Source organism: Papaver somniferum, chromosome 5, assembly GCF_003573695.1.
Source record: "Papaver somniferum cultivar HN1 chromosome 5, ASM357369v1, whole genome shotgun sequence".
NCBI classification, from domain to species: Eukaryota; Viridiplantae; Streptophyta; class Magnoliopsida; order Ranunculales; family Papaveraceae; genus Papaver; species Papaver somniferum.
In genome coordinates, this window is record NC_039362.1 from 177723461 (window position 1) to 177795255 (window position 71795).

General features: G+C 39.4%; 6 protein-coding genes across 6 annotated transcripts; 3 read left to right on the top strand and 3 right to left on the bottom strand.

Moving 5' to 3' along the window:
- Positions 1–13333: 13333 nt before the first annotated feature.
- On the top strand, positions 13334–13888 carry LOC113280164 (uncharacterized mitochondrial protein AtMg00810-like). The gene has a single exon (XM_026528819.1). The coding sequence runs from the start codon at positions 13334–13336 to the stop codon at positions 13886–13888; it is 555 nt and encodes a 184-aa protein (XP_026384604.1).
- Positions 13889–14946: 1058 nt separating this feature from the next.
- Positions 14947–16242, top strand: LOC113278221 (protein LURP-one-related 15-like). Its single transcript, XM_026527121.1, has 3 exons — positions 14947–15259; positions 15349–15576; positions 15654–16242. Exons 1-3 carry the CDS (start codon positions 15017–15019, stop codon positions 15867–15869), a joined length of 687 nt encoding a protein of 228 aa, XP_026382906.1. The 5' UTR covers positions 14947–15016; the 3' UTR covers positions 15870–16242.
- Positions 16243–35529: 19287 nt separating this feature from the next.
- Positions 35530–38548, top strand: LOC113280166. The gene is made up of 4 exons (XM_026528820.1): positions 35530–36004; positions 37339–37607; positions 37697–37924; positions 38002–38548. Exons 1-4 carry the CDS (start codon positions 35530–35532, stop codon positions 38233–38235), a joined length of 1206 nt encoding a protein of 401 aa, XP_026384605.1. The 3' UTR covers positions 38236–38548.
- A 309-nt stretch (positions 38549–38857) lies between these two features.
- Positions 38858–40116, bottom strand: LOC113283787 (protein LURP-one-related 10-like). The gene is made up of 3 exons (XM_026533152.1): positions 39799–40116; positions 39463–39693; positions 38858–39380 (listed from the first exon to the last, which is right to left on the bottom strand). Exons 1-3 carry the CDS (start codon positions 40039–40041, stop codon positions 39165–39167), a joined length of 690 nt encoding a protein of 229 aa, XP_026388937.1. The 5' UTR covers positions 40042–40116; the 3' UTR covers positions 38858–39164.
- A 2179-nt stretch (positions 40117–42295) lies between these two features.
- Positions 42296–43366, bottom strand: LOC113280167 (uncharacterized mitochondrial protein AtMg00810-like). The gene is made up of 2 exons (XM_026528821.1): positions 42836–43366; positions 42296–42733 (listed from the first exon to the last, which is right to left on the bottom strand). The coding sequence occupies exons 1-2, from the start codon at positions 43364–43366 to the stop codon at positions 42296–42298; spliced, it is 969 nt and encodes a 322-aa protein (XP_026384606.1).
- Positions 43367–43429: 63 nt separating this feature from the next.
- Positions 43430–44239, bottom strand: LOC113280168 (protein LURP-one-related 15-like). The gene is made up of 3 exons (XM_026528822.1): positions 44056–44239; positions 43736–43962; positions 43430–43633 (listed from the first exon to the last, which is right to left on the bottom strand). The coding sequence occupies exons 1-3, from the start codon at positions 44237–44239 to the stop codon at positions 43430–43432; spliced, it is 615 nt and encodes a 204-aa protein (XP_026384607.1).
- Between the last annotated feature and the right edge of the window lie 27556 nt (positions 44240–71795).

The following is a 71795-nucleotide window of genomic DNA, read 5'->3' on the forward strand; positions in this document are numbered from 1 at the left end:
GGTTTTACAAAAAATCCTTACTAATCTCTGAAACGATTGATAGCTCTCACCATGCTCCTTGTCGTCTGCTGATACTACCCATGCCTTCGATTTATTCTCTAACCTCACCTATTCATCAACTCCTAACCTAAGGTTCCTGTGAGATGAAACGATTAGGAGGTGATGTTATAGTGGCTAGAAAAGTAGGTCTAAGTGATGATGGCTCGAGTGGTGATGGTTGAATGATTTGGGGGGGAGAAGATGGTGGAGTGATTTGGGGGAGAAGATGGTGTGTGATGGAGACAGCGTCGCTGTTTCAGAAGAGGGGAAGAAGAGATGGCTCGATGGGTTTTGGAGAAGGGTGCGTTTGGTGCGGGTATAGGGTTAGGTTGCTTAGGTGTTAAACGGGATCATCAAATTTGATGTTTTGTGAAGGGAATCCGTGGGATGATAACTTGCTGAAACGGATCTAACGGCGAGATGGAGACAGATATGAGCGACCGTTGGATGCAAAATACAACGAAACTAACGGCTCAAGATGGAGTTAGGTGCTGTAGTGTTGGTAGGGCATCGAAATCTGATGCATGATGACGCGCGACCGTTGGATGATGGAATGGATCCAATCTTACGTTAAGAAGGAAACGGGTTTGGGTATTGAATTTTTGGGTTTAGGATATGGATTTGGGCTTAGGAATTGGATTTGGGCTTAGGTAATCTTGAGCCACTTCTTTAAGAACAATTTCTTCCTTTTTAAGCCCATTTTTATCCTTGAGTCTTCCATAACACATTCTCACTTCTTTTCCGCTAGAGATTCCACCGGCTTTCTCCCGTTTGTCTTTGCTCTTTTGGCTCCGCAACTCATCTAGTCTTTATGGTACCTAAAAATACAAATTAATTAATAGAAATATTTATTCTTGAAAACAATGAAAATACGAATATGGGCTAAATGTAGAATTAATGCACAAAGATGAATTAAATGCCAAGAAAAATATATAGAAATATGCACTTTTTAGCACTCATCAGTAATAAACTAGGACACTTCTCCTTTGTATGCCCTGAAAGAATACAAAAGATGGAAGAAGCAAACAAGAATGAAACAAGGGAAGCAGATACAACTCTTTTCATGCACGAAGTTGTATTCTTAAACGAAGGGAAACAAGAATGCATTTAGCATATGCACTAAGCCTTTTAAACCACTAAGTGTCCCTAGTGGACGAGTGAAGTCTCGTGAAGGTTTGCTTAGAACGTACCTACAAAGTTCTAGGTCAAAATATAAGCTCAGATTCCATCAAATGTGACATGTGCAAGACAGTTTAAGCTCACAGCAAAATGGAGATGTCAATCTAGCTATCAAAGGCACAATCCTAGCACTGATAACAACTAAAGACACGTGATAAGAGTGTAAAGTGTATCTACACATGTTTCTAGAATGACCTGAAGTTATGACTACTAATCACCAAGAGATAGTTTTTAGGCTAAGAACCGAATTCTAAGCCAAGCTAGATGTCCGGCTTTACGAGAATTGTGAATGTTCACCCAATGAGTTGGTGATATTTCAGTTTACCCGCGTTATACATCGATGGTTGCACCCTCCTTGCTTATTACAAGACTATTTACAACAAAAAGATGACTCTTTACATGACTCTTATTTACATTGATTACTCTCTTTTATTTTTGGAACAAGAGAGATATTGTCTTTAACATGAAAAAAATGGAATAAATAAATACTTGAAATTTTTTTTTTTTTCTTTTTTTTTTTCTTTTTTTTTTTTTTGTAAGAAATAACTTTGATCTTTACAACATAGTGACACATTTGATACATGAACAAAAAGAAAAACATAATTACATGACTCTTAGCAAGAGGTGGCCCTTATCGAATGCATCCGGTCAAATTCTATGGTTGCTTTTCTTAACGTATCCTCCAACTTCTATCCCAGCCAACCAAAGAACAAGCTAGTCAAGTCTCATTCAGTATTCTAAAGTGATTGGAAATCTAACTTCCTATCAAACACCTTGAAGATCGAGGCTATACATGTATTGGTAGATCGTGCGCGTGCAAGTTTCTTATCACATGTGAATTGTGCTAGAATCAGGGTGCCTAAATATCTAGACTAAGACTCCTAAAAATTACATATTTGCACAAGAGTCAACATTTCAAGGTAAATGAGCTCCATTTTTATGTTTTTATCATTTTTCTAATTTTTTTGGAATTTTTCAATTTTTTCAAAAAGAGGGAGTTCTGTTTTCAATTATGGCATATTATCAAAGTATCTACTCTATACCCCCAAACCTAAACTAAACATTGTCCTCAATGTTTCAAAATATGAACAATATTATAATACAACACATGAAGAGGATCATGTTGAGTAGAGAAAAAGGAAAGAGAATACCCGATTTCGGCGAAAGTAATATTAGAACTCCGTTATTCAGGGCAAAAACCAACAGTAACTCAACTGAATTCACATTGGGTTAACACAATATATACAAGAAACATATGATTCCACTAAACATTACCTACCGGATTATATACAAACAATTCACTATATACATACAGTCTAAAGAGTTGAGGATCAACCCAAAAGACGAAATGTAGACATTTCAACAGCTTCACACAATAATAATATGATAGGCATGCAAGTGAAGCTGTGAAACAAAATGAGCTACCCCCAAACCTGGATTTTTCAACAGATAAAATTTTGGATACAAAATCTCGCAGTTTTTGGGGTTCATCATGCACAAGGTCTAATTCGAAATGAACTTTGCTAGGGACGGGTACACATGCTAATTCCAACTGTGGTTCCTCAAAGATATTATACTTAGATGCAAAATAGTCCAAAAGGACTTGGGAAGCACACAGTTCCAAACCTAGATTAGGGACTGTCAGAAAAATTGGTTTGACAATATGGGTACAAACCAACTCTAGGTTGGGTGGAAGGGTATCAGATTGTGACTTAGGCAAGAAAGTGACATCTAAGTGTCTCACATGCATGAGATCAAGAGAATCAGTATTATCAGTCACATCAGCATTATCTAAGTCACACTCAAGATGTGTAGCATGCTCATCATCACAAAAAATTTGCACAAGTCCTAATTCAGAATCGTGGTTATCCGATATATTCAAATTATCATCAACAGAAGCAATATATTGTGGCTTAAGTATGGAATCAGACACATCAACTATGTTTTCATGCATAGGATCATTAGTGTCAACAGAAGATTTACCTAAGTCATGCTCTTCACAGGATAATTGCACAATATCAAAATCAGTATCAACATCACATGCATATGGAATATTAGAAGAAATATCATTCATGAAGGTCGGGGCAGAAAAGCCTATTGTATTTGAAATCAAAGGTTCCACAACATTTTCAGCATAGACATGTTCTTCTAACATAACATTATCATTATCATCATCATAGTAATATGCATACTTGTCCCCATTAGCAGTTGTGGTGTTATTAGTCAACTCGTGTTCCTCTAGATTAGGTTCATATTCAATATCATACACATGAGAAGGACTAGACATGCTATTTCCAAAGTTCAATTCATTACCACCTATATCATGTGACAGTGTCTCAGTTTCCCTAATGGATTCCCAGTGACGGGTTTTCTCTGCAATCTCAGCTAAAAATTTCCATGCATCATCCACAGTTTTATCAAGAAATTCACCATTACACATACACTCAACCATGGCTCGAGATTTAAAGTCTAGTCCCTCATAGAGGATAGCGACAAGTCTCCACTTCTCAAATCCATGGTGTGGACATTCGCTCAACAAATCATTAAAACGTTCAAAATAGTCAAAAACATTTTCCTCATCCAATTGGACAAAACAATTGATACTTTGACGAATAACGATGGTCCTATGATGTGGAAAGAATTTTTTGAAAAATAGATCTGTGAGTTGGTCCCAAGTGTTGATTGATTGTGGTCTCAAACCGTAAAACCATGTTTTGGCCCTTTCCTTTAGAGAAAATGTAAACAAACGCAATTTCAAAGAGTCTTCGGACATATGATCAGGTTGCATAGTCCGACAAATTTGTTCAAACTCTCTTACATGAGTATAGGGGTTCTCAGAATCGAACCCTCGAAATAAAGGAAGTATTTGTATCATGCTTGCATTTATTTTAAAAGGGTTATTGGTTTGAGGTAAAACAATACATGATAATGGAATTTTTATTGTGGGATACATGTATTCATGGAGAGCACTAGGTTGGCCCATATTGAAAAGACACAAAGCCCACTATTTGGTTTTAAAGGGTTTTCAAAAATTTGTTTTTTTATGGGAGAATTTTGGTTTTTTATGGGTTTTGAAAACTTTGGTTTTTATGGGATTAAAAATTTGGTTTTCGAAATTAGGAGCAATTTTTTTTTTTTTTTTGTGTTGGGTTTTGAAGCCCAAATTTTAGTTTAAAAGAAATTACAAGCCCAACAAACAACTAAATTACAAGCCCAAATAAAGAAAGAAATAAAAATAAAACTAATTATTACAAACCCACAAAAAAAGAAAATATAAATAAAACTAAAATTATTACAATCCCAAATAAAGAAAGAAATAAAATTAAAATTAAAAAAATTATTACAAGCCCACAGGTTGGGTTCTCTTAATGGGTTTAGGCTTACCTTTGAAGCACAGTTCAGTTGGGCTTTAGGATCGTCCTAAGTAGCTCACGCCCAAGCCCAGCAACAGTTGGAGTTGGTTCAGCAACACGAGCCCAGGAGGATCAGCTGCGAAGCCCAGGAGCAGAAGATCACGAGCCCAGCAGTGAAACGCAGCTTCAGTTGGCAGCCCAGTTGCTTTGGCTTGGCAGCAGCAGGCTTGGTTCACCAGCTCCAGCAACAGCAACAGCAACAACAGCAGCCAAGGTTCCAGCAGCAGCAGCAGCTCAGGTGGCCAGCAACACAGCTCTGCAGCAACTCAGTGCAATGATTGCAGGTCAGGACAGCAAAGGAAATCAGCAGCAGCAAGCACCACTCCCCGGCAGCGGCGCCAAAAACTTGGTGTGGTTAGAAAAGACACACAAAAGACTTGCAAGTATACAAGGTCAAGTTTTAGTATAGAAAGTAAGAATGGGATCAGTCCACAGGGAGTGGGAGCATACAAGAAATTATCCTAAGCTATCAATGGGTGCAAAGCACTATGGCAGTGAGCAAGGCAAGGTAATATGGAAGATGCAAAGAACCAAAACAGTTAACAAACCAAAGCAGTTAACAGAAGATGGCAAAACAGCAAAGATTAAATGGCAGAGGATATAAAATAAAAATAGCAGGGAACCAAGGCTGTAAGCCAAGGGCAGGGGGAGTTTGTGCACTGATTTCAGTGCACAACAGCTACAAATTGCAAGAAATTAAACAAGCAAAACAGGTAAGGAGATAAACTGAACAGGAAGCAAAACAGAACTGAATTTAAGTGACTGTAAAAGGAATTGTGGCTAAGCTAAGGGCTTAGAATCCACCTTTGTGTCCTAGCCAAGCAATGTGATCCTAGGTTGAGTTGAAAATCCTATGCATACATCTAGAATGGTAGGAAAACTAATTTGCTCACTAGTTTGCCCCTAGCATTGACTGTCTTTTGACAGAACAATCAATCACAGGCACTATGAGCATCAATCTCTTCCCATTGCTCAATCAAAAACATACAACAGGATAACTATCCTAGCAATTCACCATTTGACAATGCACTAGGCTTCATCTGAGCCTCAGCCTAATGCAGTTTAGCTCATGCTAAACATGTAACTAGCAATAACATTCATTGAGTATGATAATTCAAGCAACATTCAACATTCGAGATAATTGAAAACAACATGCACACATTCACTGTTAACTGCATAAGAAGAACTGAAATTGGAATTGCATCAAAATAAATTTGTTTCAATTCTCTACTGGCTAGTCCAGAGATGCCCAATTTTACAACCCCTAACACCCTTTTATAGTTACAGCCAAAAAAAAACTAAAATCCCCAAATCAGTGAAATTAGGGTTTTACAAAAAATCCTTACCTAATCTATGAAAACGATTGATAGCTCTCACCCATGCTTCCTTGTCGTCTGCTGATACTACCCATGCCTTCGATTTATTCTCTAACCTCACCTATTTCATCAACTCCTAACCTAGGGTTCCTGTGAGATGAAACGATTAGGAGGTGATGTAATAAGTGGCTAGAAAAGTAGGTCTAAGTGATGATGGCTCGAGTGGTGATGGTTGAATGATTTGGGGGGAGAAGATGGTGGAGTGATTTGGGGGAGAAGATGGTGGTGATGGAGACAGCGTCGCTGTTTCAGAAGAGGGGAAGAAGGAGATGGCTCGATGGGTTTTGGCAGAAGGGTGCGTTTGGTGCGGATAATAGGGTTAGGTTTCTTAGGTGTTAAACGGGATCATCAAATTTGATGTTTTGTGAAGGGAATCCGTGGGATGATAACTTCTGAAACGGATCTAACGGCGAGATGGAGACAGATTATGAGCGACCGTTGGATGCAAAAATACAACGAAACTAACAGCTCAAGATGGAGTTAGGTGCTGTAGTGTTGGTAAGGTGCATCGAAATCTGATGCATGATGACGCAGCGACCGTTGGATGATGGAATGGATCCAATCTTACGGTTAAGAAGGAAAACGGGTTTGGGTATTGAATTTTGGGTTTAGGATATGGATTTAGGCTTAGGAATTGGATTTGGGCTTAGGTAATCTTGAGCCCACTTCTTCTTTAAGAACAATTTCTTCCTTTTTAAGCCCATTTTTATCCTTGAGTCTTCCATAACACATTCTTCACTTCTTTTCCGCTAGAGATTCCACCGGCTTTCTCCCGTGTCTTTGCTCTTTTGGCTCCGCAACTCATCTAGTCTTTATTTGGTACCTAAAAATACAAAATTAATTAATAAAAATATTTATTCTTGAAAACAATGAAAATACAGAATATGGGATAAAATGTAGAATTAATGCACAAAAGATGAGTTAAATGCCAAGAAAAATATATAGAAATATGCACTTTTTAGCACTCATCAGTAATAAACTAGGACACTTCTCCTTTGTATGCCCTGAAAGAATACAAAAGATGGAAGAAGCAAACAAGAATGAAACAAGGGAAGCAGATACAACTCTTTTCATGCACGAAGTTGTATTCTTAAACGAAGGGAAACTAATACCAAAGAACTACGAATCAAAGGATGGAGAAGAAGGAATCTGGTATTTAGATAATAGAGCCAGCAATCACATGACTGATAAGAGACACTACTTTTCTGAACTCAATGAGAAAATCAAAGGACAAGTGAAGTTTGGGGATGGATCTTCTGTATAAATTGAAGGGAAAGGATCAATTCTATTTCAGATCAAGACCGGAGAACAGAAGCTTGTCACAAACATCTACTTCATCCCAAACTTACAAAGCAACATTCTAAGTTTAGGACAAGCTACAGAAGTTGGATGTGATGTTAGAATGCGACAAGATTATCTAACAGTTCATGACCCAAGTGGAAGACTTTTAGTTAGAGTCTCACGCTCACAGAATAGACTCTACAAGATAAGTCTCATGATTGGAAGGCCATTGGGTCTGAATATGAGACTGGAAGATCATACATGGAAGTGGCACGCAAGGTTAGGACACATAAGCTTTAGAACTTTAAAGGCAATGTCTCAGAACAAGATGGTTCGAGGGATACCACAGATAAACGATGAATCAAGGATCTGCGAATCATGTTTAGTTGGGAAACAAACGCGTCAAGGTTTTCCAAAAGCAACAACATTCAGAGCCTCAAAGCCATTAGAGCTTCTTCATGCTGATTTATGTGGTACTATTACACCACAAACCCTTGCAAATAACAAATACATATTTGTTATTATAGATGACTTCTCAAGATATATGTGGTCTATTCTTATGAAAGAAAAGAGTGAAGCATTTGACAGATTCAAAGCTTTCATAAATCTGATAGAAAAAGAGCTAAAAGAGGAGGTCAAAATGCTTATAACTGTTAGAGGAGGAGAGTTCACTTCCTTAGAGTTCAACAAGTTCTGTGAGTCAAATGGAATCAAAAGGCAACTCACAACACCATATACACCACAACAAAACGGAGTGGTGGAGAGGAGAAACAGGACTCTAATGGAAATGACAAGAAGTTCTTTAAAGGCTATGCAGGTACCTAATTATCTATGGGGAGAAGCTGTACGACACTCCACATACCTAATAAACAGGATACCTACGAAAGCTCTGAAATACATGACTCCATATGAAATTTTGCGAAAGAGAAAACCAAACATAGATAATTTCAGAGTGTTTGGTTGCAAAGCATACGCAAAAGTTGATTCTGCAACTCTTAAGAAACTGGATGATCGATCTCAGACTCTTGTGAATCTAGGAATTGAGCCTGGATCCAAAGCTTACAGATTATTCAATTCAACAACGAAAAGAGTGATAGTGAGTCGAGATGTGGTATTCGATGAAAAAGCAAACTAGAACTGGAAATAAACTAATGATGGACCAAGTAGGGATCCAGGAATGTTTCACATGAGATGGGGTCAAGTAATTGATGAAGGCGAATGACCCATAATCATCAATACCAATGGAAACAATGATGTTAATCAAGAAGAAGAAGAGAATAATGAAAACACTGAGAATAACGAAGAAGTAAAAGAAGAAGAAGAAGAAGAGATCGATGAAATAACTCAACCCATTCCACTGCGAAAATCAACAAGACAGATACAAAAGCCACAGTACCTGGAGGATTATGTTCTTCAAGCTGTAGAAGAATGTGAGATTATGCTACTTTCTGTTAATGATGAACCAAGGAATTTTCAGGAAGCAAAGGTCTCGACTAAATGGACACAATCATGTAGAGAAGAAATTATTTCAATCAACAGAAACAAGACTTGGTTTCTAGTTGATAAGCCAGGTGGGGTAAAAGTGATTGGTCTTAAGTGGATCTTCAAAATAAAACGGAATGTTGATGGTACTGTCAATAAATACAAAACAAGGCTTGTAGATAAAGGATATGTACAAGAATCAGGCATAGATTTTGATGAAGTTTTTGCACCAGTTGCTAGAATTGAAACAATACGCTTATTAATTGCAGAGGCAGCATCAAACTCATGGGAAATTCACCACTTAGACGTTAAGACAACATTCTTACATGGTGAATTGCGAGAAGATGTGTATGTTGAACAACCAAAAGGTTTTGAAGTAAAAGGACAAGAGCATATGGTTTATAAGTTATAAAAAGCTCTATATGGTCTAAGACAATCTCCTCGAGCCTGGAATACAAAGTTAGATCAAATCTTAAGAGAAATCAGATTTGTTAAGTGCTCTAAAGAAACATCAGTATACATAAGAGAAGAAAAGGGAACGCTTCTTGTGATTGCAGTCTATGTAGATGATCTATTTTTGACTGACAACTCCCTTAAGGTGATCAACGAGTTCAAGAGAGAAATGTCATCAAAGTTTGAGATGTCAGACCTTGGAAAACTCACTTATTACCTTGGCATAGAAGTCCATAAAGGTGTAGATGGGATTCAGATTAAACAAGAAGCTTATGCAAGGAGAATTCTGAAAGAAGAAGGACTTGAAACTTGTAATCCAACTAAGATACCAATGGAGTTTGGACTTAAAATTTCAAAGGCACAAGAAGAAGCAGAGATTGATTCAACGAGTTATAGAAGAAATGTTGGATGCCTTAGATACTTGTTACACACAAGACCAGACTTGGATTTCTCTGTGGGAGTAGCAAGACGGAATATGAAGATTCCACGCAAGTCTCATGGTGATGTAATAAAGCAGATATTGAGATATCTAAGAGGAACAATCAACTACGGATTGAAGTATGGTCGAGGAGGATCAAAAGGAATTGTTGGGTATAGTGACAACAGTCATAATATTGACCAAGATGATGGAAAAGGTACAACTGGTCATATATTTTATCTAGGTGAAGCACCTATTACATGGTGTTCACAGAAGCAAGACACTGTAGCCCTCTCATCCTGTGAAGCTGAGTTCATGGCCAAACAGAAGCATCTAAACAATCAATATGGCTTCAAGAACTGTTGGGTGAAATCAAAGGAAGAGAACCTGAAAAAGTTCTCATCAAGATTGATAATAAGTCTGCAATTGCACTTAATGAAAATCCAGTGTTTCATGGGAAGACGAAACACATTCACAAAAGGTATCATTTCATACGAGAATGTATCGATAAGGAGATCATCAACGTTGAACACGTACCAGGAACTGAGCAGAAAGTAGATATATTGACAAAGGCATTAGCTCAGATCAAGTTTGAAGAAATGAGAAAATTGATTGGAGATATGTCACGGGTAAGGTTGAAGCTTAACGAGAAGAATGTTGTTTAAACTTCAACATAGAAGTCACTAACAAGCTGGTTAGGACAATATTAGGAAATTGATGTAATCCTAAGGGAATTAGAAGTCATATAGTTCTAAGAAAAGGAAAGACATGTAATAAGGTAATAGGACTAGGATAAGGAATTCATAGTTCTATATATATATGATCACCAAAGTTGTGGTTGATCATATGAGCAAGATTAGATCTTGTGTTTAGTTTTGAGAGATTTTCTAAACATCAATAAAGAGAGTTGTCTTTATACAAGCTAAGTTTCGTCTTGCAGTTGCCATTAGTGTCTGTATTTGGGTTTTGGGTGTCCCCTCGTTACGAGCCATTATATGCTCAAGTGGCGTCTCAGCATGGTCACATTGCCTCGGACGAGGTCTTTCCTGACGCCAACCTCCTCGTGTCACATACTCTGAATGTTCTAGATGTGGTGGGCGAGATAGAGGATGCTAGTGATCATCCTTATGCTGCGCAGTTACAGATCTAGCATCGGACGGTTACTAACGCCTCTAATATGTGGTTCAACATTGGGTGGCTGAATGAGCTTTGGCAGGAGGCCGAGACAAAGGCGAATACTCGTCGAACCCAATTTCCAGGTATTGTTGCTGGACTTAAGGAGAGGGTTACCTCTGTGAGGGGTAACTTAGAGACATTGGAGGAAACCCAGGAGCGCCTTATCAAGGAATCGAGCGAGATTGTTGATCGGATCGCCCAGGCCAAAAAGACGCTGGAAGAAGAGGAAAAATTGTTAGCAGAAGCTGAGGCGGAAATGGCCGAATAGGCTGAGTTGTGAGAGCCCTGGTGTTTGGCGGCTTTATTGTTGTTTTGCTTCTCTATTTTTACTACTTCCTCCCCCTTCTTTTATTTCGAGGAGATATTTCGAAATTTGTGCTTCCTATACTCTTCTTTTTTCTCTTTCTTCTTTAATTCTACTTGCATCCCAAAACATGACTTGTGGTTGTTGTTTGTTTAAGTACTCGTGGTTTCAGAATATTACTACTAATTTATGAATTTTTCTTTGTGAGTGACTTGGGAGTTAATGGCTAGTTATTATGGTTTAGTGGTGGAAATTTCTTTGTTAAGACGCCTTGTGGGCGTTCATTCTTTGATATGCCAGTATTTTGAACGAGAGCATGCAGATGCGCATGGAATGTTGATGGATGTAGAATTACAAGTATAGGGTTTCAGGCGTTCCGGTAATAGAATTCCTATGGATTTATTATCAAGGCGTTCTGAGTTAAAGAATCGCCGGGTAGCTTTTGGCATATTTTTCGGCCTCTCGACACGTCATTTCTTATGAAGGCATATTCATCCCTTTATTTCACACTTGGGTTATTTTATTTCTTATTTTTATTATTTATTTTCTCTGGATGTATCCTACCCGTCCTGTTGAGGAATGGATCCTGGCGCTTCCTGCTGCGCCCCAGTGTGTGGGCAAAATACCCGATGGCCACGTGTCGACATCCCAATATATGAATATATAATGAGATGATGAGGTTGGATCACCAAATCATTCAATGAGAGAAGGATTTGTCTAAGTCGAGGCAACTGCACAAACGCCACATGAATGACGCGTGTGTATAAAGGTCTAATCTTCTCAGACGGTCAAGTCTAAAAGGCAAGACCGCATTTAATGAAGGTTAAGAACAAGACTTGGGTAGTTGGGCATCGTGATGGAAGACACGGACGATATATACTACGACCCGTAGGCGATGGAACATGAGGTTCTCCACAAAAGGGAAGCACAACCCAAGGGAGAGCGAGACAACTCGGAGGGAGAACCAAGTATGCCATCGCGAGGGACGGTATAGAACGAGTCCGAGGGAGCCAGGACGATGGAAGACAGCTCACCAAGCTCGGACGATCAAGCGACCACGAGTTTATTCTGTCTATAAATATCAGTCCATGTACCAGGAGATCAGTGCTACTTCAGGTCCTGCGATTAAGGATCCTACTCTATACAGAATCATAGCTGGAGCTTTACAGTATCTCACATTCACCAGGACAGACATCTCATACTCAGTTCAACAGGTATGATTATTCATGCATGACCCTCGAGAGCCTCACATGCAGGCCCTTAAGCGGATTATTCGTTATCTTCAGGGAACAATTCATCAAGGTTTGTTTATCTCGGTCTCCACTACTTCTGGATTAACGGCATACTCTGATGTTGATTGGGCGGGATGTCCTGATTCTCGCCCATCTACTTCGGGTTACTTTATCTTTCTTGGTGACAACCTCGCTCCTGGTCATCCAAACGTCAGGCAACAGTTTCTTGATCCAGTGCTGAAGCTGAATACCAGGGGGTAGCAAATGTTGCCGCTGAAACTACATGGCTTAGTAACCTCCTTCTAGAGCTTCATCTTCCCCTACGACGTGCTACTATCGTATATTTTGATAATGTGAGTGCGATTTATATGTTTGGAGACTTTATTCAACATCAGCGCACCAAGCATGTGGAAATTGATATACACTTTGTACGTGAACGCGTTCGTATTGGTGACATTCATGTTCTTCACGTCCCCTCTGAAAATCAGTATGCTGACATCTTCACCAAGGGACTTCCTCGTCAGCTATTTGTTCTTTTTCGGTCTAGTCTTAGCATTTTCTCCTCTCCCGCTCACACTAAGGGGGTGTAATAGAATGAATATTATCTTCTTACCGTATTTAGAATAAGGGGAATAATCTCCGCCTTAACTCTTGTAATTCCCAAAGATATTATTTTTATATAAAGTGAAATCTTGTAGAACTATTCCCTTGAAGGACATTATCATCGAATCCAAGATGGTATCAGAGCCTTTGTCGATCCCCTTTTCGCTAAACCTTTGAAACAATGGCAGGTGAGAAAAAATCCATTCACCCAGCTTTGCCATCACCAACATCAAAACCCTAATCCCTGTTCTCTTAGATATCAAACAAGATGAATATTCCTCATGGGTTTTTCTTTTCGAACTTCATCTCCAAGCACACCGATTACTAACAATACCTTCCTACACCGCTTCATTAATTTGATGAAACGGGAATTTTCCATGTCTGACCTTGGACCGCTACATCATTTTCTGGGTATTACTGTGACTCGATCATCTTCAGGGTTATATTTGTCTCAGTCTTTATATGCTCAAGACATCATTGCTCGTGCCTCCATGACACAATGTAACCCAGTGGCTACTCCGTTCAACGCCAACTCCAAACTCAGTGCTACTTCAGGTCCTGCGATTAAGGATCCTACTCTATACAGAAGCTTAGATGGAGCTTTACAGTATTTCACATTCACCAGGCCAGACATCTCATACGCAGTTCCACGGGTATGCTTATTCATGCATGACCCTCGAGAGCCTCACATGCAGGCCCTTAAGCAGATTATTCGCTATCTTCAGGGCACTATTCCTCAAGGTTTGTTTATCTCGGTCTCCACTACTTCTGGATTAACGGCATACTCTGATGCTGATTGGGCGGGATATCCTGATTCTCGCCGATCGACTTCGGGTTACTGTGTCTTTCTTGGTGACAACCTCGTCTCCTGGTCATCCAAACGTCAGGCAACAGTTTCACGATCCAGTGCTGAAGCTGAATACCGGGAGTAGCAAATGTTGTCGCTGAAACTACATGGATTAGCAACCTCCTTCTAGAGCTTCATCTTCCCCTATGACGTGCTACTATCGTATATTGTGATAATGTGAGTGCGATTTATATGTCTGGAGACCCTATTCAACATCAGCGCACCAAGCATGTGGAAATTGATATACACTTTGTACGTGAACGCGTTCGTATTGGTGACATTCATGTTCTTTACGTCCCCTCTGAAAACCAGTATGCTGACATCTTCACCAAGGGACTTCCTCGTCAGCTATTTGTTCGTTTTCGGTCTAGTCTTAGCGTTTGCTCCTCTCCCGCTCAGACTAAGGGGGTATAATAGAATGAATATTATTTTCTTACCGTATTTAGAATAAGGGGAATAATCTCCGCCTTAACTCTTGTCATTCCCAAATATATTATTTTGATATAAAGTTAAATCCTGGAGAACTATTCTCTCCAAGGACATTATCATCGAATCCAAGAGGAACTAATGCAATTAATGGCCACGCATCAACCAACGTTGAAGGATTAATTAAAATTGAGAAGCGAAGTTGGAACATTAACAACTGCCTTGAAAGATACTGAACAACAATGTTCGTAATGGGATACGCGAAGTAAAGCTCCTCTATGGTCTGCTTCATTAAATGCAGAGACCAGCCTGCCTATGGTATCACTCCGGATAACAGTCTTACAAATATACCTTCATCACGTTGAACAGGCTTGGTCCATAAATATATAAACAAGCGTGGATCCGGATCAACATAATAAGTTGACAAGAAAAGTCAAGAGTAATTTCCTTCCAATTACCAAGTCGTTTTCTTCTAGCAATTAACTACCATGATACTGGTCTACAGTCAACAACATAGAGAGCATATTCTTCGCAGCATGCGTGCCATAAGCTGGCAAAGCCAAGTCATTTCGTATCATTCAAGGATTTCGCAAACTCTTTGTCAACAATTTCTTCGAAACTACAGCCAACCATTAGGATAGCGCCTAGTAATTAATTAGGAAGTCAAACCCAATACTATAATCTTTTAGACTGACATAATATTGTTTAATCCTTTCGCTCTCTCTATGATCTGTTTATATGGATCTTGGATGGGTCTAAGAGTCCTATCTCACCACCACCATCACCAATGGAAGGCAATCAAGCATTACAAAACAATTCTATCGTTGTGATCTCACCTCAATATTGCGCACCATATCAAGTAGATCTTTATATTGCCAAGAAAGTTAAAAAAGTAACGGAAGATAGGTATTTAGGAGCTTTTGATATCAATGGAAATAACATCTTCAAAGTTAAAACCAGCGGTTTTTTCAGCAGTAGACTTATCCTTATCGATGCTAACGGAGTTCCGGTCGTATCTATAAAACCAGTGGTCAGTCAATACAATAATGAGCATCTTATTACAAAAATGTTCACTTTTTTTTCTTTCAATATTCATATTGTTTTTGTGAGTTCTTTCAGACATTTTCTTTCCTTGAAAGGTGGAAAGTATATAGAGGAGATAGCAAAGACTCAAAAGACCTGTTGTTTAGCGTGAAGGAATCTAAGTTTTTTCAACTCAAGACCAGTTTGGATGTGTTCTTAGCATCAAACACAGCTGAGGATGTCTGTGATTTTAAGATTAAACAAAGAGATAGCAAGAAATCTTGCATCATATACCGTGGGAATTCAGATAACATCATTGCTGAGGTAATATATAATTCATGATCACTCATTCAACATTCTGCTCCTATTTTTATGAAATTTTGCTGGTTATGGTGTTTTAGATGCACAAAAACAAGGCTATTCGAGATAAAGTTCGCGGGAAGGACACATACTCACTCACTGTCTATCCGAATGTTGATTATGCTTTTGTTGTGGCGATGCGTGCGGTTCTAGATGAAATTAATACGCCTCGTAACAGAAGTGGTGGTGGTGGCGGTGGCGGCGGCGGGGTTAGTGGTGGAGGTGGATGTGGTGGTGGCGGCGGAGGTGGGGATTGATGCTAACTCAATTATGATGCTTATTTATTTTTGTTCGTCCTTAAAAAAGAAAATTGGTGTTGATAAGTTCCATATCATCTAAATAAATCAATAATGTGATGTACCTGTAAATTAATATTTTCTTTTTTTTCCGAAAAATATAAGATGGAATTAGAAAAAAAAATTCCAAGACAGCACCCTCGAAATATACATGAAAGTAAAGAGAATTTATAACTGACTATTCTCTAAACAAGATTTTCCAATCAAAAACGAAATCATCTAACTTCATGTTTTTAAATGAATCAACATTAAAGGTAATATACTAGTTAGCAATACCTTTTAAGGTTAGCAACTACTATCCATGGTTGGCATTGTACATATTTCTACAAAGTTGTGTAATGTAAGTATTAGTTAGTATATAAAGATTGTGTGAATATTTGAAGTATAAATATGATTTTCTTTTCCTTGCAATTAACCTTGTAAACACTCCGATGAGATCGGCACTTTTTTGGACAAAAATATAGAATCCTTCTAAAAATTAAAAGAGCAACAAAGAATTGGGCCAGGCATATACACTTAAATATATCATTTGTGTCTCTAAGACTTATATCCCACCACCACGGCCTAAAATTTATCTCCCACCAACACAAAATATAAATAACAGAAGGTAGGTTCCTACTTAATTAACCTGGCGTTTTTAGGGGCCACTCAAAAGGATTTAGGGGCCATCAATTTATACCCAGCCAAAGACTCTAGTTAAGGGGTACCCTATATGATATTGAAGTTACATAAATGCCCTTCTGGTAAAACTGTATAAAAACCAAATCAAAAACAATTCTACTCATTTCAACTCTTCTTCTTCCAGTTTCATATTATCTTCCGATTGTGGAAGAAAAAAAAATTTCCTCGTTCAACCGAAACATCGCCGCGAATCGTAAAATCAAAACATCGTCGATTCGATTATAAAACAATGGATAAGAGAAATGAAACCCACAGATCTAGAACCAAAAATGTTGCTCGGGGTATCGATCCAAACATTGGAATTTTAGCAAGATATAAAGAAATTCTTGCTGCAAATGAAGAAGAACGCGAAGAACAAGTACCCGGGAATGTAGTCGGTGGTGGCGATTCCGAGACTCAAACACTTCGTCAACTTCAAATGGCCCCAATTAGGTAAGAATCTATCATTTTTGGGGTTTATTTCGCTTTAATTCGTCGAATCGAGAAAAAAAATTTCTAGGGTTTTCGGTTATTTATCCAGATTCGGACGATATGCATGCTCATTTACTTCCGAATGTAGTCGTGTTCTTCATTTTTCAAGAACATCGACAGTATTCGGGAGAAAGATTTGATGATTATCTGCCGAATGATGGTGGCCATATCTTCCTGGATACAAACTGCTAATAATCGGTAGTTTAATGAATTTTTTGGCTACCGAATATATTTAAGTAGACACAAAGTATTCGGAAGAACACTCACTACCGAATGTATATATTGAAAAAATCTCAAAATTTATGATATAGGAAAAATCCCATTTTGGGGCCAGTATTTATTCGGAAGACAATATAATGTTTTATACCTCCGATTGTGTAGGATAAAATTTTAGAGTTTCTGAACTCCAGTTGATGAATATTCGGTTGTAAACGTGTTTAGTTATATTCCGATTTTTTTTCATTCGGAAAAAATATGTGTCTTATTACTTCCGAATTTGTACATTCGGGTTATAGAGGTGCACTTTTTCTTCCGATTGTGTAGGATGAAAAATTTACAGCTTCTGAACTCCAATTGATGTATATTCGGTTGCAAATATGTTTAGTTAGCTTCCGATTGTTTTGTATTCGGGAACAATATGTGTCTTCTTACGTCCGAATGTGTACATTCGGGTTATATTTCCATACTTTGTCTTTTGATTGTATAGTTTGTAAATATTGTTCCTTTCTTTGTTGTTTAGACAAAGTCGAGAAGGGAGGAAGAAAGTGACAGCTAGTGCTAGGAGGGAAAGGAGTGCCAAAGATAATTCAGGTGCTCAACAAAACGAACAAGAACAAAGCAGTCAACAAGGAGTGCAACCAACTGTTGAACAACAAGGCAGTGAACAAGGGGTGCGACCAAGTGTTGAACAAGCTGCTCAACAAAGTGCAGGACCAAGTGTTGAACCAGTTGATCCAGTGGCAAGAGTAGAAGAAGAAGGACAACCAAGTGGTATCCAAAAAGCCAAAAAAGGAAAAGATGTTGTAAGGAAGGATATTGCTAAGAAATCATCACATCTTGTCCCTCAGCACTTGAAGAAGAAGGGTATTCCAGCAGGCACAATCCTTGGACTACCAGCGGATGGAGGAAAATTGCTATTTGGATACAAAGACTCATGGGCCAGAGAAATATATGAAACCGAGGTAATAAAATTACTATTTTTTATTAATGTATTGTCTATGTGTTATATCGTAATACTTGTATTAATAGGATCATCAAGATGCGGTCCGTCTACTCAAACCTACCGCCGCACCAACAAAAATGCTTGCGTGGCCTTTATCCGGTGAATGTGAAAGGTTCAAGACAATTGTTGCCAACTCGGGGTTAGCTAATGCCGCCGAGAATTCATTGTTGGAACATGATCGTGTGGCCATATCGGCGTTCGTGGAGAGAATGTATCCTGAGACCGATACTTTCCATATGCCGTTTGGGGAGATGACGATCACCCCGGATGATGTTGTGCAGATTCTTAACCTTCCCGACCAAGGCACAGCTGTGAAGTTTAACTACACAAAGCAGTTAAGTTGGGCACAACTTTATTCTCTAACTAACAAGTGCTTAGGTTGGGATGAAGAGACAACAACAGCAGAGTTTAGGAGGCATGCAAGTACAGAACAAGACAGATCAACATTACAGCTTTGATGAATATGTTTCGAGGCACCTTGGAGAAGGAAAAGAATGGAACGTTAACTGATGAGCAAGTGAACCACGCTGCCACCGCATATCTCCTTTGTATTGGGATGTGTCATATTCCCCAATACTTCTGGCAACCGGATCGACGCCAACCTTATACAACTTTTGGATCCTCTCCATGAAGTCGGTGACTATTCTTGGGGCACGGCATGCCTAGCATTCTTGATGGAAGAGTTGAGAAAGGCTTCGAGGCTAGGAACCTGCCAAGTTGCCGGGAATGTGGCTCTATTGCAGGTTTTTCTTTAACTCTATAACTCACTCTATAGTTATTCAGTAGACAATACATATGATGCATATCCATAACTCCAAATGACGCATATTCGGTAGGAAATTATCCATCTCTTTTCCGAATGTTGGTTATTCGGTGGTTAGTACTTACTTTGTTTTCCGATTATATACAATCGGAAATATTCTTTTGATATTAGAACCGAATATACAGGCCAGAAAAGCTATAGGTTACTGAACTCCAAATGACGCATATTCGGTAGGAATTGATCCATCTTATTTTCCGAATGTTGGTTATTCGGTGGCTAGGTACTTAATTGTTTTCCGATTATATACAATCGGAAATATTCTTTTGATATTAGAACCGAATATACAGGCCAGAAAATATAGGTTACTGAACTCCAAATGACGCATATTCGGTAGGAATTGATCCATCTTATTTTCCGAATGTTGGTTATTCGGTGGCTAGGTACTTAATTGTTTTCCGATTATATACAATCGGAAATATTCTTTTGATATTAGAACCGAATATACAGGCCAGAAAAACTATAGGTTACTGAACTCCAAATGACGCATATTCGGTAGGAAATGATCCATATATATTTCGAATGTTGTGTATTCGGTGGATAGCTACTCAGTTTTGTTTCCGATTATATATAATCGGAAATTATGTTGGAAATTACTACCGAATATACACAATCTATTTACTAAAACTTGGTTTCTTATGTATATAGGCATGGATCTATGACCACTTCCCTATCCTGAAGTTGGCCGGAGAGAACCCGGGGTGGTGCAAAGGTACTCCTAGAGGAACAAAGTATATATTTGAAGACAACCGTTCTAGGACAAAGGAGCAGCAGTTGATTCGCATGAGGGAGATTTTGGACCAATTGAAGGCCTCAGACGTATGCTTTGATCCATACAAGGAAGATCGAGTCAGTGGGCATATAAATGTTCGGTCGGACTTGTCCCTTTATTTTGGACCATTGTGGCACCCCACAGGATATGTGATGTATAACCCCTCTAGGGTGATGCGACAACACGGGTATATACAACATCAACCTCTGGAGAAAATGGGGGATTACTACAAATTGGAGTTGGAGTTGTGTTCTTCTAGTGGTGACAATCTCACGATTGTTCACACAGGCCCACCTACTGTTCTTGATAACTGGGATAAGAGGAATGACTTCATTATCGACACTGGTAGACGAACCACCGAGGTGATGAAAATTCTCCAGACTATATGAGTTGGTATAACAAGGTATCACATCCTTTGGTTATCCGTGAAATCAAATCCAACACTACTGCGGCGGGTTCAAGTTATAATTGTATCATCAAAGACAAACCAGCTGGTTATGATAGACTGGTGCGTGTTCTTATATTTTTGTTCATTTTATATTATTCCTATAAATCTTAGGTAATTACCGTTTGATGTTATGTCATTACGTATAAAAAACAGGTGAATAGGTTCAAGCGTGTTTCCAAAATGTTAACTGCATGCTTGAAGAGCGGAGATCCCATGCCAGCTGAGAAGATCAAAGAGGCTAGAGATCTAGTTGATAATATGGATAACGAAGATTATGCTGCCCAGTTTGGGGAGAAAGTCACGAAGAGGCATCAGCCCAAGGTGGCAGTATCAAAGACGGGTAAAAGAACTCGAGCTTCATCGAGCGCTGAAGCTGCTCCAACTGAAGCTGCTCCAACTGCTCAAACTGAAGGTGCTCAAACCCGTGGTCGTGCAGGACTGGGAGGTAGTCACGGTCGTAAAGTAAAGAAGAGCAGATAAATGACAATGATTTTTGTTGTACATTCGGAAATTTGTTTGGGTAACTAAGTTAGACAAGTTCAAATGACAATGATTTGTGTGGTATATTCGGAAGTTTTGGTAACTAATTTAACTTCCGATTATTTCAAAGACAAAATTTGAAAAGTATAAGTTTTTCCAAATTCTGATTTTTGGGCCATCGTACATTCGGAACTTTATAAAAAACCTATCCTCCGAATATCACAAGTTCAAAACAAACCACGCCATGGCTCCAGGTGGTTCCAAGGGCCAATATTGAAGGTTAGACATCCCATATTCGGAAGTTTTGGTAACTAATTTAACTTCCGATTATTTCAAAGACAAAATTTGAAAAGTATAAGTTTTTCCAAATTCTGATTTTTGGGCCATCGTACATTCGGAACTTTATAAAAAACCTATCCTCCGAATATCACAAGTTCAAAACAAACCACGCCATGGCTCCAGGTGGTTCCAAGGGCCAATATTGAAGGTTAGACACCCATATTCGGAAGTTTTGGTAACTAATTTAACTTCCGATTATTTCAAAGACAAAATTTGAAAAGTATAAGTTTTTCCAAATTCTGATTTTTGGGCCATCGTACATTCGGAACTTTATAAAAAACCTATCCTCCGAATATCACAAGTTCAAAACAAACCACGCCATGGCTCCAGGTGGTTCCAAGGGCCAATATTGAAGGTTAGACATCCCATATTCGGAAGTTTTGGTAACTAATTTAACGTCCGATTATTTCAAAGACAAAATTTGAAAAGTATAAGTTTTTCCAAATTCTGATTTTTGGGCCATCGTACATTCGGAACTTTATAAAAAACCTATCCTCCGAATATCACAAGTTCAAAACAAACCACGCCATGGCTCCAGGTGGTTCCAAGGGCCAATATTGAAGGTTAGACAGCCCATATTCGGAAGTTTTGGTAACTAATTTAACTTCCGATTATTTCAAAGACAAAATTTGAAAAGTATAAGTTTTTCCAAATTCTGATTTTTGGGCCATCGTACATTCGGAACTTTATAAAAAACCTATCCTCCGAATATCAAAGTTCAAAACAAACCACGCCATGGCTCCAGGTGGTTCCAAGGGCCAATATTGAAGGTTAGACATCCCATATTCGGAAGTTTTGGTAACTAATTTAACTTCCGATTATTTCAAAGACAAAATTTGAAAAGTATAAGTTTTTCCAAATTCTGATTTTTGGGCCATCGTACATTCGGAACTTTATAAAAAACCTATCCTCCGAATATCACAAGTTCAAAACAAACCACGCCATGGCTCCAGGTGGTTCCAAGGGCCAATATTGAAGGTTAGACACCCATATTCGGAAGTTTTGGTAACTAATTTAACTTCCGATTATTTCAAAGACAAAATTTGAAAAGTATAAGTTTTTCCAAATTCTGATTTTTGGGCCATCGTACATTCGGAACTTTATAAAAAACCTATCCTCCGAATATCACAAGTTCAAAACAAACCACGCCATGGCTCCAGGTGGTTCCAAGGGCCAATATTGAAGGTTAGACATCCCATATTCGGAAGTTTTGGTAACTAATTTAACTCCGATTATTTCAAAGACAAAATTTGAAAAGTATAAGTTTTTCCAAATTCTGATTTTTGGGCCATCGTACATTCGAACTTTATAAAAAACCTATCCTCCGAATATCACAAGTTCAAAACAACACCACGCCATGGCTCCAGGTGGTTCCAAGGGCCATATTGAAGGTTAGACATCCCATATTCGGAAGTTTTGGTAACTAATTTAACTTCCGATTATTTCAAAGACAAAATTTGAAAAGTATAAGTTTTTCCAAATTCTGATTTTTGGGCCATCGTACATTCGGAACTTTAAAAAACCTATCCTCCGAATATCACAAGTTCAAAACAAACCACGCCATGGCTCCAGGTGGTTCCAAGGGCCAATTTGAAGGTTAGACCCCATATTCGGAAGTTTTGGTAACTAATTTAACTTCCGATTATTTCAAAGACAAAATTTGAAAAGTATAAGTTTTTCCAAATTCTGATTTTTGGGCCATCGTACATTCGGAACTTTATAAAAAACCTATCCTCCGAATATCACAAGTTCAAAACAAACCACGCCATGGCTCCAGGTGGTTCCAAGGGCCAATTGAAGGTTAGACATCCCATATTCGGAAGTTTTGGTAACTAATTTAACTTCCGATTATTTCAAAGACAAAATTTGAAAAGTATAAGTTTTTCCAAATTCTGATTTTTGGGCCATCGTACATTCGGAACTTTATAAAAAACCTATCCTCCGAATATCACAAGTTCAAAACAAACCACGCCATGGCTCCAGGTGGTTCCAAGGGCCATATTGAAGGTTAGACAGCCCAATTCGGAAGTTTTGGTAACTAATTTAACTTCCGATTATTTCAAAGACAAAATTTGAAAAGTATAAGTTTTTCCAAATTCTGATTTTTGGGCCATCGTACATTCGGAACTTTATAAAAAACCTATCCTCCGAATATCACAAGTTCAAAACAAACCACGCCATGGCTCCAGGTGGTTCCAAGGGCCCTATTGAAGGTTAGACAGCCCATATTCGGAAGTTTTGGTAACTAATTTAACGTCCGATTATTTCAAAGACAAAATTTGAAAAGTATAAGTTTTTCCAAATTCTGATTTTTGGGCCATCGTACATTCGGAACTTTATAAAAAACCTATCCTCCGAATATCACAAGTTCAAAACAAACCACGCCATGGCTCCAGGTGGTTCCAAGGGCCAATATTGAAGGTTAGACATCCCATATTCGGAAGTTTTGGTAACTAATTTAACTCCGATTATTTCAAAGACAAAATTTGAAAAGTATAAGTTTTTCCAAATTCTGATTTTTGGGCCATCGTACATTCGGAACTTTATAAAAAACCTATCCTCCGTAAATCACAAGTTCAAAACAAACCACGCCATGGCTCCAGGTGGTTCCAAGGGCCATATTGAAGGTTAGACATCCCATATTCGGAAGTTTTGGTAACTAATTTAACGCCGATTATTTCAAAGACAAATTTGAAAATATAAGTTTTTTCCAAATTCTGATTTTTGGGCCATCGTACATTCGGAACTATATAAAAAACCTATCCTCCGAATATCACAAGTTCAAAACAAACCACACGCCATGGCTCCAGGTGGTTCCAAAGGGCCCATATTGAAGGTTAGACAGCCCAATTCGGAAGTTTTGGTAACTAATTTAACTCCGATTATTTCAAAGACAAAATTTGAAAAGTATAAGTTTTTCCAAATTCTGATTTTGGGCCATCGTACATTCGGAACTTTATAAAAAACCTATCCTCCGAATATCACAAGTTCAAAACAAACCACGCCATGGCTCCAGGTGGTTCCAAGGGCCAATATTGAAGGTTAGACATCCCATATTCGGAAGTTTTGGTAACTAATTTAACTTCCGATTATTTCAAAGACAAAATTTGAAAAGTATAAGTTTTTCCAAATTCTGATTTTTGGGCCATCGTACATTCGGAACTTTATAAAAAACCTATCCTCCGAATATCACAAGTTCAAAACAAACCACGCCATGGCTCCAGGTGGTTCCAAGGGCCAATATTGAAGGTTAGACATCCCATATTCGGAAGTTTTGGTAACTAATTTAACGTCCGATTATTTCAAAGACAAAATTTGAAAAGTATAAGTTTTTCCAAATTCTGATTTTTGGGCCATCGTACATTCGGAACTTTATAAAAAACCTATCCTCCGAATATCACAAGTTCAAAACAAACCACGCCATGGCTCCAGGTGGTTCCAAGGGCCAATATTGAAGGTTAGACAGCCCATATTCGGAAGTTTTGGTAACTAATTTAACTTCCGATTATTTCAAAGACAAAATTTGAAAAGTATAAGTTTTTCCAAATTCTGATTTTTGGGCCATCGTACATTCGGAACTTTATAAAAAACCTATCCTCCGAATCACAAGTTCAAAACAAACCACGCCATGGCTCCAGGTGGTTCCAAGGGCCATATTGAAGGTTAGACAGCCCAATTCGGAAGTTTTGGTAACTAATTTAACTCCGATTATTTCAAAGACAAAATTTGAAAAGTATAAGTTTTTCCAAATTCTGATTTTTGGGCCATCGTACATTCGGAACTTTATAAAAAACCTATCCTCCGAATATCACAAGTTCAAAACAAACCACGCCATGGCTCCAGGTGGCTCCAAGGGCCATATTGAAGGTTAGACATCCCATATTCGGAAGTTTTGGTAACTAATTTAACTCCGATTATTTCAAAGAAAATTTGAAAAGTATAAGTTTTTCCAAATTCTGATTTTTGGGCCATCGTACATTCGGAACTTTATAAAAAACCTATCCTCCGAATATCAAGTTCAAAACAAACCACGCCATGGCTCCAGGTGGTTCCAAGGGCCATATTGAAGGTTAGACATCCCATATTCGGAAGTTTTGGTAACTAATTTAACTTCCGATTATTTCAAAGACAAAATTTGAAAAGTATAAGTTTTCCAAATTCTGATTTTTGGGCCATCGTACATTCGGAACTTTAAAAAACCTATCCTCCGAATATCAAAGTTCAAAAACAACCACGCCATGGCTCCAGGTGGTCCAAGGGCCAATATTGAAGGTTAGACACCCATTCGGAAGTTTTGGTAACTAATTAACTTCCGATTATTTCAAAGACAAAATTTGAAAAGTATAAGTTTTTCCAAATTCTGATTTTTGGGCCATCGTACATTCGGAACTTTATAAAAAACCTATCCTCCGAATATCACAAGTTCAAAACAAACCACGCCATGGCTCCAGGTGGTTCCAAGGGCCATATTGAAGGTTAGACATCCCAATTCGGAAGTTTTGGTAACTAATTTAACTTCCGATTATTTCAAAGACAAAATTTGAAAAGTATAAGTTTTTCCAAATTCTGATTTTTGGGCCATCGTACATTCGGAACTTTATAAAAAACCTATCCTCCGAATATCACAAGTTCAAAACAAACCACGCCATGGCTCCAGGTGGTTCCAAGGGCCATATTGAAGGTTAGACATCCCAATTCGGAAGTTTTGGTAACTAATTTAACGTCCGATTATTTCAAAGACAAAATTTGAAAAGTATAAGTTTTTCCAAATTCTGATTTTTGGGCCATCGTACATTCGGAACTTTATAAAAAACCTATCCTCCGAATATCACAAGTTCAAAACAAACCACGCCATGGCTCCAGGTGGTTCCAAGGGCCATATTGAAGGTTAGACAGCCCATATTCGGAAGTTTTGGTAACTAATTTAACTTCCGATTATTTCAAAGACAAAATTTGAAAAGTATAAGTTTTTCCAAATTCTGATTTTTGGGCCATCGTACATTCGGAACTTTATAAAAAACCTATCCTCCGAATATCACAAGTTCAAAACAAACCACGCCATGGCTCCAGGTGGTTCCAAGGGCCATATTGAAGGTTAGACATCCCATATTCGGAAGTTTTGGTAACTAATTTAACTTCCGATTATTTCAAAGACAAAATTTGAAAAGTATAAGTTTTTCCAAATTCTGATTTTTGGGCCATCGTACATTCGGAACTTTATAAAAAACCTATCCTCCGAATATCACAAGTTCAAAACAAACCACGCCATGGCTCCAGGTGGTTCCAAGGGCCATATTGAAGGTTAGACCCCATATTCGGAAGTTTTGGTAACTAATTTAACTTCCGATTATTTCAAAGACAAAATTTGAAAAGTATAAGTTTTTCCAAATTCTGATTTTTGGGCCATCGTACATTCGGAACTTTATAAAAAACCTATCCTCCGAATATCACAAGTTCAAAACAAACCACGCCATGGCTCCAGGTGGTTCCAAGGGCCAATATTGAAGGTTAGACATCCCATATTCGGAAGTTTTGGTAACTAATTTAACGTCCGATTATTTCAAAGACAAAATTTGAAAAGTATAAGTTTTTCCAAATTCTGATTTTTGGGCCATCGTACATTCGGAACTTTATAAAAAACCTATCCTCCGAATATCACAAGTTCAAAACAAACCACGCCATGGCTCCAGGTGGTTCCAAGGGCCATATTGAAGGTTAGACATCCCATATTCGGAAGTTTTGGTAACTAATTTAACGTCCGATTATTTCAAAGACAAAATTTGAAAAGTATAAGTTTTTCCAAATTCTGATTTTTGGGCCATCGTACATTCGGAACTTTATAAAAAACCTATCCTCCGAATATCACAAGTTCAAAACAAACCACGCCATGGCTCCAGGTGGTTCCAAGGGCCAATATTGAAGGTTAGACCCATATTCGGAAGTTTTGGTAACTAATTTAACTTCCGATTATTTCAAAGACAAAATTTGAAAAGTATAAGTTTTTCCAAATTCTGATTTTTGGGCCATCGTACATTCGGAACTTTATAAAAAACCTATCCTCCGAATATCACAAGTTCAAAACAAACCACGCCATGGCTCCAGGTGGTTCCAAGGGCCATATTGAAGGTTAGACACCCATATTCGGAAGTTTTGGTAACTAATTTAACGTCCGATTATTTCAAAGACAAAATTTGAAAAGTATAAGTTTTTCCAAATTCTGATTTTTGGGCCATCGTACATTCGGAACTTTATAAAAAACCTATCCTCCGAATATCACAAGTTCAAAACAAACCACGCCATGGCTCCAGGTGGTTCCAAGGGCCATATTGAAGGTTAGACATCCCATATTCGGAAGTTTTGGTAACTAATTTAACGTCCGATTATTTCAAAGACAAAATTTGAAAAGTATAAGTTTTTCCAATTCTGATTTTTGGGCCATCGTACATTCGGAACTTTATAAAAAACCTATCCTCCGAATATCACAAGTTCAAAACAAACCACGCCATGGCTCCAGGTGGTTCCAAGGGCCTATTGAAGGTTAGACATCCCATATTCGGAAGTTTTGGTAACTAATTTAACGTCCGATTATTTCAAAGACAAAATTTGAAAAGTATAAGTTTTTCCAAATTCTGATTTTTGGGCCATCGTACATTCGGAACTTTACAAAAACATTATCCTCCGAATATTACAAGTTCAAAAAAAACTGTTTCCTGGAACCAAACAACACCATAATCGGAAAGAAAGTTGACTCATAAAATAACCGAATATTACAATCGGTAGGTTGTTTAACAAAATAATCTACCGATTTCGTATAATCGGCTAGTTTTTATATTAATAATACTCCGATTACATCCATTACATAAAGTTCAAACGGCCTTAAACTTACAATTTCGTCAAAAGCACCTAAATCCATACTCCTAATTGACCATAAAAGTATTAAAACAGATCATAACTTCCAGTGACCATAGAAATTGTCCCTCTTGATTTTGTAGCATCCTTCATGTTCAAATCGTTTCCCGTAGAGGTCCACATACCGGCGATCCTCAAGATTTCTCTGAAATTACGAATGAGTAACAAGTTAGTACTAACTTTTGTTAATGTGAATTGGAGTTACAGAGATACTTACTCGTTTTTCATACGTCCACCAAGGAAAAGCGTTCCTAACAAACCGTTCCTCATCTTCAAGTTTGTCAATCTCCTTATCTAGCGCATTCTTTCTCATCTTAATGTCATTGGATGATCTTCGAATTCGATTACCATCTAAGGCCTCAAATACCATTAATATACGGTTCTTTATCTGCTCTTCGGATTCCGATTTGTGGAGCTTGTGAACACGATCATGAGTAGTTACCACAACCCACGCTCTATAAATAGCACAATCTTCTTCTTCGGCAAAAGCAATATCCATGTTTTTTGTTATGAAAATTAAAACTGAAGAGAGGAAAGAGTTTGGTGCAATTGGGGTGATAGATATGAGTTTCTTTATATAGGTTTAGGATCCAACGACTTTTTTTGTTTTTCCCAAAAACTCCAACGACTAATTTGACGAAAGTTGAATGTGGAGAAACCAATAATCGGTAGGTATTGGATTTAGCATATATACCGATTATGGTAGCTTTCAAAATTTGAATTTGCGGCAACTTATAATCGGTAGGTTTTGTAATATATTTAACTCCCGATTAACGCTGAATCCAAAACACGAACCAAGAAATACTGCACCTCGTATAATCGGACGTCTGGCAAATATTTTGGCCTCCGATTGCATTCGGAGGGTAACAATGTTATCATATCCTCCGAATATATAAGGGTAATTTCGCCATTACGAATTACGCGAGATAAGGGCTGGCTACATTTTCCCTTTGGGTGCCCTTTTTTGTTTTATTGTTGGCCCCTAAATCCTTTTGAGTGGCCCCTAAAAACGCCAGGAAGGTTTAACTCACAAGATAGAACAACAAGTCAGAATGATCAAAACCAAGGGAAAGAAAAGAAGGATAGATCAAACATTATTTGTTACAGATGTAATAAACTAGGACACTTCTCCTTTGTATGCCCTGAAAGAATACAAAAGATGGAAGAAGCAAACAAGAATGAAACAAGGGAAGCAGATAAAACTCTTTTCATGCACGAAGTTGTATTCTTAAACGAAGGGAAACTAATACCAAAGAATTACGAATCAAAGGATGGAGAAGAAGGAATCTGGTATTTAGATAATAGAGCCAGCAATCACATGACTGATAAGAGACACTACTTTTCTGAACTCAATGAGAAAATCAAAGGACAAGTGAAGTTTGGGGATGGATCTTCTGTATAAATTGAAGGGAAAGGATCAATTCTATTTCAGAGCAAGACCGGAGAACATAAGCTTGTCACAAACATCTACTTCATCCCAAACTTACAAAGCAACATTCTAAGTTTAGGACAAGCTACAGAAGTTGGATGTGATGTTAGAATGCGACAAGATTATCTAACAGTTCATGACCCAAGTGGAAGACTTTTAGTTAGAGTCTCACGCTCACAGAATAGACTCTACAAGATAAGTCTCATGATTGGAAGGCCATTGGGTCTGAATATGAGACTGGAAGATCAGACATGGAAGTGGCACGCAAGGTTAGGACACATAAGCTTTAGAACTTTAAAGGCAATGTCTCAGAACAAGATGGTTCGAGGGCTACCACAGATAAACGATGAATCAAGGATCTGCGAATCATGTTTAGTTAGGAAACAAACGCGTCAAGGTTTTCCAAAAGCAACAACATTCAGAGCCTCAAAGCCATTAGAGCTTCTTCATGCTGATTTATGTGGTCCTATTACACCACAAACCCTTGCAAATAACAAATACATATTTGTTATTATAGATGACTTCTCAAGATATATGTGGTCTATTCTTATGAAAGAAAAGAGTGAAGCATTTGACAGATTCAAAGCTTTCATAAATCTGATAGAAAAAGAGTTAAAAGAGGAGGTCAAAATGCTTAGAACTGTTAGAGGAGGAGAGTTCACTTCCTTAGAGTTCAACAAGTTCTGTGAGTCAAATGGAATCAAAAGGCAACTCACAGCAACATATACACCACAACAAAACGGAGTGGTGGAGAGGAGAAACAAGACTCTAATGGAAATGACAAGAAGTTCTTTAAAGGCTATGCAGGTACCTAATTATCTATGGGGAGAAGCTGTACGACACTCCACATAACTAATAAACAGGATACCTACGAAAGCTCTGAAAGACATGACTCCATATGAAATTTTGCGAAAGAGAAAACCAAACATAGATCATTTTAGAGTGTTTGGTTGCAAAGCATACACAAAAGTTGATTCTGCAACTCTTAAGAAACTGGATGATCGATCTCAGACTCTGGTGAATCTAGGAATTGATCCTGGATCCAAAGCTTACAGATTATTCAATTCAACAACGAAAAGAGTGATAGTGAGTCGAGATGTGGTATTCGATGAAAAAGCAAACTAGAACTGGAAATAAACTAATGATGGACCAAGTAGGGATCCAGGAATGTTTCACATGAGATGGGGTCAAGTAATTGATGAAGGCGAAGGACCCATAATCATCAATACCAATGGAAACAATGATGTTAATCAAGAAGAAGAAGAGAATAATGAAAACACTGAGAATAACGAAGAAGTAAAAGAAGAAGAAGAAGAAGAAGAAGAAGAGATCGATGAAATAACTCAACCCATTCCACTGCGAAAATCAACAAGACAGATATAAAAGCCACAGTACCTGGAGGATTATGTTCTTCAAGCTGTAGAAGAATGTGAGATTATGCTACTTTCTGTTAATGATGAACCAAGGAATTTTCAGGAAGCAAAGGTCTCGACTAAATGGACACAAGCATGTAGAAAGAAATTATTTCAATCAACAGAAACAAGACTTGGTTTCTAGTTGATAAGCCAGGTGGGGTAAAAGTGATTGGTCTTAAGTGGATCTTCAAAATAAAACGGAATGTTGATGGTAGTGTCAATAAATATAAAGCAAGGCTTGTAGATAAAGGATATGTACAAGAATCAGGCATAGATTTTGATGAAGTTTTTGCACCAGTTGCTAGAATTGAAACAATACGCTTATTAATTGCAGAGGCAGCATCAAACTCATGGGAAATTCACCACTTAGACGTTAAGACAGCATTCTTACATGGTGAATTGCGAGAAGATGTGTATGTTGAACAACCAGAAGGTTTTTTAGCAAAAGGACAAGAGCATAAGGTTTATAAGTTATAAAAAGCTCTATATGGTCTAAGACAAGCTCCTCGAGCCTGGAATAAAAAGTTAGATCAAATCTTAAGAGAAATCAGATTTGTTAAGTGCTCTAAAGAAACATCAGTATAAAGAAGAGAAGAAAAGGGAACGCTTCTTGTGATTGCAGTCTATGTAGATGATCTATTTTTGACTGACAACTCCCTTAAGGTGATCAAAGAGTTCAAGAGAGAAATGTGATCAAAGTTTGAGATGTCAGACCTTGGAAAACTCACTTATTACCTTGGCATAGAAGTCCATCAAGGAGTAGATGGGATTCAGATTAAACAAGAAGCTTATGCAAGGAGAATTCTGAAAGAAGAAGGACTTGAAACTTGTAATCCAACTAAGATACCAATGGAGTTTGGACTTAAAGTTTCAAAGGCACAAGAAGAAGCAGAGATTGATTCAACGAGTTATAGAAGAAATGTTGGATGCCTTAGATACTTGTTACACATAAGACCAAACTTGAATTTCTCTGTGGGAGTAGCAAGACGGAATATGCAGAGTCCATGCAAGTCTCATGGTGATGTAATAAAGCAGATATTGAGATATCTAAGAGGAACAATCAACTATGGATTGAAGTATGGTCGAGGAGGATCAAAAGGAATTGTTGGGTATAGTGACAACAGTCATATTATTGACCAAGATGATGGAAAAGGTACAACTGGTCATATATTTTATCTAGGTGAAACACCTATTACATGGTGTTCATAGAAGCAAGACACTGTAGCCCTCTCATCCTGTGAAGCTGAGTTCATGGCCACAACAGAAGCAGCTAAACAATCAATATGGCTTCAAGAACTGTTGGGTGAAATCAAAGGAAGAGAACCTGAAAAAGTTCTCATCAAGATTGATAATAAGTCTGCAATTCCACTTACTGAAAATCCAGTGTTTCATGGGAAGACGAAACACATTCACAAAAGGTATCATTTCATACGAGAATGTATCGATAAGGAGATCATCAACGTTGAACACATACCAGGAACTGAGCAGAAAGCAGATATATTGACAAAGGCATTAGCTCGGATCAAGTTTGAAGAAATGAGACAATTGATTGGAGTACAAGATATGTCACGGGTAAGGTTGAAGCTTAACGAGGAGAATGTTGGTTAAACTTCAACATAGAAGTCACTAACAAGATGGTTAGGACAAGATTAGGAAATTGATGTAATCCTAAGGGAATTAGAAGTCATCTAGTTCTAAGAAAAGGAAAGACATGTAATAAGGTAATAGGACTAGGAGAAGGAATTCATAGTTCTATATATATATGATCACCAAAGTTGTGGTTGATCATATGAGAAAGATTAGATCTTGTGTTTAGTTTTGAGAGATTTTCTAAACATCAATAAAGAGAGTTGTCTTTATACAAGCTAAGTTTAGTCTTGCAGTTGCCATTAGTGTCTGTATTTGGGTTTTGGGTATCCCCTCGTTACGAGCCATTATATGCTCAAGTGGCGTCTCAGCATGGTCACATTGCCTCGGACGAGGTCTTTCCTGACGCCAACCTCCTCGTGTCTCATACTCTGAATGTTCTAGATGTGGTGGGCGAGATAGAGGATGCTAGTGATCATCCTTCTGCTGCGCAGTTACAGAGCTAGCATCGGACGGTTACTAACGCCTCTAATATGTGGTTCAACATTGGGTGGCTGAATGAGCTTTGGCAGGAGGCCGAGACAAAGGAGAATACTCGTCGAACCCAATTTCCAGGTATTGTTGCTGGACTTAAGGAGAGGGTTACCTCTGTGAGGGGTAACTTAGAGACATTGGAGGAAACCCAGGAGCGCCTTATCAAGGAATTGAGCGAGATTGTTGATCGGATCGCCCAGGCCAAAAAGACGCTGGAAGAAGAGGAAGAATTGTTAGCAGAAGCTGAGGCAGAAATGGCCGAATAGGCTGAGTTGTGAGCGCCCTGGTGTTTGGCGGCTTTATTGTTGTTTTGCTTCTCTCTTTTTACTACTTCCTCCCCCTTCTTTTATTTCGAGGAGATATTTCGAAATTTGTGCTTCCTATACTCTTCTTTTTTCTCTTTCTTCTTTAATTCTACTTGCATCCCAAAACATGACTTGTGGTTGTTGTTTGTTTAAGTACTCGTGGTTTCAGAATATTACTACTAATTTATGAATTTTTCTTTGTGAGTGACTTGGGAGTTAATGGCTAGTTATTATGGTTTAGTGGTGGAAATTTCTTTGTTAAGACGCCTTGTGGGCGTTCATTCTTTGATATGCCAGTATTTTGAACGAGAGCATGCAGATGCGCATGGAATGTTGATGGATGTAGAATTACAAGTAGAGGGTTTCAGGCGTTCCGGTAATAGAATTCCTATGGATTTATTATCAAGGCGTTCTGAGTTAAAGAATCGCCGGGTAGCTTTTGGCATATTTTTCGGCCTCTCGACACGTCATTTCTTATGAAGGCATATTCATCCCTTTATTTCACACTTGGGTTATTTTATTTCTTATTTTTATTATTTATTTTCTCTGGATGTATCCTACCCGTCCTGTTGAGGAATGGATCCTGGCGCTTCCTGCTGCGCCCCAGTGTGTGGGTAAAATACCCGATGGCCACGTGTCGACATCCCAATAGATGAATATATAATGAGATGATGAGGTTGGAGCACCAAATCATTCAATGAGATAAGGATTTGTCTCAGTCGAGGCAACTGCACAAACGCCACATGAATGACGCGTGTGTATAAAGGTCTAATCTGCTCATACGGTCAAGTCTAAAAGGCAAGACCGCATTTAATGAAGGTTAAGAACAAGACTTGGGTAGTTGGGCATCGTGATGGAAGACACGGACGATATATACTACGACCCATAGGCGATGGAACATGAGGATCTCCACAAAAGGGAAGCACAACCCAAGGGAGAGCGAGACAACTCGGAGGGAGAACCAAGTATGCCATCACGAGGGACGGTATAGAACGAGTCCGAGGGAGCCAGGACGATGGAAGACAGCTCACCAATCTCGGACGATCAAGCGACCACGAGTTTATTCTGTCTATAAATATCAGTCCATGTACCAGGAGATCAGTGCTACTTCAGGTCCTGCGATTAAGGATCCTACTCTATACAGAATCCTAGCCGGAGCTTTAAAATATCTCACATTCACCAGGCCAGACATCTCATACTCAGTTCAACAGGTATGATTATTCATGCATGACCCTCGAGAGCCTCACATGCAGGCCCTTAAGCGGATTATTCGTTATCTTCAGGGCACAATTCATCAAGGTTTGTTTATCTCGGTCTCCACTACTTCTGGATTAACGGCATACTCTGATGTTGATTGGGCGGGATGTCCTGATTCTCGCCCATCGACTTCGGGTTACTTTGTCTTTCTTGGTGACAACCTCGCTCCTGGTCATCCAAACGTCAGGCAACAGTTTCTTGATCCAGTGCTGAAGCTGAATACCAGGGGGTAGCAAATGTTGCCGCTGAAACTACATGGCTTAGCAACCTCCTTCTAGAGCTTCATCTTCCCTTACGACGTGCTACTATCGTATATTTTGATAATGTGAGTGCGATTTATATGTTTGGAGACTCTATTCAACATCAGCGCACCAAGCATGTGGAAATTGATATACACTTTGTACGTGAACGCGTTCGTATTGGTGAAATTCATGTTCTTCACGTCCCCTCTGAAAATCAGTATGCTGACATCTTCACCAAGGGACTTCCTCGTCAGCTATTTGTTCGTTTTCGGTCTAGTCTTAGCGTTTTCTCCTTTCCCGCTTACACTAAGGGGGTGTAATAGAATGAATATTATCTTCTTACCGTATTTAGAATAAGGGGAATAATCTCCACCTTAACTCTTGTAATTCCCAAAGATATTATTTTGATATAAAGTGAAATCTTGTAGAACTATTCCCTTGAAGGACATTATCATCGAATCCAAGATGGTATCAGAGCCTTTGTCGATCCCCTTTTCGCTAAACTTTTGAAACAATGGCAGGTGAGAAAAAATCCATTCACCCAGCTTTGCCATCACCAACATCAAAACCCTAATCCCTGTTCTCTTAGATATCAAACAAGATGAATATTCCTCATGGGTTTTTCTTTTTGAACTTCATCTCCAAGCACACCGATTACTAACAATACCCTCCTACACCGCTTCATTAATTTGGTGAAACGGGAATTTTCCATGTCTGACCTTGGACCGCTACATCATTTTCTGGGTATTACTGTGACTCGATCATCTTCAGGGTTATATTTGTCTCAGTCTTTATATGCTCAAGACATCATTGCCCGTGCCTCCATGACACAATGTAACCCAGTGGCTACTCCGTTCGACACCAACTCCAAACTCAATGCTACTTCAGGTCCTGCGATTAAGGATCCTACTCTATACAGAAGCTTAGATGGAGCTTTACAGTATTTCACATTCACCAGGCCAGACATCTCATACGCAGTTCAACGGGTATGCTTATTCATGCATGACCCTCGAGAGCCTCACATGCAGGCCCTTAAGCAGATTATTCGCTATCTTCAGGGCACAATTCGTCAAGGATTGTTTATCTCGGTCTCCACTACTTCTGGATTAACGGCATACATTGATGCTGATTGGGCGGGATGTCCTGATTCTCGCCGATCGACTTCGGGTTACTGTGTCTTTCTTGGTGACAACCTCGTCTCCTGGTCATCCAAACGTCAGGCAACAGTTTCACGATCCAGTGCTGAAGCTGAATACCGGGGGTAGCAAATGTTGTCGCTGAAACTGCATGGATTAGCAACCTCCTTCTAGAGCTTCATCTTCCCCTACGACGTGCTACTATCGTATATTGTGATAATGTGAGTGTGATTTATATGTCTGGAGACCCTATTCAACATCAGCGCACCAAGCATGTGGAAATTGATATACACTTTGTACGTGAACGCGTTCGTATTGGTGACATTCATGTTCTTCACGTCCCCTCTGAAAACCAGTATGCTGACATCTTCACCAAGGGACTTCCTCGTCAGCTATTTGTTCGTTTTCGGTCTAGTCTTAGCATTTGCTCCTCTCCCGCTCAGACTAAGGGGGTGTAATAGAATGAATATTATCTTCTTACCGTATTTAGAATAAGGGGAATAATCTCCGCCTTAACTCTTGTAATTCCCAAAGATATTATTTTGATATAAAGTTAAATCCTGGAGAACTATTCTCTCCAAGGACATTATCATCGAATCCAAGAGGAACTAATGCAATTAATGGCCACGCATCAACCAACGTTGAAGGATTAATTAAAATTGAGAAGCGAAGTTGGAACATTAACAACTGCCTTGAAAGATACTGAACAACAATGTTCGTAATGGGATACGCGAAGTAAAGCTCCTCTATGGTCTGCTTCATTAAATGCAGAGACCAGCCTGCCTATGGTATCACTCCGGATAACAGTTTTACAAATATACCTTCATCACGTTGAACAGGCTTGGTCCATAAATATATAAACAAGCGTGGATCCGGATCATTTAAGATTTTGTTGCCAATTTTATTCGATGTCATGTTTCAAACTAAGTTATAGCCTCTAGATAAGTTTTGCTATTCGTAAAGTCATGGTTCAATTAATAGTACTGCTATACGCCAGCACATTCAACAGCTTATGACAACAAAATATAAGTCAACATAATAAGTTGACAAGAAAAGTCAAGAGTAATTTCCTTCCAATTACCAAGTCGTTTTCTTCTAGCAATTAACTACCATGATACTGGTCTACAGTCAACAACATAGAGAGCATATTCTTCGCAGCATGCGTGCCATAAGCTGGCAAAGCCAAGTCATTTCGTATCATTCAAGGATTTCGCAAACTCTTTGTCAACAATTTCTTCGAAACTACAGCCAACCATTAGGATAGCGCCTAGTAATTAATTAGGAAGTCAAACCCAATACTATAATCTTTTAGACTGACATAATATTGTTTAATCCTTTCGCTCTCTCTATGATCTGTTTATATGGATCTTGGATGGGTCTAAGAGTCCTATCTCACCACCACCATCACCAATGGAAGGCAATCAAGCATTAAAAACAATTCTATCGTTGTGATCTCACCTCAATATTGCGCACCATATCAAGTAGATCTTTATATTGCCAAGAAAGTTAAAAAAGTAACGGAAGATAGGTATTTAGGAGCTTTTGATATCAATGGAAATAACATCTTCAAAGTTAAAACCAGCGGTTTTTTCAGCAGTAGACTTATCCTTATCGATGCTAACGGAGTTCCGGTCGTATCTATAAAACCAGTGGTCAGTCAATACAATAATGAGCATCTTATTACAAAAATGTTCACTTTTTTTTCTTTCAATATTCATATTGTTTTTGTGAGTTCTTTCAGACATTTTCTTTCCTTGAAAGGTGGAAAGTATATAGAGGAGATAGCAAAGACTCAAAAGACCTGTTGTTTAGCGTGAAGGAATCCACGTTTTTTCAACTCAAGACCAGTTTGGATGTGTTCTTAGCATCAAACACAGCTGAGGATGTCTGTGATTTTAAGATTAAACAAAGAGATAGCAAGAAATCTTGCATCATATACCGTGGGAATTCAGATAACATCATTGCTGAGGTAATATATAATTCATGATCACTCATTCAACATTCTGCTCCTATTTTTATGAAATTTTGCTGGTTATGGTGTTTTAGATGCACAAAAACAAGGCTATTCGAGATAAAGTTCGCGGGAAGGACACATACTCACTCACTGTCTATCCGAATGTTGATTATGCTTTTGTTGTGGCGATGCGTGCGGTTCTAGATGAAATTAATACGCCTCGTAACAGAAGTGGTGGTGGTGGCGGTGGCGGCGGCGGGGTTAGTGGTGGAGGAGGTGGATGTGGTGGAGGTGGATGTGGTGGTGGCGGCGGAGGTGGGGATTGATGCTAACTCAATTATGATGCTTATTTATTTTTGTTCGTCCTTAAAAAAGAAAATTGGTGTTGATAAGTTCCATATCATCTAAATAAATCAATAATGTGATGTACCTGTAAATTAATATTTTCTTTTTTTTCCGAAAAATATAAGATGGAATTAAAAAAGAAAATTTCAAGACAACACCCTCGAAATATACATGAAAGTAAAGAGAACTTATAACTGATTATTCTCTAAACAAGATTTTCCAATCAAAAATGAAATCATCTAACTTCATGTTTTTAAATGAATCAACATTAAAGTTAATATACTAGTTAGCAATACCTTTTAAGGTTAGCAACTACTATCCATGGTTGACATTGTACATATTTCTACAAAGTTGTGTACTGTAAGTATTAGTTAGTATATAAAGATTGTGTGAATATTTGAAGTATAAATATGATTTTCTTTTCCTTGCAATTAACCTTGTAAACACTCCGATGAGATCGGCACTTTTTTGGACAAAAAAATAGAATCCTTCTAAAAATTAAAAGAGCAACAAAGAATTGGGCCAGGCATATACACTTAAATATATCATTTGTGTCTCTAAGACTTATATCCCACCACCACGGCCTAAAATTTATCTCCCACCAACACAAAATATAAATAACAGAAGGTAGGTTCCTACTTAATTAAACTGTATACAAAATCTTTTTCATAATAATATTCTGGCTACATGTAAAAGTTTTAAGTTTACATTTACGTTTACATATTCACCCAAACCCACTCTTTCGAAGTGACATGTTCCACCGAGAATTCTTAGAGGTTTTACTAGAATATGGACAAACAATATTAGTTTATTTTAACAGATGTGGATCTAATACAGCAACACCGAGATCTGAGTTTGATGAGTTTAATGTCCCGCAGTCATTATGATTGAGATAACATCGACCTCCACATCAGCCACCACATCCACCACCACAACCGGCGCCTCCGCAACCGGTCCCATCACCACCCCCGTAACCATATTCTCCGTTGCTTCTTGACGTATTGATCTCATTAAGAACCACATACATAGCAATAACAAAAGCATAGTCAACGTTGGGGTGGACAGTGGCCGAGTATCTGTCTTTCCCACGAGTTTTATCTCGGACGACAGTCTTTTTTTTGTTCATCTACAACAATATAAACCTTTAAATCATTACAAGACCATGTTTCTAATAAAGGTCTATACACAGAATGAGTATTACTGATTACCTCAGCAATGATGTTATCTGAATCTCCTCGATAGATAACACAAGAGTTCTCACTATAGGTTTGGCTGATCTTAAAATCACACAAATCCTCAGTTGTGTTGGATGATAAGAACACATCCAATTCAGTTTTGAATTTAATTGGATGCTGAGATTTCTTTACACTAAACAACAGATCTTTTGAGTCGGTGCTATCCCCTCTATATATTTTCCACCTATAATTTGGAGAAAGAGTCTGACAAAAAACCAACAACAATATCAGTATTGAGAGAAAAATGAAATATTGAAAAATCTAATGAGATGGGATATAGAAAACTCAAAGGTGGGTATATTAACTAACCACCGGTTTTAGAGATACGACAGGAACTCCCGCAGCATCAACAAGGATAAGGCGACTGCCGAAAAAACCACCGGTTTTAACTATGAAGATGCAGTTGTCGTTGATATCGAAAGCTCCTAAATGCCTACCCTCTGTTACTTTCTTAACCTTCTTGGCAATATAAAGATCTACTTGACGTGGTGCGCAATATTGAGGTGAGATTACAATGACAGAATCGTTCGGTATTGCTCGATTGCTTGCCATTGAAAATGGTGGTGGAAAAAACTCAATTTGACTTGGTAGACAGAGCTAGCTAGCCATCCATATATAGAGAGCTCATAGAGATTGAAACGATCAAACAATGATACTGTCAGTGTCACCTTTCGTGTATATCTGATGGAAGCAATGTTGGAAATCTCTTATTACTTCCCTTTCTCTTTGAATTTGTCTACCTATATTTCCTTATAGACTAATTGTTGATTAGTTTAAAATTTTAAATGATATGGGATAGGGTTTGACGTTATGACTTGATAGGTATACTATCTATAATTATTTCCATTATAAGTTTTTGGGAAAAAAAACATCAATAAATGTCTTTCCGCAAGCATGAGAGTCAGGAGACAAATGACGAGTTAATCCAAGTTCCTCCCTTCCATATATATAGGATTTGATAAGTCCTTAAATACGTAAATTAAGTTGCTCTGTATTTTCGCATACCTCAATGAATAGCAATTTGCCAAGTTGCTCTCTGTTATTGAACATATCTTATTGTCATGTGTGCATGCATCCCGCAATTTTATTAAACGAACCATGTTTTACTAATGTCACTTACATAGTTTCTCTTACAGCTGACAAAAATATAAGTCAAACAAGAAACGTCTTGACACCTTACCTATTTTGATTTGGTAACTCGTTAGTCTATGATTCTATATCCTTCCATCTATATACAGATTGCCAATTCATTTTCCGAACATTTTTGTTTTTTTTTGTTTAAATAGAATGGAATCACAACCATCAATCAGTTCTATAGTTGTGATCTCATCTCAATACTGCACACTATATCATGTTTACCTCTTCATTGCTAGGAGAGTGTTAAATATAACAGAAGGTACCTAATAACACAGATTATTTGATGTCAATGGCATGAACACATCTACAAAGTTAAAAAAAAAATTAAAAAAAAAATGGTTATTTCAGCACTCGCCTTATCCTTGTCGATGTATGCTGCTGGAGTTCCTATCGTTACTCTAAAATTAAAAGTAAGTTATATCCAAATTGAATTTTCTATATGGTTTTTCATGTTTTTCTCATTGTAAAAATGATTAATATAGTTTGATTTGGGTGTTGCCTCCCACAATTTCCATTGCTATCACCACTTAGCACTTAGTAGCCAGGAGGGGGAACGGGGTCGGGAACGAGAGCGAGGACGGGAACGGGAATCGTAAATTTTTTAAAAAATGAAAATCGAGGAACGAGTCGGGAACGTAAATTAGCTTTAGTTATACTACCAGTTCTCCAAATTTATAATCAGGACCAAGACAACAACCTTCAATATTTAGAAAATCTTAATGAAGTATCAACTTTCTACTACTAGTATCCTATAATATAGCTCTCGTTCATTCACTTCTTTTGTCTCTTCTCATTATTTACAACTTTCTAAATCCGATTTAGTGCCTGTGTATCATGTGAACCTGGGGTTGGAAGTGGTGTAGACTCACACATGGGTTGGAAGTGGTGTAGACTCCCGTGTAGAGCCAAAAGTATTTGTTATATACGGACCATTACATCTATTTTATAGGATTCTGAGATAAACTAGCTAGATATCCTAGAATATAGGAACTAGATATAGGATAGATATACTAGACAAAGATGTGAAGATAATATACAGTTAGTAGGATATTTAGCCAGATTCAATAGCCAGAAATTGTGGGTATTTTAAGATATACGTTCTTCCCATGTTAAAAGCGCGTTTCCTTCTTGTCAGGAACGCGTTCCCATCACGGTTTTCACTGAGGAACGCAAATTCGCAGTTCTCGCTGTGATTCGTGATGACTGTTCACGTTCCTGGCTACTAAGACTTAGCATGTCGGCTTTTCCTAGGGCTAGGTCCAGAAGATATCTCGTTGTGAAAGTGTTACCTGCATCTATCATTTGGTCCATTTGGAAGGAAAGGAACCATTGAGCTTTTGATAACAAGTCTCTATCTACAGGCAAAATCTATGAAAAAGATTCTATTTACTACAGCTTAATTATTGGCTCTACCAGCAACCTGAATTTCATAATGCTTCTCTTAAAGACTCTTGGATTTGATGATAATTCCCTTAGAGAGCAATGTTTTCCCGGGACAGAATATATATAAAACCTTAATAATATCTTTTGTGTTTACAACAAAAGTAATGGGAGATAATCCCCTAAAGGTAAATACGATAACAAGATAATATAAAGTCTATTACACCCCCTTAGTCTGAGAGGGAGAGGAACAAACGCTGAGACTAGAACGAAAACGAACAAATAACCGTCAAGGAATCCCCCTGGTGAAGATGTCAGCATACTGGTTCTCAGAGGGGACGTGTAAGACTTGAATGGCACCAATACGAACTCGTTCACGAACAAAATGTATATCAATCTCCACATGTTTGGTGCGCTGATATTGAACAGGATCTCCAGACATATATATCGCACTTACATTGTCACAGTAAACAATAGTAGCACGATGTAGAGGTAGATGGAGCTCTAGAAGAAGGTTGTGAAGCCATGTTGTTTCAGCAACCGCGTTTGCTACTCCCCGGTATTCAGCTTCAGCACTGGATCGAGAGACTGTTGCTTGACGCTTGGAGGACCAGGAGATGAGATTGTCACCAAGAAAGATACAAAAGCCAGATGTCGATCGTCGAGAATCAAGACAACCAGCCCAGTCAGCATCAGAGTATGCCGTCAAGCCAGAGATAGTGGAAACCTAGAGAAACAGTCCGTGGTTGATGGTGCCCTGAAGATAGCGAAGGATTCGCTTGAGGGCATGCATGTGAGGCTCACAGGGGTCATGCATAAATAGACATACCTGCTGAACTGCGTATGCAATATCTGGCCGATTAAAAGCGAGGTACTGAAGAGCACCTGCTAGGCTTCTGTATAGAGTGAGATCCGAAAATTTTGGGCCAGAGGTGGCACTAAGCTTGGAATCGATGTCGACCGGAGTAACCACTGGATTACATTTTGTCATGGAGACACGCGCGATGATGTCCTGTGCATATAATGACTGAGACAAATATAATTCTGAGGATGAACGAGTAACAGTGATGCCCAGAAAATGATGTAGTGGACCAAGGTCGGACATAGCAAACCTTTTGCCCCTGTACCCATTGCACTTGCTGCTGCTGCTCGTACAGATCGCAACTTCCAGCGTCCTCCTCAACACAGCAATGGCAGACGTGGTAATCGTCCGCAGCAAACTGACAGACGCAATGGATCCGGCCCAACTTCTGTAAACTCCGCAAGCCCACCTCTGCTGCCTACACCACCAGGCCTTCGCCCATCCTTTCAGCCAGCTTATGAAATTTTGTTGAAAAATTCTTATAAACGTTTGAAACATCTTATGAAATTTTGTTGAAAAATTCTTATAAACGTTTGAAACATTTAGCCATCTTATGAAACATCAACCACCACCACCACACCCATCTCCGCCACAGACTTCTACAACCGTTCCGCCACTCCCCCCACCTGCCCTACTAAGAGTATTTATTTCATTAAGAACCGCACGCATAGCAATAACAAACGCATAATCAACGTCCGGGTACACAGTGGCTGAGAATCTGTCCTTCCCACGAATTTTATCCCTGGAAATCTTGTTTTTGTGCACCTACACAACATAACCCGCAAATTTTTACAAGACCAAGTTACAAAGAATTTGATTTGCCGGTTAGTTAAGAACTTCTATATATAAAATGAGTGAATTATTTACCTCAGCAATGATGTTATCCGAATCCCCTCGATAGATGACACAAGATTTTTCACTATAGTTTTGCTTAATCTTAAAGTCACATACATTTTCAGTTGTGTTTGATGCTAAGAACACATCCAATTCAATCTTGAGTTGTAGATACTTAGATTTCTTTATTGTAAACAACAGATCCTTAGAGTCTGAGCTATCTCCATTATGTGCTTTCCACCTCTGATGTGGAGAAATTTCTAAAATGCAATTACAAAAACAATACAATAATAAGAAAAACATGAAAAATTATAAAGACTAATGAGTTTGGACATAGGCAGATAACTGCTGACCACAGGCTTTAGAGATACGACAGGAACTCCGGAAGATGTGATTCCCATCGATACCAAAAACTCCCAAGTGCCTACCTTCTGTTATATTTTTGACTTTCTTCGCAAAATAAAGATCAACTTGATATGGTGTGCAGTATTGAGGTGAGATTACACCGATAGAATTGTTTGCTTGATTGCTTTCCATGGACGTATACTGGTGGTAATAATTCTTACAGCTAGCCATCCATAAATACGGATCACAAAGAGTGAAAGGATAAAACAATATATTATATTGTCAATGTCAGCCTTCATGCATGTATATATATCCGATGGAAACAATGTTGGAAGCCTTTTATTACTTTCCTTTCTTGTCTTGCTCTATGGCTTGGCATTGCCGGCAACCGGCAGTGTTTGCACTTCACAAAGCTGCTCTATGTTGTATATGGAGCAGTATCGGTCATATCATGGTAGTATAAATGCTTGTTGGGGCGACTATAAAGAAACAAAATAAGGCCATAATGAAATAAAGCTTAGTAATTAACCCTTATCCATACATTTCAATAAATGGCTAAATGCCATTTGGCTAGGTTAGGTTGGTAAGGTCTAACTAGCCGATCAAATAAGCATAAAAACTCAAAAATAGGCTTTATTAATTTTGATTATAAGCTTAGCCGATCGTGGATGATGTTCTTCAATAATTAGAAGACACGGCCACAATCGCAGAGTTTAGATTATAAATCTAGCAAATTGTGTATGGCGTTTTTGGTACCCGAATAAGAACACATTCACAATCTGCTAGCTAGTCTTATCAATTTTGAAGTACCCAAATAGGGTAAGTCGAAATTGAAAAATTGACGATTCCAGTTCTCCAAATTCGTATAAAATGTACATACCTAAGTGTCAGCAGTGGCTCAGCCGGAACATAATATCAAGGGAAAAAAGATGCACAGACCGTGCAAAAAACCGTGAAAAGAAAACCGTCCAAAAAACCTCTCACACACCCTACCCCTGTTGGCCTCCGCTGGGTCCACTGAGACCACAAAAAAACTGTGAGACAAAATCTTAAGAGCAGTGCTATACAGCCGGTAGAATTAGCAAATTAGAGTCGGTCCTTTTAAATTTTTTTCATTTTTTCGGTTCCTTGATATGCTTGAGTTTTACACTAAAGGATGATGACATACTTTTTACTCCACTGAACCAGGCCGACCGCAACGATCAATAAAAACACGTTGAACCAAAATTGAATTAGGATCCACAATACGGTTTTTGTGTGGTTTGGTCTGTCTAGAATCACCCACATCAAGGGGGCTGAAAACATTAATGTGGGGCTAAAAAAATTTGTTCTTGGTCCAACTTGGTAGACTAAATATAAATGATAAGATACAACAGTGGTTTTTAAAATTTTAAGAGGGTTGGAATTAGGGTTAGTCAAACTTTTAACGCATACATTTAACAGTCAACTTAGCCAATAGTAATCAAATGTCTAAAAAGTTGTTGCGTGCCCCATTTGATCCCACAAGTCCATAACCATTGCAAGAATTTATAATGAATGTAAGGCAAATGGGAATTGTAGATACCCGGAAAATGCCAAGGAAGAAATACGGCCTCCCCATATCCAAAAGAGAGCATGAAACAGTGTCCCATGACATGGAAGATACCAGATCCTGCCCGTATCATAAAAGGGGTGTTATCAAACAGATTATCCCCCTCAGCATTCAAGTGCACGTGCAGAAGCCATGAGGGACAAATGTTCTAGAGGAACTTAAAGTACAGTTGTACAGTCAGGAGAGGCGGTAGCAAGATAAGGCAAGATAGGAAAGGACACATACCTGACATCCCCCATTTAAGGAATGACTACAAATAGGAGTCATTTCCCAATGAAAGGACTCAGTGATATCATTGTGGGAAATTGTGTTCTACTTCCAGGAACTTGTCTCTACACCCTACTTCTATCTGTACCATGTATATTCTCTACTGTGTACATTTTGGCGACCTCGGTGGGAGACTAGGTCACTGGATTAGCGCACGATTCATCGCATGGACACTTACTCAAGTAGAAAAAATGTTGTTTGATATAGAAGAGAATGATCGCCAGAGACAAGCGTTATTGGCGAGACTAGCAGCCATTGACCCGTCACCAGAAGAGAATCACGGAGATGGCTATGACTCGCCTGGGTTGAACCACAGGGGCAATTTTGATCAAGATTGGAGGTTCCGAACCCCTCAAGGGCGATCACTGATAGACACATTTTTGTGTCTGAATTGTCCTCTGTGTCTATATTGTTAGTGCTTGATTTTATACTTATTATGGTGTTTTTATGTTTGTGTAAGTATTTTTGGAGAAATACACTTGCGTGGAAAAAGTTGCTCAGAAAGTGCTATTTGGACCCCGGGAGGACAGCTGTTAAATAGACCCCAATTTCAGTTAAGGGGAACTCAATTAGTAAGTGGCACCACCATTTTTTATTTGGCACCCAGGACGTTAGATAAGGGCCACCCTTCTTCTTCCTTTGAATTCTGAAAATTGGCGGGAAAAATAACTTTGAGCTGACGTAATTAGGGTTTGCGATTTGAGCATGTTACACTGAGATTAAAGGGCTGGAATTTATAGAACATGTTCCTATGGACGAGACAGGAATAGTAAAGGTGTTGGTTTCGGCCCAGTTTGGTTGGTTAGCTAGCAAGAAGGAAACAGGGGATCACATCACGCTGGACAAATATTCACGGGATTTCTTGTATCTAGCGTATATCTGGAGTGAGTTGGACTCCTTATGATGATATTTCGAACGTGTTGGAGTGTGTATATGGCCAGGAAACAACGTGATAATATCAAAAAGGGAAATTTTCCCGTGGAAGATATTTTCATTCAATGGAGAAGATACGGGAATTATATGGAGTAATGGTCGAGTATTTGAGCTTCTGAAGTCTATATATAGTGTGAGGGGACACATAGCGCGGGATGGAGAGTTAGGGGATAGAGTAGAGCACCATAGAGTCGAAAAATCAAGCTGCAGAGAAATCTGCAGCAGCAGCAGCAGAAAAATACTGAAGAACACGAAGAACGGACCAGCAAAGACAGTCGTTTTTCTACAGTGATAACGACTCACAGCCGAGGGCCGTACATCAGAGGCAGACTTATTTGCTACAGTATCAGTGACACATACTGTGGGTCGTTCTGGTTTGTAACACATATAACTGTTACAAACCCGGTTTTCATTATATTTCTCCCTTTTCATCATTTGTAAACCATTTTTGAGAAATAATTATGAATTTCGAGCGTGTTTCCAACAACATGATGAGCTAAACCCTATCATTGGGACAACGGAGGAAGCAACTTTTCATGATTTTGGTAAATGAATTAATTCTTTTATTGACTTTTTGCATAGATTTAATTGCTTTATGATTTATGTTAATTATTTGTTATTTTGTTAGATGCCACCATGCTTAGTTCTAAATAATTTAGATGCGTCATGCTTTTAACTTACAAATAATATTTTACGAAATCTATTTTGGCAAAGAACTAGAGTCACAACTTCTTTTGTTTGAGCTATATTGTCTAGAGTTAATGACTGAACCATAACAATATGAAAAGTAGTGGAATCCCGCGTCTCAGCGTCTCTTCATCTTGTGACAAATTGTGTATATATATTTTTCCTTATTTTCTTTATTAAGTCTTAAGACAAATTCTCAACAAATCTGAGTGAACGAATCATTTTACTACAACATCATTGAAAAATACCGCCGCCGACGCGGATTTGCTTATAAATTTGTTTTTAGGTTTTTTTTATTTGTTCCTTTTTACGCCTTTTGGTATTTCTTGTTTGCTTTCAGATTTGGAACTGAGCTAAAGAAAAGGGGAGAAAGTGCTGAAAACAAAAGCGAAGCTAAAGAAGAAAAGAAAGGAGGAATCCAAAAGGAGTGAAGAAGAAAATTTTTGTATATAGATATTCTATTTTATTTTATTTTATTTTAGAAACTGTAATTAATGTTTTTATTTTTGTAATATTTTATTTTTGGACATTTTTTTTTTATTTTCGGACATTGAACTTTGGGACTTTATTTTTTTTAAAACCCTACGGAAGGGTAGTTTCAAATATAAACTGCACAGGGAAGGACGGCGATTATGATATCGCCTCGACCCCTCGGGTTCGTACATGACATAGGAGTCGTGGCCCGAGTCGACTTCAACGGTTCATCTCCCGTATGGAACGGGAGGCAAGAATTTTAAACACCCGCGAATCCCCTGTCAGCGGGTTTACTGGATGATGTTGTATGCATATATGTTGAGTACCTGAAATCGGATTTAATTTTCTAGTAAAGGGCAAGGCCTGGCCAAATCAAGATAAGGACTCGGATTTCATCTTCGTTTCCTTCTTGCCCGTCTTAGGAACACGTAACCTACGCGAACCTAAGCTTAAAATACTGACTAGAACGAGACCGATAGGGTAACGAGCTTAATAACAAAGTCATTCGAAAAATATTGGTTACTCTGTTAAGCATACTTCAAAGTTCATAATGGTTTCTGTGAGTTTAATGCGTGACTGCGCCGCCTTGTAATCTGGTGAGGCCTTGGGTATCAAAGCTCCATGCAGCTTCCCTCGCCTCTATTCAACTTACTTTGACTCGGATTGATTCCGGAGGGGTTTGCTTAAATTGTAACGAATTCCCTTTCGAAGGATTAGAAGATGGTCTAGAAACAATCTAAGTGGAGCCATCATGCTTTTTGTTTGCTAGATAAATTAGGCTTGTTTTGGTCGAGTCATCCTTCTTTGTGCTTGTGTAGAAATTCCCTTGCAGTTAGGATGTCAAACTGGTAGTATAATAGCCATCACAATAAATATGATTATCCAACTGAACAATATGGACATTAATCTTACCATAGTGTGAATAGTGGTTGGGAACGCCAACCTTTGGAAGGATATGGGTCATACCCTGGTGAGCCCAATTACTATCCACACATGCATCAGTCTTACGAGCAAGAAGATTATAGTACTAGTTCTTCGTCTCTAGAGGATACAATCAAACTATTGAAAAGTAGTCCTTTTTATGATCCCTCTGTTCTTATTCCTCCTTTAGAAGAGTCCCTCAGGAAGTTAGCTGAGATGAATAGTATAATTATAGACGAAAGAACTACAATAATGAGTGAAACTTCTTTAGAAGACCACCTCAAGCGGATAGCTGAGACGAACGAAAGAATTACTCGAAATTATATGAATTTCCAACATAGTGTTCCCAGTTTTACCCTTGAAAATGAGGATAATTACTATTCACCTAATCAAGAAGACGAGGATAGAATTGGAGACACTATTTTAGATGAGGTTCGATCTCTTTCATGTTATTATGATGAGGATAGTGTTGATGGAGAATCATACTTATGTAGGAATAGTGATCAGGAAATGGTTACTCCAATTGAGCTTTACAATGATAATATTATTTCTAGTTCAAATCCAAATAATTTTAATAATTATTCACCTATTCAAAAGGACGAGGATTTGACTAAAGATACCCTCGTTTTAGACGATGTAGTATTTCCTGTTTACAAAGCCGATAATGATTTAGAGGAACGAGTTTATTATGAGAATAATGTTTTAGAGTCTAGAGATTTAGAAACAATAATCTTAGAAGAAGAAGATGAAATCGTAGAGCTTTTAAATATGAGTGAGGATGTATCACCTGAGTATAACCTAAAAGAAGCAATTGACCATTTTCAGGATTCCGATGATCTAGAAATTGTAGTTAGTCTATCTAGAGACACCCAAAACTCTAAGTTTGGGGGTGATTATCATTCTCCCTGTGTTTACCTTTAACTCTTAGCAAGTTCCCTCGTGTAGGACTTGACATTTGTGCCTCAACCATCTTACAAGATTATCTTCATACACGTTTTCCCGAACCTAGTAATGTCCAAAAAGAAGCTCAGTTGTTAGAAACCCATCCTCTGGTTGATGTGGATAACCCAGGCTATGATACCAAGATTGACTTTGTTTTCCCACCAAAAACTTTTCTTCTAATTGTGGGAACATATGATTTTCAGATGTGTCCGTTATTAAGTTTTGAGACTAAACCTAATTACTTTAGGATATTAGAGTCGACACATTTTCTTAAGAATGACCATTATTGTGGTCAACTTTGTTAGTCAAATCTAATTGACTTAGAGGATTCCCAATTATTCAGGTTGTTGTTATGTGCTTCTAAGTTCTTAGTTGAGTTTTTCCAGACTCTAATGCTTGAACCGGATCTTAGCTTTGAGGAAATCCAACCGATGAAAGCTTTTTATTTAGACCCTTTTATAGAGCCTGAACCTGAACCACAACTAGATGTAGTTGTCTTAAGCGAGGGTATGTTCGGTATCTTCTTGGTCTGTTGCACTTTCCTCTTCTCGTGGGTAATACTTTTTGATCCAGATGACCCACAATTATTCCGTCTACTGCTATATGACTCTACGAGGTGACTAATTCTTCCAATGTCTGGCTGAAGACTTTAAACTTAGCACTTCTTGGGAAGTAACCCATGCTCATCCAACACGGTAATATCTTTCCTTAACTCTTTTGCTTCAAGTGGTAACAGTTTCTCCTTGTTCATGTTTTTAATTTTATCTTTAGAACATTGATGACAATGTTAGATTTAAGTTTGGGGGTATGGGAGAAACTTTTTAGTTGCAGTAAAAAAAAAATAACTCCAGAGACTAGAAATGTATGCTTATTAAGGTCGGCACTAACTAATCTAAGTGGATGGGAACATTTTGGTTGTAGGAGTTGAGGAACCAATATGATTAGATGGAAACATCTAAAGAGTCTATTCATAAAAGCACAGAGCTCAGGTGTTAGAAAAAGAAAACATGGTAGTTTCGTCATATCCTCGTGATGGAAACATCGAAAGAATCCTGATCACTTCTTTTTATTTCTTCTTTTTACCATTGCTAAGGTGAAATAGAGTGACTGAGATAAAAAAAAATAAAAATTGAGACCAGACCACCAGACCAACCGGAATAAATACAATAAAGTCGACCACTGGTACCCTTGTATATGCCAGTTGAGTTGACCTAGAGTTAGGATTATCGACCACTGGTTCCCTTGTATATGCCAGTATGTTGATATTAGTCCAGACCAGTATCTCAGTCCATCAGGATAGGTTCACCTTAGTCAACATCATCTACGTTTTTCTTTACATCCATCTTCTCAATCTATCCATGTGATTGGTTGACTCCGGTTTATGATGTCCAGAAACTATCTGAGTAGAGCTCTGTCACTTTATATGAATTTTAGTATGTTGAGTGCAAACTCGTGTACAACAATTGGAATTTCGCATCAGGTACTTCCTCCTGTAGTCAATAGGTATGCCAACCAAGGATATTCTTTAGTGCCTTCCAAGGTTCCGCATAGTTAGCTAGGGTCTAGAGTAAAGGTTTTGCGGGTACACCTCTGGTAAACCCTCTCGAGATTAACTCGGTTCTATTTTGTTTTAGTTTTGCTCGAGGACTAGCAAATAATAAGTTTGGGGGTATTTGATAGACACATTTTTGTGTCTGAATTTTCCTCTGTGTCTCTATTGTTAGTGCTTGATTTTGTACTTATTATGGTGTTTTTATGTTTGTGTAGGTATTTTTGGAGAAATACACTTGTGTGGAAAAAGTTTCTCAAAAAGTGCTATTTGGACCCCGGGAGGACAGCTGCTAAATGGAACCCAATTTCAGTTAACGGGCACTCAATTACTAAGGGGCACCACCATTTTTTATTTGGCACCCAGGACGTTGGATAAGGGCCACCCTTCTTCTTCCTTTGAATTCTGAAAATTGGCGGGAAAAATAACTTTGAGCTGCCGTAATTAGGGTTTGCGATTTGAGCATGTTACAATGAGAGTAAAGGGATGGAATTTATATAACATGTTCCTATGGACGAGACAGGAATAGTAAAGGTGTTGGTTTCGGCCGAGTTTGGTTGGTTAGCTCGCAAGAAGGAAACAGGGGATCACATCACGCTGGACAAATATTCACGGGATTTCTTGTATCTAGCGTATATCTGGAGTGAGTTGGACTCCATATGATGATATTTCGAACGTGCTGGAGTGTGTAAATGGCCAGGAAACAGCGTGATAATATCAAAAAGGGAAATTATTTCGTGGAAGATATTTCCATTTAATGGAGAAGATACGGGAATTATATGGAGTAATGGTCGAGTATTTGAGATTCTGAAGTCTATATATAGTGTGAGGGGGACACAAAGCGCGGGATGGAGAGTTAGGGGATAGAATAGAGCACCACAGAGTCGAAAAATCAAGCTGCAGAGAAATCTGCAGTAGGAGCAGAAATATACTGAAGAACACGAAGAACGGACCAGCAAAGACAGTCGTTTTTCTACAGTGATAACGACTCACAGCCGAGGGTCGTTCATCAGAGGCATACTTATTTGCTACATTATCAGTGACACATACTGTGGGTCGTTCTGGTTTGTAACACATATAACTGTTACAAACCCGATTTTCATTATATTTCTCCCTTTTCATCATTTATAAACCATTTTTGAGCAATAATAATGAATTTCAAGCGTGTTTCCAACAACATGATGAGCTAAACCCTATCACTGGGACAACGGAGGAAGCAACTTTTCATGATTGTGGTAAATGAATTAATTCTTTTATTGACTTTTTGCATAGATTTAATTGCTTTATGATTTATGTTAATTATTTGTTATTTTGTTAGATGCCGCATGCTTAGTTTTAAATACTTTAGATGCGTCATGCTTTTAACTTACAAATAATATTTTACGAAATCTATTTTTGGCAAAGAACTAGAGTCAGAACTTCTTTTGTTTGAGCTATATTGTCTAGAGTTAATGACTGAACCATAACAATATGAAAAGTAGTGGAATCCCGCGTCTCAGCGTCTCTTCATCTTGTGACAAATTCTGTATATATATTTTTCCTTATTTTCTGTATTAAGTCTTAAAACAAATTCTCAACAAATCTGAGTGAACGAATCATCTTACTACAACATCATTGAAAAATACCATCAATCACAAGCCAACCAATCCGCTAGACAGACCATGACTGACGAGCAGGCTCGAGCCGCCTTGACAGATGGAAAGTTTACTAAGCTACTTGAAGAAAAGTATGTCCTCGAGACCCAAGCCAATGCCTACACCATAACATCGCCTATTGTACCTGAGATCCTGTCCAGACCAATGCATGTCAAGTATAAGACGCTGAAGTTTAAATTTTTTGAAGGAAGTGGTAACGCGACAGAACACATGCACTGTTTCACCATGTCGCTTAACGAATACGCCCAAGACGAGATTGTGTGCATGATAGAGTTTCGGAAGACCCTGAAAGGAGACGCCTTTACTTGGTACATTTCTCTAAAGCCAAATAGCGTACGTTCATGGGACGAGATGCGTCAGGCGTTTATGCAAAAGTTTTTACTCAAAACCCGTGAATATTTCTATTTCCGACTTGGGGAACACCAGACCACGAAGAGGAGAGAAACTTAAACCCTTTGAAATATGCTTTAGGATCGAGTCCCTCAAGTGCAGAACGGAGGTATCTGAAGAAGAGTTAGTGGGTATTTGCATATCCTTGATGGAACCAAAGACGCGTCGGTTGTTTGAGAACACCCAGATAACAATATTCGCCGGCCTCGAAGAAGCGTTTGCTAGGACTGATGCTACTAACGAAGAAATCGAAGCGGCTAAGAAATCCTGGTCTCATTCGGTTGCATATGCTAAAGAAGATAGTTCGGGGGGCGCCTAGAGACGTGGGCCACCGGGGAATGACAATAGACGATCCAAGAAGAGAGCGGAGCAAGAAGCGCCTGATTTCACGTGCTCCTATGAACAGGCGGTTGGACTGTTGAAAGAGTGGATCACAAATGGCGACATCACTCTCCCGGAACCTAGAAAGGCCCCTACTGAAACAAACAAACGTAATCCACGTTACTTTCTATTTCATAGAAGGCTGTATCATCCCACTAGGGAGTGTCGAACCTTCAAATGGGAGACCTACAACAAGCAACAAAATGGTAAGATAGATTTCAGAGATGATAATGATATACAAGACAACCCACTACCCGATCATGGAGTAGCGGCCTTAACTCATGATCCCAGAGAATAAGTGTGCTCAATGGATGTGGTCAAAGATGAAGAAATATACGAAGTATCCTCGGGCGGTACGACGGAACAAATAGCTGATACAGTGGCGAAAAATCCGCCATTTGCAAATTTCTTCGATGCTCTAGGATTTGACGCAGCTTAAAGGCACTTGGCCTCAATATTCTTGACGAGGATCGCATCCAGGGAAGATGTGAGCGCTTACCTAGATAGGAAGTACCCACTCCCTACCAATGTTATAACCTTCACTGAGGAAGACAAGGCAGTGAATAGTGATCAGACACGACCTTTGTATCTTACCGCCAAAGTGAGAAAAGATACCTTCAAATGGGCGTTCATCGATACTGGCGCCTCACTCAACTTGATACCTTTACACATTCTGAAGAGCATAGGCGGGAAGGAGTCCGAAATTAAGAAATTTCAAACGAAGATCCAGGGATTCGGCAGACTAAGCCAACAAACAATCGGGACGATCAATCTCGAGGTTAAGGTTGGTCCGATAAATGCAATTGAGCCCTTTCATGTGATGGATGTAAACACAGCATATCATATCTTATTAGGAAGATCATGGCTGCACAAGCATGGAGTGGTGTAATCTACTTACCACCAGTGTATCAAATTTATCCTCAAGGGAAAGCAGAAGAGAGTCCGAGCCACCGAAAACCATTTCTCCGCTGACGAGGCATGCTATGCAGAGGCGGCTTTGTTCGACGGGTTGAGTGAACCAAATGAAGTGCTAACTCGCATCCATTCGATTCCAATCCCATATTGGGAGACGACTTATCAAGAAGGGAGTTCCATCCAAGGACGGAAAAAGACTATGCGGAATCAGATAAGCGACGCTTTCGGAAAGTATCCTTCCCGGACGGGCGCCATGTTTACCGATTATAGCAATTAACCGGGGAGGCCTCGACAACAGAAGTCAACCTCGCAGAGGCGATGGAAACTCTGAAGGTTGAGGATGATCCCCATGTCTGGGAAAGAATGGTGAAGAATGCGCCGCCCAAACATGTAGAAGCAACAAAAAGAGTGAATTTTTGGACTGAAGAGGACCCGAAATGGAGAGAGATTGGGGCGTACCTATCGGATGAAGAGATCCGTGAGTTACACGAACTGCTGAAAGAATACAAGGATGTTTTTGTCTGGTCGTACGAAAATATGCCTGGTTTGAATCTCGCCTTGGCATGTGATGAGCTAAAGGTCAACCCAAGTAGCAGGCCAATAAGAAAACCTCGATGCCACTTCCATTACGAAACCGAGGCGCAAATCAAAAACGAAGTAAAAAAATTGCTAGAAGCAGGGTATATCAAACCCATACACTACCCAACATGGATCGCAAACATTGTACCGGTCGAGAAAAAGAATGGGATAATTCGTTGTTGTGTGGACTTCCGAGATTTGAATCACGCCTGCCCAAATGATGAGTTCCCTCTCCGTAACATAGATATGACGGTGAATGAAACATGCATATATGAGATGTATGCGTTCATGGACGGCCAAAGTGGTTATAATCAGATAAGAATGAAGGAAAACGACGTTGCCAAGAAATCATTCTTCACGGGCGATGACTTCAACTTTCCATGACTTGAATCACGAGATTGTCGAGATCTATGTAGACGACATCGTTGTTAAGGAAAAGAAGCGAGGAGAATTCACCCAACACCTTCTTCGAGTATTCCAGCGATGTCGAAATTTCAACCTAAAGATGAATCCAGCCAAATGCGTGTTTGGAGTCACTACTGGGAAGTTCTTGGGGTATCAGGTCACTAGTAAAGGGATTGAGGTTGATATCGCTAAAGTCGAGGCCATTATCTCGATGCCGCCTCCTAAGAACAACGTAGAGCTCCAAAATTTGATAGGAAAATTCTCTTATGTAAGACGCTTCATCCCGGGGCTGGCGCAGACCCTGAACCACTTCTTCCCAATGCTTAAAAAAGATGCAAAGTTCGTGTGGAAGGAAGATCAACAAGAATCCTTTGAAACGATCAAGAAATGACTTACCCATCCGCATGTTTTACGGCCACCCATCAAAGGAGAACCTTTGTACCTATATCTAGCACACACGGGAACTGCAAAGGGGTCCTGGTCGCTCAAGACATGGGAGGAGCGATACTTATTCCCACTTATTATCTTAGAAAAACACTGAAAGATGCGGAGCTCCGATACACACCTGCCGAGAAAGCATGCTTGCCATTAATCCTAGCAGCGCAGAAAATACGCCACTATCTCCTAAAGCAAAAATGTTATGTAGTATCATTATCTAACCCAAATGTATACTTAACAACTAAGCCAATCCAATCATGCAAGCTTGCAAGTTGGTCAATGCAGCTTCTGGAGTTTGACTTCACGCCAATCCGACCTCAAGGGGTCAGAGGACAGGAAATCGCAGACTTGATGGCATTCTTCCCAAGATCAGATACTTGTGAAATACACACCGACTTTCCTGGCGAAATCGCCTTGGAGGAAGAAACACCACCTCGAAAATGGAGGGTGTCTTTTGATGCTCCTCTTATGGGAGTCATGGAGGCGCCGGAATAGTCTTTGAATCACCAGAAGGTGAACTCAAACTATACACTTACAAACTTGGTTATCCCTGCACCAATAACGCCGCTGAATATGAGAGCTTCCTCATTGGGATGCAAATGGCGCTGCAAATGGGAATAAGAGATTTGGAGGTTATGGGCGATTCAAGGCTCCTTGTGAACCAAATAGAAGGGACTTTCATGCGAAGGAGCCAACACTAGCGGTCTACCGGGACAAAGTTCATAGACTAATGCAACGTTTCGATCAAGTCACCATAGAGCACATGGGGCGACTGGTAAATAAGCATGCAGGCGCGTTAGCAACAATGGCATCAAAACTTCAAATGCTACAGGGAGATAAAGAAGTCATCACCATCATCAAGAAGACTTCACCTATGGCCATAGAAGAAAGAGCTTCCATGGAAGAACTGGACTGGCGCCGCGTGATAATAACGGATTTAAAACGCCCGTCAGAAGAAAGGCAACTCTCATGGAAGATGTTAAGGACTTATACACTTCTTGAGGGAGATTTGTACTTCATCACCACGGGCGGTGGATTATGTAGATGCCTCGGACCAAACGAAATCAAAGAAAAGTTGGAGGAAATACACTCTCGGACGTGCGGGCACGCCGCGTCCATAATGCTACATCGGCCCATTCAGCGAGCCGGATTCTACTGGCCAGACATGGCTGAACAACCAAAAGCGCTACAAGACAACTGCGCGATTTTCCAAGGATCCCCTCAAGAAGCTGGAGTCTGCGTTGCTGAGGAGGATGAAGAAGATTGGAGAGAGACCTATATCGACTATCTAACAAACGGCACTTTACCAAGTGACAAGAAGGCCGCCCTCAGGTTAATCAAGAAATCTGGAAAATATTTCGTCCTTGATAAGAAGTTATTCCGCAATAGTGTTAGCCATCAAACACTAACATGTCTAGGTAAGCCGAAGCAGGCTATTACTGGCCTACAATGGAAAGTGACACAGCCGAGTATGTTCGGAAATGCGAGAAGTGTCAGATTCATGGAAACTTAATTCGCGCCCGCACACCACGCTGCATAATGTCACTACACCCTGGCCCTTTCATACTTGGGGATTGGATATAATCGTCCCCATCACGCCAAAATCGTCCAAGCAACACAAATACATTATAACATCTACAGAGTGCTTTACCAAGTGGGTAGAGGCGATCTCACTAAAGAATACCACTGGGGCTACCATCGCCGCTTTCATCAAAGAGCACATCATCACTCGCTTTGGAATACCTATGTGCATCGTATCTGACAACGGTACGCCTTTCGTTAACAGTGATGTAAAGGACTTGCTAGCAACCTTCCACATCAAGCGAAAGACGTCCACTCCTTACTATCCTAAAGGAAATGGGAAGGCCGAGGCAACTAATAAAAACCTGCTGTGAATACTCAGTCGAAATCTATATGATAACAAGCGACTATGGCATGAGGAATTACCCATGGCACTTTGGGCGTACCAGACCGCTAAGAGATCTTCCACCGGGGCCACACCCTATACTCTAGTCAACGGAGAAGACGCCATCTTGCCAGCAGAAATTGATCTCCAACCCGAAGATAGTAAAAGATTCTAAGTCTTGGATACAATCGAGGAAAAACGAGACATTGCACACGCCCACGCCGAGAAATACCGTGCACGAATGGCGCGAGCTTACAACCAGAAGGTTAAACCAAGAAGTTTTGTTGTAGGAGACCTGCTCCTTGCTATTTCAAATCACGTCCCTCGAAACGAAAGCGCTGGAAAATTCGCACCAAACTGGGAAGGCCCGTTTAGAGTCATTAATGCGGCAGAGAGCGGCTACTACAAGATCGAACACACTGATGGTACTCCCATAAAGGGGAAACTCAACGATAAAATCAATGGAAAGTGGCTAAAAACCTTTTATATGTAAGCATTTTGCAATATGAGTAATATGTGTTCTTGATCCCTAAATTTGCAACAATAAGAATCCACAAATCCTCCTTGCCTTTCACCATAAAAGGAGTGCAAAAAATCCTCTAAGTACCAACTCTATGGGACATGAGTGCCTAAGAAACCCCCACGCCTCACACACGGCCACGGGTGACTAAACCCTCATCCTTGATAAAAGGACGAGTGCTTAAAATCCTCCAAGCACCCACTCTATGGGATACGAGTACCTAAGAAACCCACCCCCACCCCCCACCCCCCACGCCCCGCATACGGGCACGAGTGACTAAATCCTCATATTTGATAAAAGGACGAGTGATTAAAAACCTCCAATCACCCACTCTATGGGATACGCACATGGCCCTGACGACTCCGTTGGCACGGGCGTCCTGATAGCATCTCACCTGGTGAAAATTTCTTAAAGAAAAAGGGGGAGAACACCTTTTTCTCCCACTAAGATGACCCTGGCAACTCAGTTGGCACGGCGTCCTGATAGCATTTCACTTGATGAAAATTTTCAAAACAAAAAAAGGGGGAGAACACCTTTTTCTCCCACTAAGATGGCCCTGGCGATTCAGTTGGCACAAGACGCCCTGATAGCATCTCACTTGGTGAAAATTTCCAAAAAAAAAAGAAGAAGAGGAGAACACCTTTTTCCCCACTAAGATGGCCCTGGCGACCTAGTTGGCACAGGCGCCCTGATAGCTTTTCACTTGATGGAATTTTTCAGAAAAAGAAGAGGAGGGGAACACCTTTTTCTCCCACTAAAATGACCCTGGCGACTCAGTTGGCACAAGACGCCCTGATAGCATCTCATTTGGTGAAAATTTCCAAAAAAAAAAGAAAAGAAAAGGAGAACAACTTTTTCTCCCAGTAAGATGGCCCTGGCGACCTAGTCGACACAGGCGCCCTGATAGCATTTCACTTGATGATTTTTTTTTTTAAAAAAAAAAGAGAGAGAAGAGAGAAGAAAGGGAGTGAGAATATTTTTGTTCCAACTAAGGCATGATCCTGGCGCCTCTCACGATGCAGATAACATTAACAAAAAAACAATTATTAATAACACAAGGATATCAAGGCTCAAAAGCAAAGTATTTGGCACAGGTGCCCTGATAGCTTTTCACTTGATGAAAATTTTCAAAAAAGAAGAGGGGGGAGAACACCTTTTTCTCCCACTAAAATGGCCGTGGCGACTCAGTTGGCACAAGACGTCCTGATAGCATCTCATTTGGTGAAAATTTCCAGAAAAAAAGAAAAGAAAAGGAGAACAACTTTTTCTCCCAGTAAGATGGCCCTGGCGACCTAGTCGACACAGGCGCCCTGATAGCATTTCACTTGATGATTTTTTTTTTTTTTTTAAAAAAGAGAGAGAAGAGAGAAGAAAGGGAGTGAGAATATTTTTGTTCCAACTAAGGCATGATCCTGGCGCCTCTCAAGATGCAGATAACATTAACAAAAAATTTTTTATTAATAACACAAGGATATCAAGGCTCAAAAGCAAAGTCTTTGTATATTAATAATAAACGAGATTTCTGCATATAACAAAGTCGCCTACGGGATTACATCGAGTAATAGCCAAATATTACTAGTAGAAGTTTCTAGAACGCCAGTAAGAACATGTGCATGCATGAATCTATCATAGCTGCTATTCACTTGTTCAAAACACAACCACCGCTGCGCCAGAAGTGGCAGCGCCGCAGGGACAATATTGGCAATATCTCCTTGAAGTTCTTGTTCAAGTCCCGCCAAATAACGAGAGCAACGCCTATTCTCTCCTACAAAGTATTCAAACATGATGTGTGCCGCCCTTGTCATCCGTTCAAGACGATCAATCTCCCACACTAATTCTTCCTGAGCCATCACAGTTCATCCAAAGGAGGTTAATTTGAGAGCAAAATGAGCTAACAAGCATCATGGCAATGACTATTTAAAAAAAAAGAAAGAAAAAAAAAAACGAAGGACCCACTTGCAGACTACTTGAGGGTCAACGCTGCAAACTACCATGAGCTCCCTTCACCAATTCGTACACGCTCATCCGTGCAATCCCAGCTTGCTAAAAACAACGCTCCACCTTGCCAAAAGCGACTTGAGAAATAACCCCCTTTTCTGCCATGTAATAGGTATCGGCACAATCAGACCAATCTAAACGCGCATTATCCAAGATTTGTTCACACCTTTCCAACTCTTGCACGCATTCATCCTTAATTTGTCCCAGGCGACGAACCTCATGCTCATATATCTCCTTCCAAGGTTTCTGGGTGTAGCTGCATATTTTCTGACTACTACACCCAAGTAAGATTAAAGACTAAAAACTACTTAAACATACAAGATTCATCATGAACAAGATGTAAATAACATGAAATGTAAAGATTAACACAAGCATATAACGTGGTTCGGCCATGAAGACCTACGTCCACGGAAAAGAAGATGTTTTCTTATTGATTATAAGGTCTTACCCTTGAAAGTGTTACAGATCTCTTCTAGATTTCTCACTTTTTCTCTATCTAAGTCTCTCTCAGGAATTCTCTGTAGAAAAACCATCTAATATTACATAAGTTGTCCATCTCTTGGTACATGGACTGGTATTTATAGACAGAATAAACTCGTGGTCGCTTGATCGTACGAGCTGGGTGAGCTGTCTTCCATCGTCCTGGCTCCCTCGGACTCGTTCTATACCGTCCCTCGCGATGGCATACTTGGTTCTCCCTCCGAGTTGTCTCTCTCTCCCTTGGGTTGTGTTGCCCTTTTGTGGAGAACCTCGTGTTCCATCGCCTCTGGGTCGTAGTATAGATCGTCCGAGTCTTCCGTCACGATACCCAAGTACCCATGTCCTGTTCTTATCCTTTATTAAATGCGGTCTTGCTTTTTAGACTTGAACGTCTGAGCAGATTAGACCTTTATACACACGCGTCATTCATGTGGCGTTTGTGCAGTTTCCTCGACTGAGTCAAATCCTTCTTTAATCGAATGACTTGGTGCTCCAACCTCATCATCTCATCATATATTCATCCCTTGGGACGTCGACACGTGTCCATCAGGTATTTTACCCACACATTTTGCTCATTTTCTTTGCAACTTGCCTATGGCATGATGGGAAGAAAATTGTGTAACTGTCCCACTTTTTTCGGCACGTGTACCTGTCAGCCCGTTTTAAGATATCTATTGGTTCTCTCAGATTTTCTGGGAACAGGATGTCTTTTCTTTTGTACTTTTCCTCCGGAATTCTTATCGTATAACTTGTCGCGCCTTTGACCTTCTTGGGTTTGGGAAATCTAGTTAGTTTTCCAAATATTTTCTCTTCTATTTAAGAAGAGTCTTTTTGTGGTGAGGGTATGGTCTCCTTCATTCTTTTCTCCGATGTATGCTAAATTTTTTCCTCCTCGTCCTCCATGGGGACAAGGTGGTTATTCATGTATTTTTTACCATGATGGTATGTCCTCTCATTCATGTATTGCTTCGTTTTTTCTTGATCCTGTTCTAGATCATTACCAATGTCTTCTCAGAGAGACCTATCTTTTCGCATGACATCTTTAGTCTCGTCTGTTCGTCAAGTGACTGCACCTCGTGTTACGGGATCTCGTATTTATCAATGATTTTCCTTCTACGGGCAAGCTTCGAAACACTTTGTGTGTTGTGTTTTCTTACGATTGGCCTTGGGAACACTGTATGTTGTGTGGAGGTGCTAGGGTATAAAATACTATTTCTGTTTTAAACGTGTATATATATACCTTTCCATGTTTTATGCCATAGTACCGGAGGCTTGTCCTATGTTTAAAGCGGTGGGAAATCGATTGGCGGCTTGCTCCAGTCCAGGGTATGTGTGAAGAGAAGGCTTGGTTGTGCTCCTGCTCGTGGATGCCTCCTCGGACGAGGAACTAGTAGGTGAGGAACCCGTTGCTCCAAGCGAGGCGCGAGCGCGATGCTTTTGTCCGAAGGCATCGTGTAATTTGTAGCTCTGTACTGTTCAGAGTTTGTTTATTTGATTTCTTTGTGCGAGTTGTGTGGCTCGGAGGAGTGGCCATATGTAATGTTTGTCCAATCATGGATGTCAAAGACAAGGAGTGATCGGTTCCTGTAATTGGATAAGGCACCACTTATAGTATTGGAATTTTGTACATAGGATCTTTTCCTTCGCGTTCTCTCATTTTATTTTATTTTTGGTTCCCTGTTTGGGCTAGATTTTCCCCATATGGCTTGGAGGGTGATACCTCGGTCGAGTGATACTTTCCCCGGCCAGGGGCAGGCATCTCAATTCTGGATATCTCCTGTTGTAGAGGACATCATCCGATTTCGTGATCGTGATGGCATTACCTTAGGTATGTGTCCGTGTCGGGTAGCTTAGGTAATGTACCTGCATCATTCTGTGTAGAATGGAAGGTGTGGCTAGCACCGTGCCATAGTGGTATATGGTCTTTTGTAGTATGCAAGTATGGGATGTAGTACTAATCAAAAAACAAGAAGCGAAAATAAAACAGTAAAGAATAAAACTAAATCAAATAAACAAAGCAAAAAAGGCGAAATTAACACAAGGGAGCGATTTTATTATTTGTCAGAAGAGAGAGTGCTAAGCTATGAGTACATTCCAGGAAGGTTCTATGACTTATGTACAAGTAGGGATCGTGCCCTATTCTAGGACCGTTGGACGGTTTTCCTAAGCGTTGTTAGATTTTAGGTATTTGATGTTCCATGGGCGTTCAAGTTCTTCGCCGTTGGATTTGAGCAATTTGTATGCTCCATCCCCTGTCTTAGCGAGGACTGTTAGTGGGCCTTCCCATACGGGTGCAAATTTGCCTGACTCGCGTTGGTAGGGCGGAATCTCGCTCCAGACTTTATCGCCTGGGTTGAATTGTCTCTGGTGAACACATTTGTTGTATTCCCGAGCCAATTTCCTGTGATAGTTTTCTATTGTTTGAAGAGAGATTTCTCTGTTTTATTCCAAATCGTCCAGCTTGGAGAGTATCATGTCCGAGGTCATATTTTTCTCCCATGCCTCGATCTTCGTTGTGGGGATCATGGCTTCTGTTGGTATGATTGCCTCTGTGCCATATGTGAAGTCGAAGGGAGACATTCATGTGACTTCCCTTTTTGTGGTTCGATAGGCCCATAGGACGTTGTGTAGTTGTTCACACCAACTATCTCCATATCCATCAAGTTTCTTCTTGAGGATGTCGGCGATAGTTTTGTTTGTGGCCTCTGCCTTGCCATTTCTCTCAGGATAGATTGGCGTAGATTTGTTTTTTCTGATCTTGAAACAATTAAAGAGAAGATCGATATTTTTCCCTCGGAGTTTTGCCCCATTATCAGATACAATGGCGGCCGGGATACCGAAGCGGCATATAATATGCTCGAAGAGAAATTTAAAGACATCATGGTATCTTATGTGTCTTAAAGCCGAGGCATCCACCCATTTAGTGAAGTAGTTTGTGTCCACGATTAAATACTTCCTTTGTCCAGTACTGGCTCTTAGGGGTCCGACAATATGCACCCATTTATTGAGCATGAAAATAAGTACGAAGCTTTTGTGTTGCGTAGTCCAGAAATAACACTATCTTCTCGATCTTTGAATAGTTTTTCTCAGCTGACGTCAAAGTTTGGTTGATGAAATATATTGGTTGTTCCGCATATGCATCTATGCGAGTGAGTACTACAGTAATCGAAGTATTGGTTGCTGATAGGTAGATGTAGAGGTTTTCACCTAGGTTGGGCTTTTGGAGGATTGGAAAGGTTGCCAGATGTTCCTTGATTTTTTGAAAGGCTTCCTCACAAGAACTAGTCCAAGAAAAGTTTTCACCCTTCTTTAAGGTATTGAAGAAGTCTCTGCATTTGTCAGAAGATTGGGCAATGAATCTTCCCAAGGCTGTCAGCCGTCCATTCAGTCTTTGCACATCCTTGACCGTGGCTGGGGAAGGAATTTCCAATATGGCTCGTACCTTCTCCGGATCAACCTCGATTCCTCGTTTGGTGACCAGATAGCCCAAGAATTTGCCTGAGGTTACTCCGAAGGCACATTTTGCGGGATTGATCTTCATGTTAAATTTTCTCATTTGTGCGAAGATTTCCCTGAGATCATGTGCATGATCTTGTGGTAGTTTGCTCTTAACAAGCATGTCATCTACGTATACCTCTAGGGTTTTGTGTATCCAACCTTCAAACATCTTTTCCACCATTCTTTGGTAGGTGGCCCCTGCATTTTTTAACCCAAATGGCATCTTGGTATAGCAGTATAGGCCACGAGGGGTGAAGAAAGCGGTATGTTCTTGATCTTCCTCGGCGAGGGGGATCTTGTTATAACCAAAGTATCGATCCAACAGATATAGCAATCCGTATCCTGAGGTTGCTTCTACAAGATGGTCTATGTTAGGGAGTGGGAAGCTGTCCTTGGGGCAAGCTTTATTAAGGTCGTTGAAGTCGATACAGGTGCTTACTCCTCCGTTTTTGTTTGGAACCATCACCATGTTAGATATCCATGTTGGGTAATGGACTTCTCTTATCACCCCTGAAGCTTCCATTTTCTTTAGCTCTTTCTGGATGGCTTCATGGTATACTGGTGCCACTCTTCTCATTTTTTGCTGCATGGGCTTGTGCTTTGTGTCAATTTTCAGATGATGACCGCACACTTCGGGGTCTATTCCTGGCATATCTTCCATACGCCACGCGAAGACATCGGAATATTCCCTTAGAACCTGTATTAGCTTCTCTTCTTCTTCTTTGTTGAGGAGTGTCCCTATTTTTAGCATACCCGGGTTTTCGGGTGTTCTGATGTTGACTTCCTTGGTTGGCTCCGAGGCCGAGAAATTTGATTTTAATTCTCCTATATCGGAGAGGTTTTGTATGGGTCCCATGGGTGAGTCCGATGGGACGCTATTGTCCATTGCGAGTTCATTGCCCGATCGTCTCGCCTCATTCGTTCTGGATATGTAAGCATCGATTTCGGCCTGATTTTTGGAATTCTTAGATCGTTTCTTTTTTGCTTTGGCAGAGTTTATTTTGTTCTCTCCATATTGAACTTCTGTCTTGTAGCATCATTTTTCTTCAGCAATATCTCCAATGATTTCTGCCACCCTGTCAGGCGTAGGAAACCTTAGCCTTTGATGGTAAGTCGAGGCCACTCCTTTGATTCTGTGGACCCAGGATCGTCCCATAATGGTTGTGTAAGGTGATAGTACATATACCACACAGAAGGTGGTTAGGGTGGTGATCTTTCCCACCCGAACTTCTAGCGTTATTTCACCTTTTGGGCGGGTTGATGACCCGTTCAAGCCAAATATGTTGTAAGTGGAGGGGACGATACATTCGTCTGTGAGACCCATTTGTTTAAATGTTTCATATAATAAGATCTCCACCGAACTTCCACCATCGATCAAAATTCTGGGCATCGCCCATGGGAGTGCCTTGGTTTTTGTCTACTCGCCCTCGGGTTCAGGGAGGGCGATGGCCATGATAACCACTAGTGGGTCGCTATGGTTTTGTCCTCCTTCTTGTGCTTCTGAGGTAGCAAAGGTAATGGGAAGTTTCATTTATTCCTCCAATTTGGGTTCCCTGGATGCACTGAAGACTTCATCACCGTTGGAATTTCGTTTGTGAATTCGTCCAGTGATATTTCCTTCTCGGATGGGGGTAGCCATCGCCGAGTGTGAGATGGTGTTACAGTCTAAGTATCGTGCCTCGGGGCAGATCTCCATGCGATATATGGGTGCCCCAGAGGTCAGTGTCACACGATAAGTTCTAAGGTGCTCGATTGCATCTCTTTTTCCTGTGAACGTGGACGTGTACACCGGTGGGGATCATTTTCTTGGGAGGGGTAATCTTAATAGATTTTCGGATAAGGGAGATTGTCCTTCTTATTGCATGACTAATGTTAAGTTCTTATTCTCCTGCTTCCCTATAGCTTCTCTATACATTGTCTCGAGTCGGTTGACTCGGACTTGGAGTTTGTCCTCATCTCTCCTGGTTTCGACCTTCTTTCTCTTTCCCAGAGCTCTCTTAGGCGAGAAAGATGGTTCATGGGGGCGATGCCTTGATCGTCGTGAGTCCTCGTCCGATTTTTCAACGTATGACACAATCTTAGAGCGAGTTGACCTCGAGTTCTCCCTTCGCTTTGGGTTTGTGGCTGCGAGATTCTCGGTCTCATAGTCAATATTTACTTCGTCGATTCGATTCTTGTTTCGTTTGTGTTTGGGATCAACATATGATGACCCTTCGGATAGGCTACCCTCGTGGTCGGGCACACCTCTACTTCCCTTAGGAAATCGATCCGTTGTTTCCTCGTTCGAGGTGTCATGGATGTTAATTCGTTCGAAAGGGTTTTCCTCCTCCGGGATTTCTTCAATGGTGGTTAGTGGTACCTTCTTTGTTACTTTGCGTTTCAACATGCGGTTTCTCCGTTCTAGCTTTCTATTGCGCCTTTCTAAGTTCATCATTCTCTTATCCTGAGCCTCTTGGGTTCTCAGGATGGATGTGTTGCAGTATTAGCATCGGCGAGGTCTGAAGGGTTGTCCTTCTTGACCTCATCATTTGCTGCTTGTCTCGGCAAGCAGCTCAACCCTCCTGGCCGAGTAAGACGAGTATCGTCACGTTTCTCGAAGGGGTTTCCCTCGCCTTCGGAGCTTGAATTATCAGTTAGTCCTTCCCGATATTGGTCATCGGGTTGTCCCTCTCCTGGGATCAAAGGCTCGCCGGGCTCCATATCGTTGAGTCCTTCTGTTTGGGCTCCACCATTTTCTCCTTGGCTCGCACGAGTAGATCATCGCGTCACCATTACCTTCCCTGCAACATATGAAATAATACTTAATTTTTATTTTCTTTTAGAAAAGTGGGACCCTATATTTGCAGGTCACATGCAATTACTAAGTCATAGTTCAGACTGGACAGTTTAGCACTGTAGGATCAGAATCTTGCAGCAATAATATCTCAGCGAAATTATTAACAACACAACACGACAGTGTCGTAGAATAGCTTCACAAATGACATAATAAACGACGTCAACTAAAATCATGAGAAAAATATGATGGTCCTACAAAAATTAGAGAGTTTGCGAGATTAACATTTGTAAGGTTGCGAGAATGTCGCAAGCCATATCCGAAAATAAAGGACTTAGCTGTCATCCACTATGTACTTCCCTATAAATAGTCGTTCAGTTGTAAAGGAAAAGGGAGATATTTTTATGGGTGAGAAGCAAGTAAATAGGAGAGATAAAATCTAGAGCAGTGGTTATTCTTGATTCCTCTATCTTTTCTTGTAAGATTGTTCAAAGATTCATCAATAAAATTAAGATTGTTAATCTAAAATGAGTTAAATGTTAATGAAATCATATGAGGGGTGTAGTTTAGGATTTCCTGCAACTACATAATGGCTCTAGAAACAGGGAGGCTGAAGATCGAAAGTTGAAGATTGTTATTGAGATTTTTCAAATCAAGAAAGTGATTAAATAAATCAGTGAACCAGTTAAAAGAAAAATGATTAGAGTCAATGAAGATGACAAAAGATTTAAGTGTAATATGATAACAAAAACAATGGCTAATGAATTCCATGAAAACATCAAAGGAAGAATACATAAACAAAATTTTGAAGGAAGGAAGGTTATGGCGGTAGAAAAGACATCAACCTTGAAATATTGGGAAAATAAAAAAATCACATTCATGGCCGCAGAAATACGAAAAAAAATTTGAACCACACATCTCCATTGGTTATTACAGTACCTATTACGCGAAAAGAGAAGGGGATAACAACAAAATCCACGGGAGAATGGATATTGAACAGAAATTTAATCGATACAGAAAGTTCAGTGGATATAATATTTTATCATGCGTTCAGGGGAATGGGATTTAAAGATGAAGAAATGTCTAGTTCAACATATCTTGTTCATGGCTTTGGAAAATCCACAACAAAACCTAATGGAGAAATAGTGGTACGAATTCCACTAGGAGAGATCGAAACACACGTAACACTATGGGTGGTGGATATGGAATCGCCATATAATATGTTGCTATTAAGACCATGGATACATGCGATAAAATCTGTAGTATCAACGTTGCATCAATGTATTAAATTCCCCACACCAAATGGAATAGGTGAAATCAGAGGAGATGTTGACAATGCGAAATTATGTCATCAAATTGAAGTAAAGCATTATGAAGGACGAGCAAAAAAGAAACAATTTCGCAGAAAGTTGGCAAAGGAGGCAAAGAAAGAAGAATAATTTAGTGTGTACACGATAAGGTCAAAAGAAGGCAGGGGAATACCCAACGAAATTTTGGAAGAAGGAAAAAGACTTGTGAAACAATAAAAGAACTAACACCAATGGGAGAACCCAAATCCAGTTACACTGCCGCCCAACAAAATAGGTAAACATTGGGACTATAGAAGAACCTCTAATATTGAGAATTGGAACCCAGATGGACGTAGAAGAAGAAGAAAGAAATGTTAACCTTTTGCGAGAATATAAAGACATTTTCGCAGGGAGCATGGATGAGATACCGGGAATAGATCCATCAATTGCATGTCACAAACTGGAGATTAACAAGAATGTGAGACCATTTAAACAAAGAATAAGAAATATCGCAACAACCTACCATTCCCAAATAGAAGAAGAACTACAGAAGATGCTTGATGCAGGAATCATAAGAGAAGCTAAATAACCAGAGTGGATAGCGAACATGGTCATTGTTCCAAAGAAAAACAATGGAATAAGGATTTCCATAAATTTTACTGATTTAAACAAAGCCTGCCCTAAAGATAGCTTTCCGTTACCAGATATTCCTCAAATGGTGGAATCAGCAGCGGGAAATGATAGGGTATCGTCTTTAGATTGGTACAGAGGATATAACCAGATCCATCTCGCTGAAGAAGATCAAGAGAATACTGCTTTCTTCGCCCCAAGAGGTTTATATTGTTACACGAAAATGCCATTTGGTTTGCGAAATGCGGGAGCGACATACCACAGAATGGTAGAGAAGGTGTTCGCGAAATGGATACAAAAAACATTAGAAGTATACGTGGACGACATGTTAATAAAGAGTAAAGAAGCCAAAGACCATGTACATGACCTGAGGGAGATTTTTGAACAAATGCGGCAGTATAACATTAAACTGAATCCTGAGAAGTGTACTATTGGAGTTGCATCGGGAAAATTTTTAGGCTACATTGTATCAAAGGAAGGAATACAGGTTGATCCAGAAAAAGTGCAAGCAGTTCGTGACATGCCAACACCAGCAACAATAAAAGATGTACATAAGTTGAATGGACTTCTAGCTTCGCTAGGGAGATTCATTTCGCGATCATCAGACAAATGCAAATATTTTTTCGATATACTCATGAAGGGTGCGAAATTCAAATGGACTGATGAATGCGAAAAAGCTTTTCAAGGGATCAAAGAATATCTTATGAATACAACTATTTTACAAAAAGCAGAATCAGGAGAAGAATTAATGATCTATCTTGCGACGACGTCGCATGCATTAAGTACCATGTTATTGCGAATAGACGCAGGAGTGGAGAAACCCATCTATTACATTAGCAAAACTTTTAATATTGTCGAGAAAATTACTCAAACATTGAGAAGAAAATCTTAGCATTAGTTTATGCATCATTTAAGCTCCACATATATTTTCAAGCGCATAAGATAAAGGTATTAACAAAATTACCAATTGAATCAGTGATGGAGAATTCAAAAATATCAGGAAGAGTGGAGAGATGAAATGCACAAGTAGGCCACTTTGATATTAAATATGAAATTTTATCTTCACCAAAATCACAAGTTGTTGCAGATTTCTTGGTAGAATTTCCTTTAGAAGAAGATGAAGCGGTAGAAGAAATGATGGATATAGAAGAAGAACACGGAAATCCAAAAGACTTATACAGAACCAAATAGATGGGAGATAGTGGTAGATGGATCATCAAATAGAGAAGGCCATGGAGTTGGAATTTTTTTAATTTCGCCAGAAGGAGTGAAGATTGCTTTTTCATTCAGATTGGAAATCGCATACACTAATAACTAAACGGAATATGAAGCTGTGATACATGCCTTAAAATTCGCAATAGAAATGAAACTAGAAAATGCCAGGATCACTAGTGATTCACATCTAGTTATTCGCCGAATAAAGGGAGAGTACACTACAAATGAACCATCCTTGAAGAAATACAAGAAGCTCGTTGAAGAATTATCAGCGAAAATCCCAAAAATAAAATGGAGGCACATTTCAAGGAAGGATAACAGACTCGCAGACGCTTTAGCTTTCATCTCAAGCATGATGACAGATCCAACTGCGAGATGCATAAAAATACAAACACTTCTGTCACCATCAATCAATAAAGAAGAAGAAGTGAACGTGATGATAATAGACGGTGAAGAAGAAGAACAAACGAACAATATCACAGATTGGAGAACAGAACTTCATGCATATTTGGCGAAAGGAGAAACATCAAGAAATAGATTCGAAGCACACAAGTTAAAAATCCGCGCAATAAATTATGAATTAAGAGATGGGCTGCTATACCGAAAATCCTTTAATGGACTATCACTCAGATGTTTGACAAGAGAGGAAGGAGAAAAACTACTAAAGATGTTACATAGTGGGGATGTTGGAAATCATAGCGGGGGAAGATCTTTGGCACATAGAGCAAAAATGCAAGGCTATTACTGGCCATACATGCACGAAGATGCAAAAAAAATATCAAGACGTTGCGAAGATTGTCAGTGGCATAGAAAGAAAATACATGCACCTGGAGCACCATTGTCATCTTCAACCAGTGTGTGGCCTTTTGGAAAGTGGGGCTTAGATATTGTGGGGCCATTTTTACCAGGTTCTGGACAAAGAAGATACTTAATAGCCGCAACATATTATTTCAAGAAATGGACAAAAGTGAAGGCAGTACAACATATTCGCGACAAAGATATCTTTAAATTCATATTCGAAAATATCATTTGCAGAATTGGAATTCCTGCGCAGTTGGTATTTGATAATGGGAAAGTTTGAAGGACAGAACATAGAAATATTACTTAATGCATTTAAGATAATATGTGGAAAGGCTACTCCTTTGTATCCACAAGCTAATGGGAAGGTAGAGGCAACAAACAGAACAATTGCATATATATTAAAGAATAAATTGGAAGGACATCATAGAACATGGTGCGAACAAGTACATAATGCAGTATGGGCTTATAATACAACTAGAACTGGAATGTCACATTTTGTTTAACATACGGA

What these genes read in the sequence shown, in the direction of transcription:
- LOC113280164 (XM_026528819.1), top strand. Translation starts at nt 13,334, where the DNA reads ATGTCTGACCTTGGACCGCTACATCATTTTCTGGGTATTACTGTGACT.
- LOC113278221 (XM_026527121.1), top strand. Translation starts at nt 15,017, where the DNA reads ATGGAAGGCAATCAAGCATTACAAAACAATTCTATCGTTGTGATCTCA. An exon ending in TCGTATCTATAAAACCAGTG is followed by an intron (nt 15,260 to 15,348) that starts GTCAGTCAATAC and finishes GAGTTCTTTCAG; the next exon opens with ACATTTTCTTTCCTTGAAAG. An exon ending in CAGATAACATCATTGCTGAG is followed by an intron (nt 15,577 to 15,653) that starts GTAATATATAAT and finishes ATGGTGTTTTAG; the next exon opens with ATGCACAAAAACAAGGCTAT.
- LOC113283787 (XM_026533152.1), bottom strand. Translation starts at nt 40,041, where the DNA reads ATGGCAAGCAATCGAGCAATACCGAACGATTCTGTCATTGTAATCTCA. An exon ending in TCGTATCTCTAAAACCGGTG is followed by an intron (nt 39,694 to 39,798) that starts GTTAGTTAATAT and finishes GTTTTTTGTCAG; the next exon opens with ACTCTTTCTCCAAATTATAG. An exon ending in CAGATAACATCATTGCTGAG is followed by an intron (nt 39,381 to 39,462) that starts GTAATCAGTAAT and finishes ATATTGTTGTAG; the next exon opens with ATGAACAAAAAAAAGACTGT.
- LOC113280168 (XM_026528822.1), bottom strand. Translation starts at nt 44,239, where the DNA reads ATGGAAAGCAATCAAGCAAACAATTCTATCGGTGTAATCTCACCTCAA. An exon ending in TCGTATCTCTAAAGCCTGTG is followed by an intron (nt 43,963 to 44,055) that starts GTCAGCAGTTAT and finishes ATTGCATTTTAG; the next exon opens with AAATTTCTCCACATCAGAGG. An exon ending in CGGATAACATCATTGCTGAG is followed by an intron (nt 43,634 to 43,735) that starts GTAAATAATTCA and finishes TATGTTGTGTAG; the next exon opens with GTGCACAAAAACAAGATTTC.
- LOC113280166 (XM_026528820.1), top strand. Translation starts at nt 35,530, where the DNA reads ATGTCTGACCTTGGACCGCTACATCATTTTCTGGGTATTACTGTGACT. An exon ending in GGGTTACTGTGTCTTTCTTG is followed by an intron (nt 36,005 to 37,338) that starts GTGACAACCTCG and finishes GATGGGTCTAAG; the next exon opens with AGTCCTATCTCACCACCACC. An exon ending in TCGTATCTATAAAACCAGTG is followed by an intron (nt 37,608 to 37,696) that starts GTCAGTCAATAC and finishes GAGTTCTTTCAG; the next exon opens with ACATTTTCTTTCCTTGAAAG.
- LOC113280167 (XM_026528821.1), bottom strand. Translation starts at nt 43,366, where the DNA reads ATGTTTCAAACGTTTATAAGAATTTTTCAACAAAATTTCATAAGCTGG. An exon ending in TTGCATACGCAGTTCAGCAG is followed by an intron (nt 42,734 to 42,835) that starts GTATGTCTATTT and finishes CTGTTTCTCTAG; the next exon opens with GTTTCCACTATCTCTGGCTT.